This window comes from Centropristis striata, chromosome 19 (assembly GCF_030273125.1).
Source record: "Centropristis striata isolate RG_2023a ecotype Rhode Island chromosome 19, C.striata_1.0, whole genome shotgun sequence".
NCBI lineage: Eukaryota > Metazoa > Chordata > Actinopteri > Perciformes > Serranidae > Centropristis > Centropristis striata.
The window spans coordinates 16868643-16930820 of record NC_081535.1 but is presented as its reverse complement, the minus strand read 5'-3'; the positions used below and the strand labels follow the sequence as shown (position 1 = coordinate 16930820).

General features: G+C 39.5%; 2 protein-coding genes and 1 long non-coding RNA gene across 7 annotated transcripts in view; 1 reads left to right on the top strand and 2 right to left on the bottom strand.

The window, feature by feature from the left end:
* Nucleotides 1–3163: 3163 nt before the first annotated feature.
* LOC131992283 (nucleus accumbens-associated protein 2) lies at nt 3164–36508 on the bottom strand. Of its 5 annotated transcripts, none has more exons than XM_059357802.1 (7): nt 35962–36508; nt 14779–14960; nt 12722–13489; nt 10395–10571; nt 6654–6759; nt 6325–6422; nt 3164–6233 (listed from the first exon to the last, which is right to left on the bottom strand). In XM_059357802.1, the coding sequence occupies exons 2-7, from the start codon at nt 14888–14890 to the stop codon at nt 5701–5703; spliced, it is 1794 nt and encodes a 597-aa protein (XP_059213785.1). In that variant the 5' UTR covers nt 14891–14960; nt 35962–36508; the 3' UTR covers nt 3164–5700. The 5 variants fall into 5 exon arrangements, with proteins under 5 accessions (XP_059213785.1, XP_059213789.1, XP_059213786.1 ...); XM_059357806.1 differs by lacking the exon at nt 35962–36508 and adding an exon at nt 35327–35437; XM_059357803.1 differs by lacking the exon at nt 35962–36508 and adding an exon at nt 16146–16393.
* A 3975-nt stretch (nt 36509–40483) lies between these two features.
* Nucleotides 40484–41977, bottom strand: LOC131991972 (transmembrane protein 250). The gene is made up of 2 exons (XM_059357286.1): nt 41770–41977; nt 40484–41468 (listed from the first exon to the last, which is right to left on the bottom strand). The coding sequence occupies exon 2, from the start codon at nt 41289–41291 to the stop codon at nt 40872–40874; it is 420 nt and encodes a 139-aa protein (XP_059213269.1). The 5' UTR covers nt 41292–41468; nt 41770–41977; the 3' UTR covers nt 40484–40871.
* A 7946-nt stretch (nt 41978–49923) lies between these two features.
* LOC131992563 (uncharacterized) overlaps nt 49924–62178 on the top strand; it is a 24806-nt gene continuing 12551 nt past the window's right edge. The window contains exon 1 of the long non-coding RNA XR_009396227.1: nt 49924–50059. This is a non-coding gene — a long non-coding RNA (uncharacterized LOC131992563). The remainder of the gene's footprint in view (nt 50060–62178) is intronic.

Here is a 62178-nt window from a genome sequence, read left to right as displayed (position 1 = left end):
ACACACACAGTCAAATGTGTGGTACATGTTCTCCACGTTTTTTTGGACATGTGAAATCCATGTGGTGTTTCATTTGATGTTGACTCTTTAGGCCTTCTGTAGCCTAAAAGTGGTCTGAATTCATCCTGTTCACTATTTCATTGATGATTTAAAAGCTTTTTTCAAGATGAGGTGCGATTGCCCTGCTTCTTGACAATGTCTTGATATGTAATACATGTGAATCTGAATCCTTAGCCTTTCTACAATACATAGCAAGTTGGAAAAAAAAACTCAAACAAGATTCCTCAGGGTGAAATCTTTTCAAAGGAGATCCTCTTGTGTAATGAGTATTTAGAGGTCAGCACTTACAAAAACCCTGACAGCTATCTTAAAGAAATAACCTAACACAATGCAAACAGAGAGAAAAGAAAGAGGCGGGCAGTGTATGGTGAAGTAAGGACTTTTATTAGAAAGCAGATTTTTCTGTATTGCATTTAAAGAAACCAGGTACTCTTGGACTACACAACTGAAACTGGTGATGGCAAATACCATGATGGGAATGAAAGGTAGATTCTTATGCAACATCAAAAGTGGCAACTTGCATTTCTGTTGTATATATTATTGATGCTTGAGTCAGAAGGCGCATAAACATTTTAACATTTTTCATTTGAAACATAAAGCAGTATCAACACTGAAATTGTCCCATCCCAGTTTGCCTGGTCCAAGCCCTGTTGATAGTGAAGAACGTTACCATGATCAAAGTGCAGGGTTGCATGGTAAGATCCTCTTTTGTTGTATGGACTCTGGTCCATTTAGAGGTTACCAATAAGCCCAGACTTTGGACCAAGTGTCGGCTCATGCTTACCAGAGCATTACAGATATGGTCCATGTCAACATGGGACAGCTCTGTTTACGAAGCACCAAGGTATCAGTCAAATATCAGTCAGTCCTTGTTGCAGAGACACACACTTATAACCAAGAAGGCCGGAGTTAACATCATCATGTCCCTCCACTCTGGAAAGTAAGCTAGCACAGACCAAAGCAAGCTGGAGAACAGGAGACAAAGCAAATAGCAAGAGCACAGCAAGTCATGTCAAATCTCCCATAATGCACTTTGGGTCTCATCCCTATTCTGATTGTCAGCGCTCTGAACACATGGCTTTAAAAGTTTTCTCCTCATTCGCCGAACCCTCCGTCATTCTTTATCTCTCATTTTTCTAAGTAGTTCTAAAGTGCTGGCATTATGTTCAAGGACACATACATACACATACAAACTTTTAGTGCATTTTTCTGAGTCTGCTGAAGTTCAAATGCACACTCAACTGGGTAGTTAATGTATTCCACTCTTTATCACTACTTTGCCGTCATTATTATAATAGATTAAACTTGACGCAAACATTCAATAAAAGGCCAGGGTGTGTGATAAAAATACCACCCTACTCTTTGCAAGACTCCACAGTCTTTGTTTGCGAACAGTGACAACAGTTATTCAGCATAAAATACATGGTGCATAAAGATCAGAGGTTTCATTGGGTTAGAGTGAGTGTCTGAATGGCATGCATTTTATGATACAAGTGTCTCTTTGCATATAAATGTATTGTTTTCAGGATAAACCACTCAATGGAACAAAAACCACTGTCCCCATCAGTTTTACAGTAATGGGGGATGAACGGAGCACTATGTAAAGTTTTAGAAAGTAAGTAACAATTTATTTGCAAATAAATGTTTGTGAAAACAGGCTCTTTTCAAGCAACAATCCCACCCTCTCTTTCCTTGTCATGTTCAATGATCATCCAGGTGTATGGCAAATGTATCTCATTAAACTGAAAAAATAATTCTTAACTACAGAGTTTGCTGTGAAGGAGGTTTCAATCAACGTTATATGTAAAATACATAACATTACATACATTTTTCAGACTTTTTGCTTTCAGCCACCTCAAACAGCTCATCCTCCCAAGGGTTAGCCTTGACATTCTCTGAGAATATCTCAGTTTATAGTGCAACATCATTCATGTTCAAATTCACCCTGCACAAGAAAAAAACAACAACAGCCAAACCAAGAAAATAAGCCAAAGAAGTTTTTCCTAAAAAGGTTGGTGGTTTTTGTTGGCCGGGACCGAGTCAGACATATTTTACAGTAAGGCAAACAAACAGTGAACAAGCTGAAATGTGAACAGATCAAGGGGAATAAATGTAAAATATTTATGTATGTGGGATTGTTTTGTGAGGAAGACTCCAAAGTGAAGCCTCAACTTATAGATGGGGGAAACAATAGATATAATAAACTTTTTTGGGAGACTTCTCAATTGTATAATGTGAGGATGTCAGTTCAGGGGATTAATAAATCTGTTAAAATGAGTAAAATGAACATGATCGTGATGGTGCAAACAATCTCGTCAAAGAATGAGATGGCGAACATTAAGTAAAAATAAATAAAATATTTAATACATTAGAGGCCAATTTTAGAAAATTTTGTATCTGAAAACTTTAAAAAGTTCACATCACAACATCCACACACACACACAGTCAAAGTCTAAGGCACTGCTCCACACCCCTTTATCACTACAGTGAGTCTATAAATGTTACCCACCCTGTAGTATTTACTAGATTAATGGCCCAATTTTTGTATCTGAATTACAGGGCTGACACAAAAAAAAATATTTTTCACTTTTATCAACAATGTGAGATTGGGCATGCCTTTAGAGGAGTTCTGTGCTCTTGGATAGCCCTTCTTGTTAATTTGGAGATAATTTGAAATTCCTGTCAGTTGAAGTAGTGACCATGCAAAATAATCTGCCTGTTTCAAAGATTGTTTCATGAAAATACAAAGAAACAAAAAGACAAGGACAGAATTGATTTACTGCACAGTCTGACAGTCAAATAAGCAGGTTTCATTTTGGGGGTTGGCATTCTGATAAAGTTGCAAGCCGTGCTGTTATCTAAAATATCAACTTTGAATTTGGTTTACTTAAAAAAATTACATATTTGAGGAAGAATGCTACCTTGGTTACATAAATTAAGGTTGTGGTTCTAATAAACAACTAATCATCTTTATTTTTATTACAACTTTTTTCAAGAGCAACTTTAGGAACTGAACTGCTCAGTAAATTCTAAATGAGATAAATAAATAAAACTTGGAAGTCTGTACAGAAAATGTCACAATCTCTCAGATGGTGACATATAACTATCAAAATGTCAAAAAAGATGAGCTTGTTGGGATAAAAGTAGAATAACCAATAGAGTAATAAAAGCCTGTGCTCGATCTTTGCTCAGTTTTGTGAAAATAAGGGAAACACTCCCTGGTGTTCACCACTTTGGAAGACGAGTTTAAAAATAGCAAAAAAATTCAGTTTGAACATCTTCCAGCCTCACAGTTACCTTAACGTTATGATATGGCCCATTTTTATAGTATACAATTTAGGAAAAACTTCTTCATGTAAGAAAAAAAAGTGTACGTCACCATTTTCAGTCAATCCCTCGCCAAAGCAGTGCTACAGTTTACATTCATTCATCATCTCAGCCATTCGAAAACAGCGCTGTTTTATCTATGTTGGATCACATTTCTTCCAAAAAGAAAAAAAAATAGATGTAAACGTCATTATTATTAAGATTTAAAATTATTATTACCTTGTGCAATTATAACCCTGTGTTTCTTGTGCAGGGCAGTCTTAAAGCTTCTCCTAAGGAATCCAAAACAAGTAAACAACCTTTGAGGTGGCACAGCACTAAAGCATAAACAGATTAAGTATATCAGGGGTATATACTGTATTCTTTGTTAGCTTATGCTATCAATGTTTGCAGGGGAAAAGTCTGATTAACTTTGCCAATAAGTTTCACTTAATTTGATGGTCTGAACTTATGATTAAATGTGATTTGAAATAGTAAACAGAAAAAAAACATATACAACAGTGTATTTCTTTAAATCAATGCACAAAACAACAAAGAAAGGCTGTGTGGACTGTGTCCCTATGCGTGGCAGAAAGCATGAAAACAGATATCAAAAAAGAAAGTATGACAAATACAGGTTTATGTCCCTGTTCGACATTGCCTCACTCCTCCCCCCTTTCCAAAAAATAGAAAGTTAGAAAGAGTTTTCTCTCTCCGAACCCACAATCTCCTCATCGAAAATAAACAATCAGGGTGAAGCGGAGGACATTTTCAGTATTTAGTACAGTTACATTTTGCCAAAGTTTCCCACCCTTTTTTTTGAGTGCAAATGCAATAAGCCAGCAGAAATTGCTCTTATAAGTTTTATTCAATAATTTACCCCCCAACCCCCCCAGGTAAAAAAAAGAAAAAAAAGAAAGCAGGATGGAAGCAGGGCTATGTAGTCTCGGTGCCAATCACACCACCACATCAAGGTGAAAAAGTGCTTCTCTCTTCTACCACTCAGTGTAGTGCACTTACTCCTTCGACTTCATGTATTCAGTCTCCTCTACACGTGGCGACAGCACGCTCCGTAGTTAAAAAAAGAAAATCCAATGTGTCAAACACAGTGGATCCTGGGTCACACCCAGGCCAGTTCTAACATGTGTCAGACTGAGGTCAGATCCCGGTGAGAAATGGAAAAAAAGTCCTTTAATGGCATATCTCGAGGCAAAGGTAGCTGTTTTCTTATTTAGATGCAGGTTTGTGGCTTTGTTTTCAATAATTCTCTGTATCCATGGTTTGTATTCATGCATGCAAGCTTGGATTTTAGTGCATGTTCTTGTTCATGTCTCTCTCTGTATCTCCAAGACAGAATGATGTAAAAGGATCTTTCAAAGTTAAAAAGCATTGTTACATTTTTTTGGACAGTGTATTTTTATGCATCGGTGCAGATATTAAAGGCTAACTATCATAAGGTGAGAAATGTGCACACGTGTGTGTGTATGTGTGGATCTGTTTGTGTGTGTTTGTGGTAAAGGGCAGTCTGGAGCAGACACAGGCATCACATTGACGGTCTAATCCAAAATGTCGCGGGTAAATATGCGTGAAAACAAAACTCCAAGTGTTTCCTTTCGCAGAAAAACGTTTCCACGTCTTCATCCCTAAGAAGATGCTTTAAAAGATGGGAAATGTGTTCTGTTAAATGGTGGTAGTGCACTGCTTGACCTTTAATCATAATGCAGTCTTTGTTATATATTCATACATGTTTATCATACAACGAAATGATCTGTGTTTTTATGAGGGATTCTTTCTGTGATCCGTTTATCCCCAAGGTTGCACGGGTTATTTTCAGATGCGGTTTTCCAAGAAAACAGAATCATTTACAAACCATTATACCACACTCCATTAACTGCCAGTATAGCAGATGTTACTTTTGTATTCCACTGAAATTATGAATCATTCCAGCCATTTGTTCTGCTATCAGGCCTTTGTAATATTGCTGCGGGTGCCAAAATACTGAGTAAATACTGAATATACTAAAAAAAGGGTGGAGCAAGGGTTGGTTTTCTTCGTGTGCTAATGCCATGCCTGTGTCTACTTCTACTATGAGTGATCTACTTCCACTATCAGTAAGTATGCGTGTACACAAGCACACGTGTGCGCATGCATCTGTGACAAATTCTTGTATAATAAAGATCTACGAGCGCAGCTTTTTGTGCTGAATAATTCCCGTTGAGGAAGCACAGAGGAGAAGAAAGAGTGGTGGACGAGATGTTAAGAGTAAGAGAGCAAGCAAAAGAAAATGCGGTGTTAAACAGATTTCACAATGTGTGAGGCAGCCCAAAGGGACATTCACTGTCCGTTCACCCTCAGACCTTGTCCAAAATTTTCAACTTCCTGCTCAGACGGTGTGTCGCCACAATTGCCCGCCTCAGCTCCCGGGATCAAAGTTGGCGCCCCCAGTGATCCGTCTACACCTTCTAACCCAGCCTCCTCCTCATCTTCCTCCTGCTCCTCCTGGACTACTCCTTCACCTTCACCTTCGGCCTCTGCTCCAGCCGCCCCGGACCCAGGGCTGCCCTCTGTCAGCGGTGGGTGAGTCCTGAGAGGGTCCTTGCGATCTGGATACAACCTTTGCTCTAGGGCCTTGAAGTCAGGCTCAAAGGGGAGGGGTACGCCCTGTTGAGGGGCACCCAGTGCTAAGCCCAGACCGACAGCAGCACCCATGCCCATTCCTGCACGGTACACCTCCATGCCATCAGGCAGCATGGACTTGATCTTGGGCAACCATCGCTTGCGGACACGCCTTGCATTTGTGCACATGTCAGCAGCAATCACATTCATTTCACTCTCCTTGAAGTTAGGGTTGAAATTTTGACAGTAGACTGTAAAAGAAAGGAAAAAAAACTCCATTGACACATTGTTCTCTTTTAAACTTCTACCACATATATTTGATGATTGGGACAGTAAACCTACGTTTGACAGCGTTGAGGACCCTGCTGTCCAGGGGTTTCCTACTGGGGTCACTAGTAGAAGAACGGATACCTGTCCCACAGCTATTGGCTAAAGTGTTCCTGCAGGGATACAGAGTCAACACCAGGGGGCAGAGTCAACAACAGGCACATACAGTAGGAACATGGGAACACACACAACTAACCGCATTGCACAACATGGCCACAGATGGAGTGTGAAAGTTGCTTTGAGACAACAGCGGTAGTGTCGAAGTCATACAAGGAACTCAACAGTAGGCACTTAAAGACTCACACAAACTGATCTGCTTTAGTTGTGCATGTCTTTATACTCACCTATCAAAGAACGTGGCAAGCAGACGGCGAAGCAAGACTTTGTGTTTGATACCAGCACATAGATGACAATTCATCAACTGACCTCGAGTCATGAACACTTGTGTACCTGGTGGAGGAAAAAAAAAAAAGAAGAGGATTCGCTGAGAAAACTGCTCATATTACACTCTATTTGTCTTTGCAGACTCCAGGGCTTTGTCCTTTCTTTCTGTGGCCCAATTAGCAGCTCATCTTTTACAATTTCAAATCCATATTCAAGGAGATCTTTTAACACAGTTAAACAAAGCCTCAGCCGTCCAAAGTAGAATCAGAAATCAGGAGAGGAATCCAAGTCGAAGGCCATAAAAACAGCACATTATTAAATTACTTGGCATTGCTTTGTTTCCAAAAACATCTCTTTCAACTGAATAACCAGTTTCAGTCTTATTTTGTGTGTTTTTAATTACATTGCAATCTAACTGAATCTGAGCATGCGGTAAATTTTGCACCCAAACTTTTTTGATTAATTACGGACTACAACGTGCACCTGTCATTGTGTTTTGTCGTGTCTGTCCATAACGTATGCAGAAAAGTATGTAGACTCGATGCTTTTGGCTGAAAAGATTCAATGCTAAATTGATTAAACTTTTTGTCCCGCTCCTTTGTATGAATTATATTAGCTGCATGTTGAACGCTACCTTGTCTCTTTGAAAGTCTGTGGTCTGACTGCCAAGAGCGATGTCTGGCAGTCAGACCAAAGACTTCCCTTTTTGTTTCATCATACCAAAAAAAATCTTTTTCCTCATGCTCTCAGAGCCCTGCAAGGGCCATTTGGCAAACTCCCGGCAGGCTGTCATATGCTTTTTACTCCAGAGTGACTTCTGTCTAGTCACTCTACCATAAAGGCCTGATTGATGAGTACTGCAGAGATGGTTGTCCTTCTGTCACGGTCCCCAATCTCTGCAGAGAAACTCCGCCGCTTTGTTCTGTCCCTTTCAGAGCACCTCAGTGATTTGGCTCAAAACCATGATGGCGGCCAATCAGAACTGGGTTGAACGTGATCAGACACCACTAAACGTTTATTTCATTAGGGATGAGAATTCAATTGAATGTTGTTGATGTTCACTGAAATGTCTTAATTTTATGGTTTATCCATGGAAGTACAGTATAAAGACAACTGGAGACTGGCAGGCGGCGGGGGCTCTGTTGATTCCTATGAAAGTTGCGCAGCGTGGCACATTATGCCAAAAGAAGTTTGACGTCCAAGTGTAAAAATACCCAAATCTTGCACACATACTTCCCCACTATGGGGATTATAGAGCAAGTGTAATAGCATTTCCTTTAGCCCCGCCTCCCAACTTCTCAGTCTCTGGCTGGTTAAATTAATGGAAGGAGGAAAATAAATGTAGATTTGGCTTTTAGTCAACTTAAAAACTTTAAGGATGTAATGATTTAACTAAGCGCAATTTATGTGTATTTCAAAGCTTGGTTCTTTCCTGGAAGCTTAGGTTGAACATTGTTTATTCAAATAGATGGCATGGTAGTTCCCATAAAGTTGGCTAAAACAACTCCGTCAAACTAAATTCAAGCACAAATAAAATACATGTTCCCAAAGATGACTTCTGTCATTTTAAGCTATGTGTCAAGTGATAATTTTCTTGATAAGTTTGGTTTTAATTAGTTATTTGATGCTATAAAAAGGAGATGTGATGTCCTGACTGACAGTTGTAATTGACTCTTGATGATGGCAGTGCCCATATTTAGAATATTTCACTTAACTTTTGTACAGTGAGAGGAAGTGGAGATGTCTTTATCTTTTTTTACAGTCTAGGGTTTAGCATATATTGGACCTAGAGTTGAGCTAGAGTTAAGTCACAGTAAATGATTATGACCTAGGGTTGGGCGATATATCTATATAAAAATATATAAATATATCTTTAAATGTGATATGGAATTAGACCATATCGCATATATTGATATTGTTTAAAAAATTCTTTCTTTATATATAATTGCTGCCCTTACAAGGGTTTGTCATATTTATTTCTTTGGTAATGTTCATTATTATTTTCTCATATAAATATATTTATTTCAGTAAAAGATTGGCCTATTTTATTTCATAGGCTATTTTTATTTAAGATTTTTTTTTAGTTAAATGTGCACTTTATGGCGCTTTGATTTTTAAAAAAAGGTACTCCTGTTATACAGAATTTAAGTTCACTTAAATAAACGGTTTCAATAAAACTACTCGTGACATGTCGTATTTGGCTTTGGCTTTGATTGAACATTTGCTCTTGCTTTGCTATTGATATATTCATTAAAAATATTGGGAAATATATCCAGCCCTATTATGACCCGAGATTAACCTTGGACTGCAGTCCCATAATGGTTAAATGCAGGTTGAACGTGTACCTCCTGCCAACATGGTCTCACAGGAATCCGTGAAATAGCCACGGAATCACTCAAATTAATTAATATGATTAAAAGTTAAAAGTTAATGACAGTCATATCCCGTGGCTATTCCATGGATTTTTTTACCTATTGGTTTGTGTCCAAGTCATGTGACTTTCAAGGTTCCGGCGGTCAGAACAAAAAACATGGCGGACAGTTCTCTCATTTTTAGTGAAAAAAATATGAATAATATTTAATAAATATTTTGACTTAGTTTCTGCATAAAAATGGATTTCTAGCGAGAAATATATGTTTTATTTTCTAAATATTCACTCAGTAAATGTACATAATCACTTTGTCGCGAAGATCTCGCCAGAAAAACACGATCCGCTGTGTTTTATTTGCATTGTAGCGAAATCTGTGTCAGTTTCACGGAAATTTGGGTGACTCAGTGGCTATTCCACGGGTTTTGAGTTAAGGGAATCCGTGGCTATTTCACGGATTCCTGTGAGACCAGGTTGCAACTGCATAAACTTGACATTATTAAGAGTAACTGAGTTTTGGATAATCAACCCAAATCAATGGCCTCTTTGTTAATTTACTGATTTTGTATGAATGGCCAGCTCTAGAAAAGGATTTCATTTGAAAGGTTTTTTCTTTCACAATGGACCTTTTTCACAGCAGATATTTTGACCTGAGATAGTAGGAAAAGCACAGGTGAAACTGATAACATTAACGATGGTTTAGTTCCATTAAGAGTCCCGTGAAGCTATTCCAGTAAGCCACCATGCACAATACCAGGGCCGCCCCTAAGTGGAATGCAGTCATTATTAACGTTAATAACCCTTAGGAGTTTTTTACTTTTTAAGACATTTTTTAAAATACTTTTCATTCTATATACCACTAAAAAAATGTTTACCATGCCATGTTGGTATTATTTTTTTCAGCAAAACCTCACCTATATGACCTGATCTTTTTTGGCAATGACTTTCTGGATCACAAACCCCATAAAAATTAGATTTTGAATATGATGTTTTTTTTACTTTCAAAACACAATCATGCTCAATAAAGAAGGTTAAATATTGCAGATGTGAACACAGGTTACCTTTAACATATAAGGGGTAGCACCTGTGCCTTTCATCCTATGACTCGGCAAAATGTCTGCTTTGAAAAAAAGTCAATGGAATACTTGAGTCCTCCTATGTCCTGAATCTATAAGTTAAAATTATCAGTTGAATGTTCCCAACTACTGAATTTACGTTGAAAAGGGTGGAGATATGAATACTTCCAATTCAGTTATACTCTGCATGTGTGCATGTGATAAAATGTAAATCAATGTGTGTTCGTGGATGCATGTGTTTTTGTGCGCGTGCCTACCAGCTACCAATTCCAGCTTCTCCCCCGGGTCCCCCTCAGTGTAGAGCTTAGGGTGGCAGCGGTAGCCTATCTGGCTGATGAGGCTTGCAGGCAGCGCCACCAGGTCCCTGCGGATCAGCACGCAGTTGCGGCTCTCCAAGGCCAAGGGCATCGCTGCCATCTCTGGCTTGTCCTGGACTGATGAAAGCAAGCGAGAACAGAAAGGGTTCAGAAAGCTTTTGTTACACAGCAATACAGACGCAGATAAATGTGGACACATCCATATAATTATCAGACTATAAAAGAACCATCCATACCCTCTGTGCCCTCTATTTAAATCAAGGCTACAACATTTAATTAGTGAAGCAGGTTGGTGTAATCTCATACAAGCTTGTTGTGTTTCATAAATGTTTTAGAGCATTGCAGATGTATCCCAGATAAGTCATGATGCTGCATCAGCAACTTGAGTTTTGGAGAGGGACAGATCCGAGGCAGGGTGTTAGGTTCTTACTCACAAAATTGTTTCCCCTAACCTCTGAGATGACTTTTGAGTGTGTGCACTTGCAACCACACACACACACACACACACACACACACACACACGCACACACACGGAGAACAGGAGAAATAAATCCATTAATTGTGACACACATGCACATACTCTAATCAGAAAAGTGTGGATTAATGCATTTGCATGTGCATTCACACTTATACAAATGCACACACACAGGAAAGGCGTGCACGCTTCTCAAATATCCCACAATGTCACCCTGGGGTGCTCTGACTGATTGCAGATAGAGTGGATTTCATAAATATCTGAAACTCTAGAATTTGACAAACCTGTGTGATGCCTTGGAGCTGCAGGATGCTAAGAATCACTGAAGATGTGTGTGTGTGTGTGTGTGTGTGTGTGTGTGTGTGTGTGTGTGTGTGTGTGTTTGCACATCCACATGTGAGTTTGTGTGAATGCAAACACAAGTGAAAATAGCAACTGTGCCTGCATGTGTAGGCAAACCTGCACCAGTATGAAAACTATAACAAAACGCAGTACAGACCAGCTGTTGTAGCTGTGATAAGGAGTGTGTTGTTGGTCACGATGCACTCCAATCATAACTCCATAAAGCTATCTTTATGCTGAGAGAACCCACACACACACTGGAGGCACAACATCCTGCTTTTTCAAGATGCGCAGAATACATGATTTATGAAAGATTAAATAATGTAACTGGGATGAAATTAATGTGCATCAGGTTTTTTTTTTGCACAAAACATGGACAGGAGCGACTTTGTTCCCTAACTCTGCATTCGTGGGTATATATTTCTGCAAGTCATACTGAGTTTTTACTTTTAGATTGGTCTGATATCAAATTAATTTCCTCCATCTGAGCCAAGGGCAATTGCAGAGGTAATTCACTTGCTTGGATCTTACATGACTAGAAAGATTTTAAAGATATTGACAAGAGCATGAGGGTTGACATTGAAATTGTTTTGTGAGCTTTTGCTCTTTTGTCCAGTTTTTCCTTTTAAAGACTTTCATTTACTGAAGTTAAGAAGTAAATACTTTAACAGTTGGCGTGGTGGAATGATCTATCTATCTCTCTATCTGTTTAACATTGTCAAGTGGCCCAACTATGTTGCAACTAGACCCATGGGAATCCAGGGACAAGTCAGAAAATGAAACTGGTGAGAAGATAACGCACAAGATAAAAACAGTGAGCTCAGATCTCAGATTTTGCCTTAAAATGTAGATGCTGATTTTTCTTAAAAAAACAAAAAAAAAACACATTTAAATTACAAACTAGGAACACAAGCTAAGCCGTTTATTTATTTTAGGGATTTTCTTTATTTGTATTCATTTATTTATTTGATTAGAGATTTGTTTTAAAATTCAATTTGGCTTTTTGTTTTTAAGACAGAAAACATTTTCAGTTTCACCTTTACAAAACAAAGTAAATGTGCATTGTTTTGCATAGATTACACCCTACATTAGAAATAAAAAAAATGTATTTTATTCAATAAAGAAAAGAAAGAACATTTTTTGTAGGTATTTGTCTGAGAAACCAAGGAACCTTTACCTCTCAGAATTTGTCCTCAATGTATATACATAATGTATATGTACATAATGTGAACCCAGTATTGTGAGTTATATCAACTTTTATGTTACAAAGTATACAAATGCAATATTATTTTTTGACTATATATGAGAACATAGTATATTTTTAGAAATTTTTAACAGAAAAATATTCCAGATTGTGAAGTGTTGCAGTGCTTTGGTGTATTTGGTGGAGAGCACTCATCACTGGAGCTTCAAAGATTTGATAAAAGCCTCAGTATAACATAATACTCACTGCCGTAGGGGTTAGCTGAACGTCCATACAGATGACTGTAAGCATCCTCTGCGATACCGTCATAGGGCTCTTCCTCAAACTCCTCATCCTCATTCTGGTAGGATGTAGGACTGTCAGTGGTTGGCAGGCTGGACGCTCCGGGACTAGACCTTTCGACTCCCCCTCCTCCTCCTGCTCCACCTCCACCGGAGCCTTGAAGATGGAAAGAAGGCATGCCGGGGATGGGGGTCCCTCCAGCCGTCGTATAGAACAGTGAACTGGCCCTCGTCAGCCGACTCCCCAACTCCGAGGACGAGATCTTGCTTTGCGTTGAAGGTACTGTCAGGGGCGTCGGGTCGCCCCCTTCTAGTTTAATCTTACGTTGATGCGGCATGAGTAAGGATGGAGACCAGCCTGGGGTTCCCAAAAGGGCCGCCACCGCCAGGCCGTTACCGTTATTACATGGACTCTGTGGCTCGGATCCTGTTTCTTCTAAAGACCCTGCTGTCTGCGAGTCACAGTGCGGTGAGTTCGCCTTGAACATTAGGTCCATGCCTCTTTCAACTATATGCTGAATTTGGAGGTAGCCAGCTGTGTACATGACCACCAGCTGTTCACTAGCTGCCATTGTTAGCTTCCCTGTATAGCAGAAAGTGAGGATCTGCTCAAAGCAAGCAGGTGTGACTGAGGAGGGCAACTCAAACTGGTTCTTGGTGGAGCTGCTGAAGAGGTCACGAAAGTAGAGGCTGCTGGCAGCCAAAACGGCCCGGTGGGCTTTGAAAGCCTGACCTGGTTGATAGAAATAACAGAGAACAGGAAAAATATGTGAATGTTGATACAAAATTCCAGTATCACTTCAAAGGTCTATAACCGAAACATTAGTATGATCAATGAATTATAATTTTTAGCAGGTGTATACTACTAACCATGTAGAGATATGATATGATTGCTACTAGAACCTGACTGATACTATTTTCTGTGGGCCGATACGGATATATTCGCCAATATAGCCATCCATATTTTGCTATGGCAACTTTAAACTTTTGTCGCCTGTGTTGAATGACACTATAGGGTTAACATCACTTCGAGCAATTTTTTGTCTCATTCTGTGCTGCTTACTCTTTGTGATGAAATATGCGATGACACCATTGATAAATTACACTAGCTAGTAATTTATATATTTACTTTTTATATACTTTTATTATTTATATAACATTTATGCCGATACCATTATATCTGTGCTAGGCCGATATCTGCCAGTAAAACTGGCTAATCGATATATTGTTTGGGCTCTTATTGCTTTCATTGTTGTATGGCCTGGCCCGGGTTCATTTTTTAAAAAATCATGCACAAATGTATTTTATTACATATTTTATTATGACAGTCAGTCATAACTGAAAAAGATTATAAATAAATACATTTCTGAATAAATAATGATTCCTTAAATAAACTGTTAAAGTACAGCCACAATTTTGTCCAATAATAGTACAGTAACAGTATAAAACAGGAGAGCAACAGCAACTTAAAACCCACTTTCTTTTTCACCTGTTCAGAGTTGCACATGTGCAGGATTAATCGGGCAGGATGGCATATCAGGCATGTGTCACTTAATGCAAACGCGGGCTGACTGATCTGTACCTGCTTGATACTTCCATTATCAGCTCCAGAATAAACAATTGCTGCGTTCAAAATTGATAATAGAAGTACTTGACGAGTGAGCCATCTTGCTTCTTTCTTTGCACATGTGCTATACTGATCAGGCAGGATGTACAAATTGGGTAGGGAGTGACACGTTTTGTTGTTTTTCCTGTGTAAATTATATATACACATGATATTAGATCGGTGCATAGACTCGCATGCTCACTGATACCCAATCAAGCATTTCAGGCTGTATCTGGGGCTTTTTCGATACTGGTTTCAGAACAACTGTAATTATAATGCCGAGTAGGGATCTTCTTTTCTCAAGACTCAAGTTATTTATTTCAATGCACCTGCACCTGAGATAGCCGACTGCGTAAATATCTTGAAATAAAAGTTCTGCAACTAAGATAAAATCTCCAGATTTCCTACTAGCTGACCTTTGACCACAATGGATACATCGCAGTAGTGTCCCAGCAGGCGCTGCTCATTAAGGGAGCCCAGAACTGTGGCTCCAAAGTTCGGGATCTCCACATGGAGCAGCTGGGACATGTTGGCCGCAGAGGAAGAGGAAGATGGGGTTTCAGATATTTACTGCAGACTCCGCCACGGAGAGAGACATCTGTAAAAAAAAAAAAAAAAAAAAGAAGGTATGTAGAATACATTAGAAAAAAGAAAGACGGAGTGCAAAGACAATGCGTGAAAGATGAAAAGACATGCCAGAGGGAGGGAGAGATAGAGCGGCAAGGAGAGAAAATTGAGAGAATCTTAAAGGGAAAGAAAGAGCAAGAATGAAAATAGAGTTGAGATGAAGTGAGAAAATGAATACAGTTGAGGGAGAAGTGAGAGGTGTGTGAAAGAGAGATGGATATGCTGAGATAGTGGGTGAGAGAGAAGGCAGGAGAGAGAAAGGAGGAGTCAAGTCAGTCCACATATAAAAAACAATACAATGCCGTGCCTACTGTACATAAGGATGTTGTGAAATACCTTTAGGCTATGTTGTTTTGAATGGCTAGAATTCCGAGAACCTTGGACTAGTTCCATGCACTGCACTTAATGCATCAAGTATGGACTTTGACGACCAGTAAATCAGCCTTAACAACTTTTCAGAAGGAGGAAACACCACACAGTTTTTTCCATCAGAATTTAGAGATAGTCCTTGATTTTGCTGACTCTATATACTGTCAGCATTTGTCCTCTTTTTAAACTCCGGCTACAAAACCAAACAACTCAAGATGCCGTACGGACAGATCTCACATTAACTTTTATAGCTCCCCTTTCTCCTTTTCAGTAACATATTCCAGGCATATTTGCACCTTCCCTGAACCTTGTGTCATTGTTTTTTCTCCCCCACCAACCCACCCACATACACACACATACATATACGCGCTGGTTTCATTATTAAGCAATGCTGCAGAACAGTTTCCAGGAATACAAACTGAAGAAAAAAAATGTCACCGCCTCTCTCTCTCTCTCTCTCACACACACACACACACACACACACACACACACACTCACTCACACACACACAAACACACACACACACGCACACACACTCTTGCTCTCTCTCCCACTTCATGCACTCCATACAGACAGGCATGCACTCTGGCGTACTTACATAAAAGTGTGCACGCCTAAACACACACACACATACAGTACAGGCTGCATAGGGAAATGACTGTGTACTCTGGCACGCAAGCACTCACCTGGAGAAAGCAGCACACGACTTTCCCCCCTTGCTAAACAGTCTTGCACACATGCACAAATGCAGAAAAAAGCGCTCACTGTTATCCCAGACAGTTCTGACCTGTGTAAGCCAGTCTTCTGGTTAAAACACACCATGGAGTCTTGGCACACACTAACACACCAGCAGCAGCAGCAGCAGCAGTCAGGACCAGGACAGAAGAGGAGTAGTTAGAGATGGAAGGAGAGCACTCTGATGTACTCCGTCTGGTCGGGTCTCTCTTTCACTTAAAGTGTCAGTCTTAAAGATGATTCTTTCTGCTGTCTGACTGACTTTTCCTCTGTCTGTCTTCTATCTCTATATCCTCCAAAGCCCCATTCTCTCTGCTCACTGTCTGTTCCAGCGTTGTCTCAAAGCCTCCCTCTGCCTCCCTGTCATTATCTCTCTCTGTTTCTCTCCCCTCTCTCTATTCTCCAAGGGTTGAATTCAACAAGTGCCGCTGTAGAGAGAGAGAGAGAGAAAGAGAGAGGGAGAAAGAGAATGGGGGGGAGAGAGAGAGAGAGAGAGTGAGAGAAAGAGAGAGAAGCAGAGCAGAGCCGAGCAGAGCAGAGCGAATCAATGATGAAAGGAGTGGGAGGCTCAGTGTGTGCGTGTGTGTGCATGTGTCTGCGCGCGTGTGTCTGATCAATGCAGTATCTATACGTCGCAGGGAGTGGGAGGGAGAGAAAAACACAGGCTACAGTTACAGACGGAGACAGAGACTGGGCAGAGCTAGAGAGAAGCAAAGGAGGGAGGGGAGGGGAGAGTTGAGACAGAGAGAAAGTCATTTGAGGACAGTACGAGTAGAGAAAGACAATTAGGTTGAAGCAACTTCTGCCACTTGCCCCTGGACACAGATGCCTATATGGTCTAACAGAAAGAGAGGGGGGATGACTAAGACAAAAGAGAAATGAGAAAAGCTTGCAGAGGTCATAGACACAATTAATTAATTAAAACATTGAAACTTCTGAAATCCCTGTTTGACGCAAGTCTGGAGAGAATGCGTCACGTCTCGGTAAACTGGAAGCTTCAATGTACGCGATGCAGTAATCCTCTAATCCTTCCAATTGTCGAATTAAAAAAGGTTCATCAAAAACAGAATCTGTCATTTCAAGGTATTTCCCATTACCTTACAATCTTTGGAGGACAATAGTTAAAAAAAGAGGTTTTACTTTTCTGAGCAAGTGTTGTGTGTTTTCTCTGAATCATGCGAGGACCTCGCTGCCAAACACCTACACACGAACGGAGAGAAGTTCTGTCTTCACGCAAGACTATTTTGTATTTCTACATGAATTGGTAAATTAAATGATTAATTCACGCCTCCTCTTTGCTGGCTCAGCTTATTCAGGTGACATTTTTCTGTTGTTACATTTCTTTTATTTTTTTTGACCGGCGCGTGGAAAGGCCTCCCTAAATGTTGCTTCGGATGTGGATAAGGGAGGACAGGAGCCAGATGTCGCAGCCTGTGACAGGGGAGGAAAAATAAAAGAGCTAACAGGCAGGAGAAGTTCCAGAAAAATGTGTGTGGGAGGACAAGAATGCACAATTGCTGTGACAGATGAGTAAGTGCATTTGTACAGTATGTGTGTCCACACACACACACACATGTTATGTGTAATTGTTGCATGCAAGAACACAATGGAGGAAGCACTCTGACCTCTGCGCCACATTTTGGTCAAAGGGACGTCGAGACAGTAAACATTTCAGCAAGTGATTTCAAAATTTTATCTCTTCACCTTGCAACACACAATCTGTAAGACATTTTTTTAAAAAGGCTGATGCAGAGCATTTTTATATCTGAGTGTGTCCCCAGAAAGTATCCAGACACTGCGCTTCATTTTTTTTTGCCAAAAGAAACCTCAAGTGGAGAAAGTTGTGCTAAACTGAGCAAACTTTTACTCTTCAGTCACAGCGGAAATATGAAAGGGAGGATATCACAAAGCGTTGAATACAGTGAGTCAGACTTTGGTTTAGAGAGCTTTGCCCCAGCAGTGTGATATCTGCACGGCACATATAGGCACACATGAGTGAGCACACACAAAAAGCACAGTGAAACGCAGGAGACACAAATCCGCAAACACACTAAATGCAAACAGACATATATACGCTTCCACTGTTCTCTTACACACAAGCCAACACACAGTCAGGTAATCTCCCTGTGCACACTCAGCAATACACATTCTGTTTGTTTGTCTGTCTGTCCCTCTGTGAACCTGCCAGACTGCTTGTCGGTCGGTCTGTCCATCAGTTATTGTCACTATTGTGTCCTTACATCGCCTCTTGCTTCTCAACGCTCCCTTTTCTCTATCCTTCCCGCCCTGCATACCACATACCCACTGTCTCTCTGCCAATTAATGCACACAGGGCTGCATTGCAGTGAGGTTGGCGCGTGCCACGGCAGCAAGCACAGTACAGAGTCTACAGACATGCATGTACGTGCCAGCCGGGCAGAGGGAGGGGGAGAGGGAGGGAGGAGAGGGGAGAGGAGAGGAGAAGAGGAGGAGGGGAGCGAGGGAAAAAGAGGAAGAGGGAGGGGGGGAGAGAAAGAGCAAAGGAGAGTGAACAGAGAATATGTTGAGTCAGGCAGACAGGACGGCGGTGTGCCACACTGCACATATACACAGACACACAGCCGCATGATCATGTAAATGTATGCACGAATGATTTTGAAACAAATACACATGTACATGTACATCGTGAGGACACACATTCACGCACGTAAAGGCAAACATTCACACGGAAATTGCAGCCTCCTTCTGCATGCATTAAATATAGACTTTGCACATCCGTGATGAAAATATATATACAAGGAATGAACTCCCTCAACTTGTTTGGCTGATGAGTTTTTATATATATGTGTGTGTGTGCCTCTCTGCTGCTGTGTCCTCATTTCTTTCTGTGTGTTTGCATTTCCATGTCAAAGTTTCTCACATACCAAGGCGTGTTTTTATAATCATCGCTATATACCCGTCCGTGACTTTTGGCACTGTATGTCAGGCATGCGTGTGTGTGTGTGTGTGTGCGTGTAGTTTGAGAGGACAGATATGAGATCTGAATACTGTTCTGATTGCTGTTGTCTGCTTTGTTGGAATGTGTTACATCCATTTTAATCAAGGATTCATACCTACGCACAGTGTTATTAACTGTAGCAGCAGGTCCAGGCATATTTGAATAATATGAAGAAATGAAACGATTCGCCAGATGGCACACATGCACACACACACGCACACACACACACACATGCACAAAGAATTAATTACTAGTTACACTGTAGCTATCTACCAAATGACAATAGGGTAACATTCAAACACAAGACCATAAAAGTCATACACAATTATGATTCATGCATTTGCCTTTTAGCACTTTATAGAACAGTTCGAGTAAGTTGAATGTTGAAGTTGGTGACGCACTAACTTTTATTCAAGATGCAGAAAAAACTAACTAAACTAAATATACGTTTAAAAAGACAAATAGAGATAAGCGATTATGTTCATTAAAATCTGATTTAAAGTAGAGCAATCAGCGATTAAAAGCAAATTAAAGGAATTTTTGAAGTGAGCCGAGCAGGAACAGCGCCTTCCTCTCTTGCTTATGTTGCCTCTATACAATCTCAATATGAACAGTCCCCTCGTTATAAATATTCAGATCCTGCAGTTGTTCTCATGTCTAAAGTGTACCAGACAACAGATTCTATCCACGTTGAGACGGCAACGCTCCCTGGCAACAGTTCTACCAATCGGGACCGAGCGGGTGTCTGCCTGAGTCTGTCTGAGTATCATTATGGGATGTCGAGAGAGAGAGAGAGAAAGAGTGAGAGAGGCTGCTTATCACTGCTTACAATGCAACATCATTCTCTGTGTATAGACCCCGCTGGGTGAAGTTGTCTGCACATAGTCGGGATCAAAATCATCTTTTCTTAAAAAAAAAAGAGAAAAAAAAATCTCCCTATGATTCATGCAGTTATGTAACAAACAGACAACTATGAAATGATTTGTTGTGGGCTGAATATTGTCTGGTATCTTTCCACTTGTATTCACTCAATATGCAACAATAATGTAAGTATTGGTCTGAGTAGGAGAGAAAAAAAAGAGGCTGAATTTCAGGTTTAACTAATGGTACAATGCTGTCTGTGGCAGCATGAAAAAAGATTATTTGAATGTAAAGTCAGGCGGAAATTTATACAATCCCACCTAAAACTTGTGTCACAATTAGTTATATAATATTACATGTAACAATAAGTATTCTTTTTATACATCAGTGCCTCATGATTAATGTATTGTGCTGACTCATTTGTCCTGATTAATACAGTATGAACACTCAGTTTTTGTGACTTTTGGAGTGAACTGTGAGCTGATTGATTTCTTGAACTTCTGTTTTGTATGTCACATTACCATGAATCTAGGTTGACATTTAAAGCAGCTATAATCAATATTTTTATGATATGGATTATATGTATAATATTAAAGGGATAGCTCAAAGTGACAAACTGTAAACTGTATAAAGATGGACGACACGTCTCCACTCACTCTCACTGTACAAATACGAAGCCAAAATATCCCACATACGGGCTCTGCCATCTTGCACTGGTGATGTCATTTGGAGCCTTTGGAGTCTTCGCTGTTTTAGACTCTGTATCGAGGTCCCACCCATACATTAATCACAGCTGTCAATCATGATGCCACTCCCCCTTTTCTATAGCATTAAACAAAATCTAACTTATCAGAAATAAAAATGAACACTGGAACGTGCACCAACTGAAAGAACTACCTATATTGACAGAAAGGTTATATATGGAGGGGGCGGGGTTTATAACCTATACTGCAGCTCACTGGCCCCTGGAGTTTCGGCTCGACCCACAGACTTTACATTGTGATGATGTCACAGATTTTTTTTTTTATCACTTTTTTCTTTTGCTTGTGGAAATGTTTATAAATATAAAACCTCCATGAATTAAAAACACATTAAAGAAAGACAGTGTTCTATTTTTGTCTGTAGGGGGATTTTTTTTGCTGCAATACCATGAGTTGCCACTGGGGAAAAAAAAGTGCTACGAGCCAGAGCAACAGCACTATCCCCAGTTTTATAATATCTCCATGCTTTTGGGGAGTTGTCCAGAAACACGACTCAAGATTAATATGTTGCAGGATATTTAAATCGGCAAATGCATGCTAACAAGTTAGCCGTATCAACCTAAAATGGGATACGATCTCAGGTTTGTTTTCACAGCTTGTTTCTGGCACTTAAAGTGGTTAAAAGTAATGACGTGGATGCACCATATATGAAGATATATATAAATAATATATATATTCTCAGAGCACCAGAGAGCACAAACTATACGTTTCGTGAATCTGTCTCGTAAATCCTTGGCGCAGTGAATGTTTTATCATAACATGTTCGTTGACTCATATAGAAACAGAATACTCACTTTCTTTTCAAACGAAAACGCTCTTGTGTTAGTGTAGAGTGTCATATTGGATTTATAAACACAGCCTATGTAATTCAATTAAATTTTCATTTATTGTCTCGGATTCAGAAGAAACTAATTGATTCAGCAATTTGATAAATTGGTTTATTCCAGAGTCCTGTTACATGCTATATTATTGCCTACTTCTACTATAATGAGTGGACTGTTTATTTTCCATGAAATCAAACAGTCTAAGACTCAACTGTCATTTGTGCAAAGAGGACAATAACGTCCATCAATACATTTTCTTATGCAGGGGTGTATAATAAATACGAACATGCACACAGTCACACACAAATACACAAAATTGCAGCAGCTTTGTGGATGAAGCACTGCAGCAGGCGTCACACTGCACATAAAACTCTGACATTTCACAGTGGTTGGGGACTTTATCAAACACTAAGTTGTGACAGAAAACTCCTGTACAGGTGAGCTACCTGTCAGTTTAGCTTGTAGTCACGGTTATGTGTGTGTGAGAAAACCAGACAGTGGGAAAAGAAGACAGAGGAAGAGCATGTCCGTGTGTGTATGTGCATTTGTAAGTGTGTGTGTGTGTGCATGATCCTCCCGAGGCAAAGGCATTGCTAATGAACTCCAAGTGGCTGTGGGAGGTAAACAAACAAACAGTAGCAGCGGCTACTACATCATACCGAACTCCGGCGACTAGGACATCAGGACTGCTGTGTGCACGCCCACACACACACACACACACACACACACACACTCTGACACACACACACTCTGACACACACACACACACACACACACACACACACACACACACATACACACATACACACACACACACACTTGAATATACATGATGGCTTTCGGGCATAGAGTTGAAGAGATAGAGAAGGGAGGAAAATTGAAAGGTACATAAGGGGAGATTAAATTGAGAGAGGTGGAAAAGGAGGGGTGGAATAGAGGAGATAGACGAACAAAGGGAGAGAGGACAGAGAGAGGGAGTGTGTGTGTGCGTGTGTGTGTGTGCGTGTGTGTGAAAGATGCAAATAGAAAAGAACAAGAGAGAAGTTGACAAAGCACAGTCACAGGGAGAAGAGAGTTGGATAGCGATAGGGAAATCAAGCGGAGTGATAGAGGAAAAGAGTCCTGGATGAGGCAACAAAAATACAAAATGCTGGAAAAAGAAGAAAAAATCTAAAACAATGGGGATAAATTGGGTGTATCAATACTTTTCCCATTCAAAAGTTAGAGAGATATATTGGTATAGATATATTGGTATATGGTGTAATTTCATTTTAAACACTTGCATTTGGTGTCTGCTTGTTTAAAGCAAGGCAACAGACGAAGCCAAGTGATATCAACAAACTGACACTTTGTTCTAATCAAAAGAGATTCCACCTCCACATTACTGACTCCAAAATGTCAGCACCACCAAAGAGGCTTCCCAGCATAACATGAGAATAACAGAGGAAAGTGTTTCAGGAGAAAGACAGTTGGATTTTTCAGTAATACTGAGCTCATATTGCAGAACCATGGGGGCCAGCAGGTCGTTCCAGTTTATAGCAACACATGAGTGTGACGTTAGAGCAGCGGGGAAACTCAGGCCCAGGACTCACGCAAGACTGAGATATTTAGAACAAACACTGACACAAGACTGAAAATCCCCCCACACCCACCCAATTTCCAACTAAAAAGGAAGCTACGCAAGATAAAAAGGAGGGAAGAGAGAGAAATGATTCAGGAGGCATCAGTAGAACGATTGAGCATTTGTGAACTTACACAATGATACAGTATGCTGCACCATGACTGCCATGTGATGTCTCTTTTTTGGGACGGCTCCTTACTAATAAATGCTTTACATTGGCATCAGCTCCTAGCTGCCATGTGACTGGTGGATGTTTAAAGCGTAACACAGAACTGTACATTTTCCATGAGCCTAAAGGCCTTAATTTCATGCTGGAGCGCACTTATCTTCTGCCAACAAAGTTTCAGACTTTCAGAGCTTCAGATAGGCTCAGGCAGATCCACACCCCCCTCAACCCCCACCTTTCCCTGTTTTACTTGAAAATAAAACGTCAACGGAGAGCAAACTGATACTTGTGTCAATTCTGGTATACGTTGCATATATTTTATTACAGTTTAATTGCAAAGTTAGGGACTGTATGAAAATTATTATCTATTTTGTGTTTTGTGTGAGCGAAACAGTGCCTCTAGGGTTCACTCCAGCTTTGCTTGCACTTGCAAAGATCAGAATGCATAATCCAAATGGTGTAATTATTGCCATAACACAGTTTGGCTGCTGGTTTTTGGACAGTGTGATTGGAACAATCTATAAAAATATGTATGAGACATATTAGAGTCGAACTGCTTTGGGATTTTTAAGACCAATAACAATTTTAGAAGGGGAAATTCACAGATTACCACTACTGGAACCAGTGAATTCTTGAGCTGGAATGAAAATAGACTTTTACTTGTGCTCCAGTTTTGCACCAATTTGACTATGCAAATGTACTCAGAAGGCTGTTTTTTGTAAATTAATACAGAAAAGAACACTACGGAGCCCCCCAGGGGACACGGGGGGGAAAAAAAAAGATGGGTGAAAAAAAAAAAAAATGATGGGTGAAAAAAAAAAAAGGACGGACTTTTGCGAGATCCCGAGATAGTTTTGCGAGATCCCGAGATAGTTTTGCGAGATCCCGAGATACTTTTGCGAGATCCCGAGATACTTTTGCGAGATCCTGAGATACTGACGAAAGAAGAGGAGCAATGGAGGAGCGATATTCGCCTATTTTCCGGCTTTCTAACTGGAATAGCGTCACGAAAACCGCACCAATTTCCCCCAGGATGGTTTTATTTTGTACAGAAAACTAAGACTGACATTTCACAGGCTTGATCAACTCCCCAAAATCAGCGAGTCTGGCGAAAGATTAAAGTAACTGGGCCGAATATACGTCGTAGTGCCCAACGGCAGCCAGAGTGCTTAGGGACCGTCGCAAAAGTGCAACGTCTTTCTTTTCTATTTTTAATAACTCACTGGAAATTCATCTAATAAACACCAAACGACTTCTGATGTGTTCATGAACTCACTGTGGACTTCCCACACCCTTTATTTTCAATACACACCTTTTCAATTCCTTTTATTCAGTTTGTACAATATTTAAGCCTTTTATTTTGTAATAGCTCTCTTTATTATCTGTTGATCCATTTGATGTAAATTGGAATCGGGTTACTGTGGTGAGGAAGTGAGCTTTGAAAGCCTGATGGACAATATAATGACGGAGGGGCTCTGGGGGGCTCCGTAGAACACTGAGAAAACAAGTAAAAAAAAAAAAAATGAAATAAATAGCTAAATAAACATCAGTGTATGTTCAGTATTTGTCATTTGCTTGCCCTGTCAGTTGCAGACCATTTAAATGAATAATAAAGTTTTTTTTTTAAATGGCTAAATAACCATCAGCATATGGTTCTGTATTTGTCAGTTGCTAGCCCTGTTAAATAAAGAATAAATAAAAATAAAATAAACAGCTAAATTACCATCAGCGTATGTTCAGTATTTAGTCAGTTGCTAGCCATTTGTATAACGAATCATAATGTTCTATTAAAGAAAAAAGTTTTTATATCAGCGAATATCTGACAACACATATGCCCAATACCAATAGATACAAATATGTCTGTGATAGGCCAATATTGGCTTCGGCCAACAATCAATAAATTGGTTAGGCTCTACTGTATATATATATATATATATATATATATATATATATACATACATATATATATATATATATATATATATATATATATATATATATATGTATGTATATATATATATATGTATAGCAACTGACTAAATACTGAACATACGCTGATGGTAATTTAGCTGTTTATTTTATTTTATTTATATATATATATATATATATATATATATGTGTGGGTGTGGGTGTGTGTGTGTGTATCACTATGCCCCAGCACAAAGTTAGCTGTATGAGAACAGAACTGTTCTTCTACAGAAAAGTGGAGTCAAACAAGTATGGTTTGCCCTTGGCATCACAGTCGGGGTGTTGAACTCCTGCCTTGTGAATCTGCTTTGACAAGGACATCGGGTTTACTCTCGGGAGAAGCTTTTGTGGCATCTCAAATGAGCGCCCTCATTTCTAAACTGTGATTGTACCATGGCAGGGAGTGTACAGGTTTCAGAAGGAGCTAATTTGCAGTAGCTGATGCATGCCTTAAGAGCTCCTTGATAATTTATTCTTGCAAGTACAATTACAGAGAAGGTGTGCTGCTGCTGTGCTAGCGCTCCTGGCCGCAAGACATCTGATACTGAAGTATGCTAAAACACAGCAGATTTGTGCAGTTGCTTGCACTTTGTTTGAAAAGCACAGGCCCCTAAAGCCCCATTGATATCCTTCTTACCATGACCTTCATCTGGGGACAACAAGGGCCATGAGATGGCCTGCTGAGTGTCACTGACTGTCACACAAGGACTAAAATTAGGTTAGATTTCACAGGAGGTCTGTATGTTTGCGGGTGTATGTGTATCAGTGGTGACACTCAGTATGCATTTGTTCCAAACATGATTTGATTTTCATGGTGCACAAGACAGTGAAAAATGGAGGAAATAGGATGAATCACTATGAAATGAAAGCGCACAAATATGATACAGAAAACAGATACCAAGTGAATGGAGTGGGTAGGACAAAGATGACATACTGTATGTCTTTTTAGAGAGATCTGTTGAACATTAAATTAAAACATGAGTCATGTTTATTTATGTTTTGTCTTGATGTATCAATAACACAATTTTCCTATTGTAGGATATATATTAATATATCTTGTAGATCATAATCACAATATTTTGATCAATATTGAGATCCCAATTAGTTAACACCATTACTGATTGACTTTGGAAACATCAGATTTAGAAAAAAAAAAAAAGAAAAAAAAAAGTGGGAAAAAATGGTCTATTTAAAAGTTGATTTTCTGGAACTTTAGATTAGATCAGATTCAACTGGGAAAAAAAAGAATGTAAAAAAATATAATGTAATGTAATATATAATGGTTAATGACACTCATCATAACAAATTGTGTATATCCTTGAAGCCTTATACACCTACTGAGTACACTTCCTTTAGACAATTCTTACATTCATATCTTAAATTGTTTACATCCATGCTTGCTAATGCTATCTTACATTCTCCTTCTTCATTGCCTTGGCTGGAGCATTGCTATGTTTCTTTATGCATTGTTGCAACTGTTGCATCAGTTGATTGTGATTTTTGTCTGATAACGATTCTTAGTCATCCAGTTCAAATGCTAGCTAGAAGCCAAAGCACGCTGGATTTGCTGTTTTAGACTCATCCAAGGAACTTCATGGGTTCTACTGACGGGTGGGGGGTTCCCGGGCATTTCAACCTCAAAGAGTATAACTTTGCTGGGGGAGTTTCAAGACGATTACAGGAACAAATAAAATGGTTTGAAATGTGTCACTGAGTGTTTAGTGAAAGTGATTTGAAAACCCAAGCCGCTAAAAAACGTTTATCATTAACCAAACTGTCTGAAAACTAATCCGTTGTATGATGGAGATTTGGGGGTGGAAAACCTTGAGAGAATAGAAAGAATAACTAACTTGCTATCCAACTAAAAATGGGGAAATATAACTGATAGAAGAGCTGTCCTTGTTGCCGACGCACAGCGCTATTCATTAGAATAAAGGGCTTTGCAAGTTCTAGCCTTTTATGATTTACCCTGGGAAAAAAAGAAACCTCTCCTTGGGAAAATATCAGTGCCGCTCTATAGGTTTCTACCTGCTGCACTGCAATTTCAATGACAAAGTCTATAAGCACTCACGTGTTAGAAGAATGTGACATGTTACATAAGTGGATTAAGAACAATTAAAAATGGTGGATAGCAGCTGCAGCAGGAGTGTCAATCAAACAGGGGCAGCTAAGGTGAGAGGAATTTGAAAAACATAAAATGAGGTTGAGCTCTGATTGGATTGTGGCACCTTTAAGTGTGAGAGAGGCGTTTAATTCCTCTCCAGCATAGCCGCTGCTATTTCCCCCCTCATGAAATGTCTCTCTGCATGAAAAACAAATTGTTTAAGGTGATGCCACAATGACAAAACCTTTTTTTTATTTTCAACTTGAATGACAAATTGTATGTTAAAGTTTCCAGCACATATGTCTCTGTGAGTAAAAGAGTGACAGGAAGAGAGTGACACAGAAGAAGAGAGTGGGGAGACATGGAGAGGATGAACATGCCATTTTGCGCTGTCGTCTGTGCGCTGAATGTTTTGCAGTGACACATGCGTGACATCAGAGCAGCCCAACATGACCGCCAGAGGAGCCCAGTGCAGTGCAAAAATGAGGACACATCTTTCAGCATCAGTGCCCCACTGTCTACAGACAGGCATACACAAACACACGCCCACACACCCACACAAAGACATACAGAGAGAGCAGCGCCCACATCGGCTGAGTGCCCCATGTACATTTTTCAATTAGAGCAGACAGAATGCTTTAATTCATCCTCTCGCATGCAAAACGAAGAAAAAAAAAGTGGGGGAACGAAATGTTGTTTGATATGATCAGGGTAGGTGAATCAAAAGAATGTCTCATGACATGCAGCATTTCCCATGATAAAAATGATAATGCTGTCTTGTGTTATAATGTAACATAAAAGACTTGTTTGTTCAAGTGCACCGCATTACATACACATTTATTTTTAAGTGCATACACACACACACACACACACACACACACAGCCCAACCCCTCCCATACACACATTACTGTGAGCAAAGAATCTTCCAGTCAGCACCAGACTAAGCTAGCATACATGTGCTCAAATAACATGCCACCTTGGTTAACCTCATCACACTGGTGGAACAGTGAAGAGGGGCCTGGGCTGACCTATGCGAACAGAGCTTGTTTATCACCGTCTGAAGTGCTAAAATGTGATCGTTTCACAAAATGAACACACTCACGCAGGCAGAAGAAAGGAGTGCTTACACAGATATGTATAGCGTTTCCAGGAACTGAACAGCTGTAATCCTCACTCAACATGACTCTAAGTGCTTGCTGGAGCAGGATCCTGCATAAAGGTATTATAGTTAGCAGTGTCCTCCTCCAGGAGATAACATCATGAAAACATACATTAATATGTATGAAGTTCAGGTCGTTTTGATTTGCTGATGGACTGACAATAAGAAGCAAAGGAGCCAGTAATGTTTTTCATGTATATACAAATTTAGGGCTGGGAAGAAAAATTCACCGTAGTATCGCAATACTTGTTTTACGATATTTTGATAGATTAATGATTCACATTCAAGAAAAACAAAGCTGCAGCAAGAAAGAAAGAAGAAAATGGCGGACTGGGCTGTATAGTTGGATTTTAACATGGGGGTCTATGGGAAATGACTCGCTTTCGGAGCCAGCCTCAAGTAGCCATTCGAGGAACTGCAGTTTTTGATGCTTTCTTGTTGGCTTTTTTTTGTGCTATTGTTTAAGATTAACTTTTTTTTTTTTTTTACAATGTTGAAAAAGTAAACAAAAAATCTAAATAAATAGCAATACTTGAAAATCGCAGCACTTATGGAATCAGCAAAAAAAGTAGCGTAATTGTATTGAATTGGGACAAAAGCATGTCGTCCAGATGTGAAGAAATAGTTTGACATTTTGGGGAATATACGTATTTGCTTTCTTTCTGAAAGTTAAATGAGAAGATTTGAACCATTCTCTACGGGAGGGCTGGTAACAAAGTTCTCATTCAAGTTTTTTTGGGGGAAAAAAAGCATACATGGTACTAAACAAATGATATTTTTAGCATTTAAATACAAACCAATTAAAGTCAGGGCACAACTTTAAGTTAAAGTGGCTTTCACCTTCTGCAGGGAACACAACTGTAATGAAAGGACCAGGTAGGTAATGCTGTGATTTAGCAGTAATTGCTAACGCATGTAAGCTGTGGAAATGGGAAGGGTTGGAGGGTGAGGGGGCTGTGTAGTGAAAACTACCCGCCTCAGATTCCTGTCTTTTTCCACTGGCTCCTAGCAGCATTCTGCCAGGCTGTTAGGACATGAAGAGCACATACAGGACAGGTCATCGCCACAGAGAAGGGGTCAGCCTATTTGCTTTCCTCGCTTATTACCTTACGCACTAATTAGTGCATTAGCTTTGTTTATTGGCACGAGTCTTGAGAGAGGCTTGAAGTTTGAAGTAATTTAATTATGCACAGCACACAGCAAAAGAGCATGGAAAATTGAGGTGGGCTGCGAGGATAAATGCCATCCACAGTGCTCCCTCTCTCTCTCCCTGTCTACTTCTGTGTGTGAGTGTGTGTATCTGCATGATTCTGTGGGGTTTATTTATGTGTTTGTGGACTTGTGTGTGCGTGTATGTGTGTGTGTGTGTGTGTGTGTTTGTGCATGTCTGTGTGCGTCATCCCCCGAATTATAGGTTTGACTTTCACAGTAAGTCTAATGTCCCCTCGCTGAAACTCAACAGATCTGAGAAAATGTATCCGGCTACTGTCTTCATTTACAGTGAAGCCTTGCACACACATGGGGTGAGTTAAAAAGTTGATTTTAGTAAAAACAAAATGACACTTTAGTGATATTTAAGTAAATTCCAGTGACCGTATGGTCATGAGCTGTATATTAAATACACAAAAGGAGTTCAACTAAGGTTCTCAGAACTGGAAATCAAGTTCTAGGTAATACTGAGGTGATTACAGTCAGTATGAACAAGTTGAAAATCTTTTAAGCTTTTTAGAATCACCCCTAGTACATACTGCAATAACAAGTGAAATAAGCTCTCCATAAAGCTACATAACCTTTATGAATTTTTAATGTGCTGATGCCACAAATACCATAAAATGAGGCGAAACAGCTCTGACTATGAAGTATTATTGTGCGAAATCTAATTTTCCGTCTAGTTTGAGAATGCAATCTCATGACTGTATCAGAAACACATCCTCGTCATACATCTCCGCACTCTGTAATTCTCTGCTACGGCTACGTGCTCCTATTCATGCTGAAAATACTTGGAACAATCAAATGTGCACATGCTCCCTTTCTTTTCTTTTTTCTAGTCAAGCACAAATGCACAGACACACACACACTCACACATACTCACACAACACAGGCACGACATTCATGCCATGTGATCTTGCTGGGCATTGTGCCAACGGCCAAACATGTCACTTACCAGAAATCTCTTAGACAGAGTGAGAGAGCGAGATAGAGAGAAAGAGAGAAAGAGAGGGAGATTCTCCACATTTGTCAGTTGTGTGAGCTCCTTGTCAAGTGTAAGTACAGTACTGTACATACACTGGGAACATGAGATTTAGCTGCTACAGTTATCTGCAACGTAGTGTGGTGTGGGGGCAGCCGATTCTGAGAAAAAGAGAGACACGTGATCTTTGAGATCTAATGTGGAATTGTTCTGAGGAACATGCCATGTTTACTGTTCATTGTCTCAATTCTTGGAAGGCTTCCTGAAAAGCACGTAGTGAGCCAAAGCAGCCCAAATCAGTTACATTTTAAGATTCCTAATGGCTTTTACTGATCCTCTCTTTCTCTCATTTGCTCCCTCATTATTTTCTGCACATTTCTGTATTTCAGCATGTACTTAAATGGACTGTACCTGTGTGTTTGTGCAAAGGAGATCACAATAATAATACATATAACAATACTTGTGTTGTTATGTTAGCAGGGCCTTAGATTAATAGCTATATTAACATTTTGTGTGGACTACAAACAATGGGGGAATAAGAAACTAATTTCAAGGATGCATAAATAAACAAGAAAAGCCACATGTTCCCTTATATTTTTATCTTATCCTCATATCTGTGTTTTCATCGAGTGATGCTGCAACAAGGAGGAAATGACTAAACATAGTAGTGAGTTCCAAGAAACAACGGTTACATTACATATTAAATGAGCAAAGCATTTTAAGAACTGCCCAACCCTCTTTTGTGGCTTTGGCAACCACCTTTTACGCCATAAACAGTGGTTTGGATGCAAACTAATGGTGTCATGCAGGATAAAAGCAAGTCTTTCTTTGCCAACATTATTGATTATGCCTGACTGATCTCTGCTTTTTGATTATTTTCTCTCTTCTTGAACAAACATTTTACCTCCGCCAAGGAGATCATGCTTTCAGCTCAGTCCGTTTGTCTCTCTGTCCATCTGTCTGTCAGGTGTATTACAGAAAAACTACTTGCCTGATTTTCATGAAACTTGGTGGAAGGGTGAAGTATGGGCCAAGGACGAACCCATTCAAATTTGAAATGGATCTGAATGATGGATGCATACTTTTGTTGATATTGCGAGCTAGAGCATAGACAACTAAATTGAGATCGTGATTGTGCGAAACCCAACAGAAATTGGTTTGTTTACGTTTTCAGCAGATAGATGAACAGAAAGGGTTGCCAAAAAAGAAACTGCAGGTCCTTGGATTTAGCACTAGCACTAGCTAAAAGAATGGAGTCAACAAGTGAAGTTGAAAATAAGTTTAAAGTTGTTCATGAACCACTCTCGCTCTGAGCTAATGGCTCTACTACGGGAACTCTGTTAAGAGGAAATAACAATGTAACTCTAATTAACTACCAAATGTACCAATAAAGTTAAATTCACTATCTTTTCTGAATCAGTCCAAGCATCTCCTGTAAACATAATCTACCAAAGAGCATGTGTGTTAAAGTACTACTCTTGTTCTATCCAAGTATTCACCTCTTTTCTCACCAGACACCACCATGTTTCTCATTAACATGAAATGGACAGAAAGGAAAAGCAGTCCCGCGAGAGTGGCATTCTCTTCCCAAACACCATCCTGACACAACACAGTGCTTTCCACAGTTACTGATTTTAGCAGCCTCTTGAATATTAGTTCGAAGGCCAGGGAGCCATTGGCCATTTGGATGTAATTTATTTTATCTAAGTTAATTTATTCTTCAACAGTGCAGCCAGACTCACCTATTTAGCAGATTCAACTGATTTGATGCAACTCCCGACCTAACTTTGGCTTTGATACGAAAATATGTGCACAAGGCAAGGTCACCGGGGCCTCAAACTTTGTTTACTATTCATCTGCATTTCAGGAGATAAAGATTTATTATCCCCCTTTAAACCCACACACAGAGTTGAGTGGATACTCTTCCTCTGTTTGTATCTTTCAAACCTTCTGGATAGTGAACATTAAAGTCATCTCAGATTTACAGACTTACCAGGAATTTATACTGAACTCCTCTCACACTGACAGACCCATCACTACACTAAGAAGAGAATCTATCCTATTTTTCTTTTCTGTCTCTCTGAATAATTTAGGTGTTGCTGTGAAATACAGGGGAAACTACAAGACAAACCGTGGACTGTAATTGCTGCTACATCAAGGAAAAACATATACGTGACATATGAATCAAGGGTCCAGAATTCATGCTTTTATAACAAATGCAAGTCATCCTGCGAGAAAAATGAACAAAAATTAAGGGCATGACAATTATTATGCCCCATGCTAATTTATCTCTATCTAATTTATTTTTTTCACAACTCTTTATTAGAAACTATTGCCTGCTGGAGGGCAGACCAACTGATTTGTCCAGAACATGTAAATAAAAATTGGATCGTCTTCTAAGAAAGAACACAACTCACATTTTTTTACTGCGGTGACATTAATAAAAAAGACACTTCTTCACAGTAACTGTTCAAGTTTTAGTTCCATTAACAGCAACCAACAAGCCTGAACACAGCAGCAGCCATTCTGTGCTACATAGAACCTCTGAGAATATGATGTATGACTGGTGCCCTGTATCGCATACCATCAGCAATGACTCATTACTGTCTCAGGAAAGGAAAATCAAACACACGTAAACACACTCCCCACATGAGTATGCACACACATACAGCACAGATAGGACGTACAAAGTATGAGGGCATACATACAGAGCAGAGGGAGGAATGAAAACAGGTTTTAACTGTAGCTTGAATCAATACATGTCTTGTAAGTGTGTTATTGTTGTCCTCAAATATCTGCGGTCTAAGAGGAAATCACCTTCATGTATCTGTTACACAGCACTAGAGGAATTTTATAGAGGTTGTAACCTGATTTTTTTTTACTGTGTATCTTTGCATATGTTGAGGCAACATCAACTCCTCTTCATTTACAGGTCTAACAAAAGATGAGGCAAGACCGTCAATGAGGCAAGACTCTCACTGTCTTTGTACTTTCTCCCCGTTTCACCCTTCCCCGTCAGTATCCGCATCAGTTATATTTGAAACTGTGTTGTCGTTCTCTCCTTGACACTCCCCACTTGCACACAGCCCCGGGCCCCCTTGTGGAATGCTGTATAATGTGAGGCCTATGGAGGAAGGGCATCCCGGGACACGGTCAGAGCAAACACACACACACACACGCTAACACACTCACCGATTCACAGACAAATACAGCTGTTGAGAGCCATCACAACCCTTTGGCAGACGTCCAAGTCAAAGACGAGTGGTGTTGGAAGGCCTCCGTTTAGAAAGAAAGAGCAAAAAGTCCCACATTTTCCATGTATGTTGTGTCAAACACTGAAGATAGAAACTTGGCAGCATAAACCCTCACTACCCCGAACTGATTTCCCCGTATTGGGGGTGGAGGGATGTCATAAACTACTTTGATAAAAGCTGCCTTTGCATTGCCTTAGATATTTCTACATGGGAGAAGCAGAAACAGATGGGCACAAAAACACGAAGTGGGATTCAACTGCAAAATAGTGAGGAACACTACACACTAAATGATTCATATGACTCTATAAGGCAAGCTGTCGTTTTAACGTCCAACCTGTGCGGCACCTGTCGGGGACCAAGATGCCACATGTAAGTCACACACGTACTGTCTGGTTTGTCACCACATGACAAAAATAAAAGATGTAGACCATAATTTGCGAATATTTGGGATGTTTGTTTTTCATAGTCATCTTGAGAACAAACACTTAAGCTTAAGAATAGAAACGAGAGCAGGGTGATGGAGATAAATAGCGCATGTGAGAGGGAAGGAAAGTGACAGGAAATGAAGAAAATTGCCACAAGCTACAGTACATGCCGGCTAGCCACACACACACACACACACACACACACACACACACGCGCGTGCGCGTGCGCACACACACACACACACACACACACACACACACACACACACACACACACACAGGAGAAAGGGGGGAGGTATTGCATGTATAGTCAGATGACTCCTGCAGGGTTCAGGTAAGGTAAACAGAACCTCAACTGACAGGCTTGACACTACAGTAGGCCACTGCTGTAAAGTGAATAAATAAAACTTGTTTGTAACTGTAATCTTAATATTGCACCCACTCTGACTTTGCTGTTATTCATTAACACAATTAATTAAATATTTTGATCCACTTTGATTCATAATCCTCAGAACCCAATTATTTTATAGCCCATATCATAACATATTTTTTTCCATTGCTATAAAAGGTTTAGTGTTGCAAAAGCACAATTTTAACGACTTTAAAGTAATACCTTAAACTCCTGCAGGGTTCATGTAAGGTAAACACAGCCACAACTGACAGACCTGACACCACAGGAGTAACGTGAATAATAAAACTTGATTGTAACTTTTAAAAATGTGATCCATTACTATTGCAATCACTCTGACTTTACTCAACTTACTTAACTCTGTACGTTTTAATTTATTGGTTCACAATCCTCTCAACCTAAACATTTTATAGCTTAAATCATGTATTTTTTCACCAAGAAAAGTTAGTGTTGCTCCAAGGTTAAGATTGTAAAGATAAAAAAAATAATTTAAAGAAATATCTCAAACTTACAATTTAAATAGAAGACAAATCCTTATGGTTGAGGTCGAGGGTTTTAAAGCCAGCTGTATTGGATCATATTATACTCATTAGGCTCCCACACTTGTGAAATAAAGGGCCTGACAACACCAGAAACTCCAACTGATTCTTGTCGCAATATATACAATGGATGCATTATGGGTGGAGATTTTTTTTTGTTTGGGCTTCATCGTGACGCAAGAGCGATGATATCGTGCCACTTTCTCCACTCATAGTGTCGAAACTAATGCCAACAACATTTCCTGTGGTTAAAATAAAAGTGTTGCCCGACATTATAATTATACTACAATAACCATAATAATATCTGGGTGCTTAAGAACTACATTATCAGTCTGATTAAAGTGGCGCGTGGTACACCTCATCATCCTCCGCGTGAAACCTTCACATTTCGCGATATTACTTCATGAAAGTTTCGCTAACTAAGTTTAGCTGCCAGTGTTATCTAAATGAACAGCCATGCTGTAATGTCAGCAGATTGTCGGGGTGTACAGCTGTCTATTGTACCCATAAAGAAGGAGAAGCGAGGGAATAATGCATGGTAAAACCTATGCGTCACACAAATCAGCCAGTGTAAACATGTAGCCAAGACAGAAGGGGGATATATTTACCCGATATATGTCGCTATTCCATAAACTGCGGCTGTCAGCTGGCGCAGATGTGGCACGCTTTCTCCTCGGATAAAGTTTGCGGGGTGTGTGAAAAACAAAACAAAAGCAGGCCCCGGTTTCCCCCTCGTCCGCTGGCTCACTACTCTATCAGTCCAGTCCTATCTTTGCTGCTCGTCCCCCATCTCTCTATCCCACTCTCTCTTTCTCTCTCTTCTATCCCTTTGCAGGAAGTGAACGCCGCTCACATGAACAGTGCAGGCAGCCTGACATCATGCACCACTCGGTAAAGAGTTCTTTTTAAAGACGCAGACATTTTTTTTTGACTAGGAACCGCCAGGTTACTGTACTGTAGGTACACTGTCCTACTGTAGTCTGCGCGGTAAATGGGCTGTCAGCACTGTTCGGTCATATCGTGCGCCTTTACGGACACACGAACTCGGTGCACTCTGCGGGCTTAAAGGTGCAGACTTCTGTGCTGGACTGGAGCAACCCCTCAGGCAGACTTAGACTGCTACCAGCACTGACTCTAAAATATCATGAAAAGACAACTTATTTGGGCTCATTCGCAGCTGTGAGTGGGACTGGCATTCCTTGCTGTCGCCACTAAAGAAATTTTACATGTGTGGTTACCTCACGTGTCCCTATGTGATGACAGCTCAGGCTTCATGATGCGCATGTGTGCTGTTCTGCTAAATTATAAGCGCCAACTGCTGGCGGTGTGACCTCAAGTCAACTTTTCTTTACTGCAGGCATGCAATATCACAGTGCCACAGCTCACTAAATCACTGACGGGGGGGCTGCACTTTATGGTAGCACGATATTCTTCTCCTCACCATAATGGAGAACCTACAAACGCTGCAACATAATACAAAGCATAGAAAATATTTACATTTTTATTTTTATTTTCATAGCCATACCTTACTCAGTGGTAACACACTAGAAATGCAAAATATTTCATTTTAAGTCAGGAAAGAAAACGAACCTATTTTATAGGAAATTGTCCCTGCTACTCAAAACAACTTAAGACTTTAAAGTATGAGAATAAAGTCAGAATTCTGACTCTGAGATCCAGGAGATTTTGGTTCAAATTTGTCAACATAAATGGCACACTGTGAAAGCTGCTATGATTGCACTTTCAACTGGCTTTCTCAGCTTGTCTACATATCATATATAAAGTCATTACTGTAAATTAAACATGTGTATTTTCAATAAATGGATGGACTCCAGAGGGTTAAAGGGGCAGTTCACCCCAGAATAAAAAACCCACCTTTTTTAAAATCTTGACTGTAGTGCTATTTATTTATTTTAGTGTATGTCAAATATAATGGAATTAGATGGCACTTTGCTTGTGGTGCTCAAATTTTAAAAACAAAACAGCAATGTCTTTTTCCAGAAATTATGACCCGGGTGATCAACATAATCCACTTAACCTTAAGCAGTTTCACTCAGGAACTATTTTCTTTCTAGTATACAGTTCCTACATGAAACTGCCGACCACAAGGCCTGTGAAGTACGCTGTGTAACCGAGTCATGATTACTGGAAAGAGACATTGCTGGAGTTTTTCAAATGTATGTTTTCACGTGTCTCTCCGTGGTTATAGTGTCATGTAATAATGTTGTTGTGTTTGTTTGCCTCTACTAAATAATAAATATATATATATTAATTGGACTTATAAGGTTTTGATCTTATGAATAATATTCAGACAATAAAAATAAAATAAACACGTTTTTAATGCTGTAAATTAGTGGTCGGCCTCCATTCTGACTTGCGAAAGACTTGTTTTTATACCTTCTCAGATTGTTAATTTGATTACTGAGTTGTTGTCTGTAACTTTTTATGCTGCTGTTTTGGCCACATCTCTCCCTTGTAAAAGACATTGTTGATCTCTGGCTAAATATGGATTAAATAGACAAAAGAAATGTCATAATGACATGTTACATTACAACATTTCTGCAACATAAACAGTGGTGGTTTGGATCCCTTACTTAAGAAAAAGTACCAATACCACACTGCAGAATTACTCCACTACAGGTTAAAGTCCTGCATTTAAAACTTAAGTAAAAGTACAAAAGTATCAGCATCAAAATGTACTTAAAGTATCAAAAGTAAAAGTACTTGTTATGCAGAATGGCCTCAGGCTGTTATATATAATCCAAATATATTATTGTATTACTTCTATTGATATTATTGTATTATTTCTATTGATGCATTAATGTAAGTAGTGTTTTTTTTTCTCAAGGTAGGGCTCATAATTGCTTAATATACTGTTATGAAGTTTTTATTTTTTATTTATTTTATCATGTTTTTTATGTTAAATCTCAACCTGAAAATTAATTTAAGCTGGCAGCTAAATGTAGTGGAGTAAAAAGTTCAATATTTGTCTCAAAATGTAGTGGAGCAGAAGTATAAAGTTACATATAATTGAAATACTTAAGTACCTCAAAATTGTACTTTTGGTTACAGTTCATTCCACCACTGAAAATCAATTATGTAGCATGTTGTATCTTGTTTCTGAGCAGCCATCAGATAAATGTTGGGTAAAAATAAGATTAAATATAATTATAAATTCCTATTTCTAAAAAGTTGAATTTACTTTAACTTATTATATACATGTTTGAGTACAGTGTTCTCAAAACTGGACTTTGTAAACATTTATTTTTTCACTTTAGTTACTTGCCACCACTGCCTGTATCTGTATCAATGTAGGGCACATCCCAGTTTGCTCTATTATACATTATTATTACATATTGCGTTGGTGTTTATCTCTTCACTTCATAACGGGACTAAATTATTTTTTATTTCTCTCCTTATTTGTAACTCTTGTCAACTCAATTTGTGAAAATGCTTGTGATACCCAGTTTCCTTGAGATCCCAAATAAAGTTTTATGTATTTATCGGTTTTATAAACCAGTTTATTAGTCCTGTGACAATCCTGTATGACAGTGGGCTGATTGTACCTTTTGGTATTTAAAATGTATGGCAGCACTATAAAATTCCTATAGGGACTATCATGTGTCTGTGGTACTCAGTGGTGAGTTTATAATGATCCCATTGTACTGAGGTTGATGCCATTAGTACAGATACATTAATGTTTACAAGGAAATTAAAGATTTTTTCATCATGACTAATTGGTCAGATAAACTTGTAAAACCAACTGTAACCTAATAAAAAGGCAGCCGTTTTGTTTGCTGTTTTTGTTTGTTCAAATTGCAGTCGAATAGTAACACAGTAGGACAAATTTGGGATACATAATAAGTATGACTTTGTGAACTCTAAAAGGTAATAAACTATAGACGAGAGAGTTGTCCGTGCGGATCAATGATCAGGAACAAAATAATGAAACTGGCGAGTCATTCAGACATAGGCATTAACTTCAACTTTTTAAATAAAAAGAAGAAATGAAAATGAGTAGGCCATGACTTAATCATCCTGCCTACCTTCTGCACTTTATGTTGACATCACAAGACAACTCATGTTCTCTAGTTCTCCTCTTTGTAAATGGGCTGTCAGATCGGCCCAGTTTAGAGCATGAGGCATATGATGTGTTGATCCTCGGAACAAAAGCCTATTGTTTCCCCTATGATTATCCAATTACAGCTTGAGGCCATACCAGTCTCAAGCATGTCTCAGTCAGGCCACCAGCCTCAGTGTTGTTGTATCTAAAGATCTATGGCCTCTTACTCGCCTTTGATAAACACGGTAAACTAAGCTGATTCTTGTACATGACAGCACAGTCTCCCTCACAGTTATACCAGTGGAAAAAGCTTATTTGAGTGCTTCAGCTCTCCTCATATCCTGTAAGCATACTTCATGCCATGTGAAAATGAGGCTATATAAGGTGATTGGGACACAGCCATTGCCATTGTTATGCTTGGCAGAAAGTGCAGGGTCTAGTTGTGGCTGGTGTTTGCGTGCTGGAGGAAGCTAAACAGAGAAGTCTGTCAGAGCCGCTAGTCTGAACCAATGTGAAGAGCGACTGATGGAACATTTGACCCAAAGACATTCTCAATTTGAACTGTCACACACTCTTGTGACACAGCTCGAGGCATGCCATCATGGGTGTTAACCAACACAGTAAACACATTCACTTGCATGCATTTAAAAGCAAAAAACTTTTCATCAACAGGAAATGTATTTAATAACTTCACCAAAAGAAAAGTGAATGTTTGTCACTTATTCTACTATTCTGGCCCACCCATTCCACAAAATAACTGTTGACAGCTTGTTTTTGGTCACTTTATCCACCATAAGTTACTGTGTGTCTGGTACATGTATGTTTACATGATAATATGTTTACACACGACATCATCTCAACCCGGGAATCATGGTACATTTTAACATTTGGAGCCCAACCTGTGTTATTTTGGCACAAATGACTGCCTTGCATCACGCAGTCATGACGCACATCAGTCACATGTTAAGTCACTTTTCCATGCAACATTGACCTTGACATTCACATTTTCCATATTGTAAACAAATGAGTTTCTAGTCAGGATGCCTTTTCAAAATTTGTGGAAATGGTTTACAAACGGCATGAAAATACGATTAAAATTGAGAGGGATTTTGACCCTATTGGTCTGTTGAGAGTCCTACATGATGACTCAAGTCTGACTCATGTTCAGACTCACTTCATGCATCATTTCTGATATTCAGCAACCAGGTGGTTTCTCTCGGAGTTATACAGGACCAACATTTCCAAAGATTCTCGTCGGATGCTAAAACTAAAACTAAACCAATAAGATTTTGAGTTGACATCAAAAGGATCTTGACTAGAGCTGAGAGAGACACAGAGTAGTCCTACAGGATGTGCTGAAGGTGTATGTTGTCCCATGACACACACAAAAAGCTGAAGTTACAGTGTGAAGCATCCACATTGGACACTACATCTCCCATGTCGCTCACATTGCAGCTACATGTCCACAAACACCATGAAGCACCAGCCAAGCCCCCCCACCAGAAACATGGTGATCTGCATGCTGTAGATGATCAGGTCATTAAGCACCCCAAAATCCAGGCGCCGGTGCCCTAACAATAGCAGAATGACAGACAGCTTGTACTGCAGCCGCAGGAGCACGCGCACGCTGACGTACTGCAGGAAGAAGAGAGCAGAGAGCGCCACCCAGAGCAGCGAGGTCAGCAGGCTGCAGCCAAAGTAGAGCAGGAAACGGAGGAAGCTGTACATGCAGCGCGAGCGCAGGTAGAGGTCAAAGTTATTGTACTTGGTGCGCACTAGCTTGGAAGCGTGCGTCGACCCACAGGCCGAGTGCATGCAGGTGGTGTGGGGGCCATGGAAGCTGCGCACCCGCCGTGGGATGGGGATCACAGGCATGGGTGGGCTACTGGAGCCCAGCACAGTGCACAGGAGTCCCAGGTACAAGTGGAGTCCTCTGTGAGTGCTGCTTCATTTGGTTGTGGAACAAAAAGTGGCTCTTACAGGAGCCTAGGACTGAGATGCAGCTGCTGATTGTGTCGGTCTGCTGTGAATTCCAGTCAGGAACGTTTCCTCCTTTAAATGAAACAAGAAAAGACATTTCTGCTTTGTGCTTTTGATATCAAAATGCATACATTGTTGCAAACCTAATGAAAGAAATGCAGGCCTGTGCATACTTCCTGTTCTTAAGCTGCAAACAATAGGTATAGTTACACTTTAACACATAGTTTTAAGTCTTATGTCTGCACACAAGGCTATTAATGATGTTTCAATGGGTACATCATAGCTAGCACACAGTATCACCTGTTCAAAAAGGCCTATCATTCATATTGTGGTCTAGGAATAAGTGATCGTGCAGAAGCAATGGAAAGCTTACATGCAACACTATGACGTCGTCTTCCTCATTAAAAAACGCTGGTGTTTGAGTCTCAGACGACAGGAGCATTGTATCACATTATAACGAGTTAGCTGTAACATAAACACACGGGGTTTGTTTTCTTTTTTCTCTCAACGATGCACTGTTGTATACCAGCGGAGATGAGGGAGCGACGGCGAGCCGGTGCTTGTACGTCCTGTCGCAAAATATACGAGTCATCCTGCTGTGACGACAGCTGCCGAGTTAAAGGGGAAGTGCTCCTTAAGAAACGCTGCTCGCTTCGGAACCATGTTCGGAACATATACGGTATATACAATAAACATCACGCAGGGATTGTATATCATTTATAGGTGTGTCATTTTGCCAAAATATGTTTTTGGATAAAGATCCCAGTTTGCTTGCCGTAACTGTAATAAAGTTAATTCACCAATCAAAGGCTTTAACCCACCCACTGACCTTTGATGGATGAAGTTGACAGATTTATTTATTTTGCTGCAGCAAGTTAGACCATGGATAAATAAAAGTATATATAAATAAATAAATAAATAAATGCATGAATTAAAATAAATAAATAATTAAATTTCTGAGCAAATAGATATCAAAATGCGAATGAAGGAATACATCTACAAATGTGTAAATAAATAAATACATGTATTATTTACAGTCTCATTTTTATTCAGAAGAATTAAGCATTGAATACCACAATCATTAATTTATTCATTTGAATAATTTTAATAAAGTTATACATTTATTTAGCAATTGTTTTTATTAATTTATAATTTGTTATGTATTTATATATTTAGTTCATTATTAGTTTTGGCCCTTAAACCCCTCGATAGGCTTTTTGGTTCTAACCATAGCTTGTGAAAAGTTCTAATCTACATTGTTAAAGTTTGGGATTTTCCCTGCTAAGGGGGGTAAGGTCAATTGCATAACCACACGGCATTTCAAAACATTTTCTACAGAATTAAAAACATAAAAAAGTCACATGCAGTCGATCCGTTTGTTCCTCCAGAATGTCACAGGATTTGTGGATAATGATCTTTGTGTGCAAGAAATTGGAAAGATTCAGGGACCAAAACATAACTAGGATCATTAGACGCATATATATATATATATATATATATATATATATATATATATATATATACATAAACATAAACATACATATGTATACATACATACATATGCATATATATATATATATATATATATATATATACATATGTATATATATATATATACATATGTATGTGTATATATATATATATATATATATATATATATATATACATATGTATGTATATATATATATATATATATATATATATTTATATTCACCTATCTTCTTTCAACAGTTATGCAAGAAGGCTAGGTAACTTTTCCCCTTTATTTCCAAAGTCATGTGTCTGTATATTTCACACAAGGTTGCACAGTGTGTCCACACGCACGTCCTCAGAAGAGTGTGAAGCCTCTCACTCTGTAACCTTCATTGGGCAGATTTATGAGTTGGCCGAATGATTACATCCCAGCTATCTGTCCGCAGGCCAGATGGCAGCAGGTGATGATAAATCATAATAAATACTGGCTTTTTTTTTTTTTAAAGACTTTATTGCAGTTGTTAATAGTGTGCTGGATCACTTTACTGTGAATTTAAATGTGTATTATGCAAACTTAGAAAAACAAACCTTATAATATTTAATCAAACATGCATAAAACTGTCACAGCTGCTGAATATATTAATCTGTGTACTTTGCTTTCACATTATGATTAAGTTTAGCAATGAAATCCATAGCATAATAATTTGAGTGGCAGCCAAAGTCTTCAGTCAGCTTAGGCCATGCAAATTAAAATGGCTGTATATTAAAATCCAAAAGAGAGTGCTCACTGTGCACCACTTACCTTAACATTTTCTATAATGCTCTACAGTATATAGGAGTCACAGTGGTCTGGAAAGTGTCATGTTCTGTCATGCTATAATAAAAAGTGTGTGTTGACCTGAGGCAACTGACTGCAGTCTCGCCACTGGCCATCTCTGTTCAGTGTTGTTGCAGGATCCATCTGCCTAAATGACATATTTTTCTGAAGTATTCTCCTAAAAGCTCAGGGTTATGTATTGCTTTTATTGGCAGAGCTGCTTTCAATGCTCTCTTTCATTTGCTCATATAATCTTAATGCTTCTGAATGAACTTGAACTTTAGCTTATCAGTGTTCAACCATCACTGTGACAAACAACCTTAAACCAAGGCACTGACATCTTGCGTCAGAAAAAAAAAGAAGCCTCTTTATTTTCAACAGTAATAGATGAATGTTACATCAAGAACCTCAATCATCAATTATGGCCTCCCCCATATGTTTTTGAGTTTAAAGGGACACATTGAGAATCTCCTGTGTCTTACATAAAAGCGTATTAATGGTGCCCTTGATACTAGATTACTTTTAAAATGATTATTTTTGAGACTGCAGAAAACATATATAACTCGCCAGATTGGATGCTGAAAACTTTTGAAACTCAATATCGCACAAGACGGATTGAATCCTATAATTTTAAACTCACAAAATACTTCCTTAAAATCACTGAGCTATCACATCCATTTGGCAGTAACTTGGTTCAGACACTTCCTTTTAACAGGAATCTTGTTGTGCACCTGCTGTGCGCTTCTTGTCCCACCTGAGTTGATTCCATTTGGAGAAAAACTTTTCTGCCTATCTTTCCCTGTAGCTCCCTCGAGAGGTGGTGTTATAATGGGTTGCAGTATTTTCTGGTTAGAAGATTTATGGTGGTCATCTAGAAAAAAATACCTTGAGGGTTATCCTTGCTTGTACTGAAGAACTAGATGGGGGCAGCCCAAGGACATGACACCCGTGAGAGAGAGATAAGAAAACTAAATACAAGGAGACAAAAGGAAAAAAGATGGTGGACTCCTTTAACCCTCCCTGGCTGCCTCCTTTCCGGGCTACACTGAACCCTTTACCTTTATTGATTGATTAATGTACTTATTTATTTATTTATTTAATTAATTACTTATTTATTTTTTAATGATGTTCATTAGTTATGGAGCTTACTTATCATTATTCATATTATTACCATGTATTTACTTACTTATTTATGTCTTTCTCCTACTGGACTGAATCCCAGCACAATCTTCTGGTCTTGGTTATGCCTATAAAGGATATATGATACACTTATACAATGCACAAAAAATGTATACCATATTGAATATTGTCACGTCTTGTGATAATTTTGGCCCAGTAGGAAAGGACACGGGTTGATAAAGCACAAGGCATCAAAATGTCCTCCATGTAAATTCACATTAATGTTGGCCAAGTGATATGCAAACATGAGCATTACAAATATGCAGATATGGATTAGTTAGGGGCAAATCTGGAAACAAACAGAAAGGTGTTTTTAACAAGTTTAAGCTCAGAGTAACATAAGAGCATGTTAAAGCCTATACTGATAATCTTGTCAAGATAGATGAGAACACTTCTTTGAATAACTATTGTCTGATGGAGATCAACTGTTTGTTTTTAATGAGTCTAAAAAGTCGACCTATTTACAGGGCTCATTGATCAAACAGAACAAAGCAACATTTAGTATTGAGCCAAGTTCCAAATTGGTGTTTAACAATGAGACATCTGATATAGTATACTGACAGAAACACAGTCCAGATACATTTATTTTTTTATTAATTTCATTTGCATTATTTGCAGAGACACATTGTGTTTCCTTTTCTCATATTTGTTGGTTTTATCTCATTGGATTTTCTTTATCTCGAAATTTTTGGATAAAACCTCCCCTGCTGGATGTTGGCCTGGAGTGAGCACACACGAAAAAAACATTTTGACTTCCACCACTGGAGGGAGCTGTTTGTTCAGGTTTTACTGCCTGTAACAGTGCTTTCCAACCCACTACTCATGAGGAACATCACATTCAAGGGCATGGCACCAAGCTCTCTCTTCCCTCTTCCTTTTTTATATAGGCGTATTTGAACAAAATCCAGCTCCTACATTACTGCCGTCTTTGATAAATGGACACATGCTGCACCATTACAGCTGCGAATGCCTCGAAATAGTGCCAAGTTTAGATGTTGGCTTTCCCGTACATCTGGTTAATAACTGCGCCCAAGCTGAGGAAGCTCCTCTGTCTCGTACCATTATCAAGAAAAACGATGTCAATAAAGTGGATGGTGGTGATTTAGACATCCAAGTGCCCTTGTAAAGGATGTATACTGGTACTAATCATGCATTATGGCAATATTATTGACTCATGCACTTCTCCTCCAAAACATGACGACCTTTTGGAATATTGCCTCCTCTTCCCGGAGGTGGAGGTTGGTCAAGGGAAGCAGATTTTGTGCAGGTTTTTAACTTTCTTTCCAAGTTTGAAAGCAACTGAAGAATGGTGCTCTTAAAATGTCATTGCCAAGGCTACTTCTTCATTCATTGACAAACTGCAGAGGGCCAAATCTACTCTGTACTTGAAGTCTTGTGGAGTGGCAATTGCAATCCACCCTCCGCCCCCTCCAACCTTTGCCAATACATTGCCATCATGACCCAAAGAGTGTCTAGAGTAAGCAAGATTAAAGGGGCAACATGTCAAAATCCTCTTTGACTCCTCCAAATACACTTGAGCTAAATCAATTAATTCATTAACTAAGTAGAGGTCACAGCCAATAGTAGAGCTAAGACAAATTAAATCAATTAGTCGGGCTAATAAGATGAGGGAGACTTTAATTAGTGAAAGTTTAATCAAATCCATGTTTGCGCTGTGCTTTCTTAAGAAGCAGCTCATTGGATCTCCTATAAAAAAAATCCATTAGGCCTGTCAGACCAAACTTTGGTCACATATATGAAAATATAAGCTTGTCCCCTTTTTATGTACTTGCATGTTTTAGTAATGGGAGTTTTTGCCCTTTTTTTTATTTGGGGCATAACACAAGGATGTGCCTGGGCATGCATTCTAATGAGGAATCAAATCTTCCACATAGAACTTAGACAAAAAAAAAGTAAAATTAATAAAATTAAAATATGAGAAAAGAGCCCAACGCTTATCCACTTCCAGGGCAGTTAGGTGTGCAGAGGATGCCAGTTTCCCAGAGCAAATTAAGTACCCAATTAAACTAATTAAAATACAGCATGATGCAGGCAGCCAGGTTGGACATTTGCTTCCAAGTTTCTTTGGTATATAAAGTTGAATTATTAAGGAAATACCGCTGAGCAAATTTAAACACTTTTAATCTTCTTCAGTGTTTTTTTCCTTGTGGTTTCATCCTCTCTTTTGCATGTGTGTCAGTTAAGTGTGTGTGTGTGTGTGTGTGTGTGTGTGTGTTTCATAATCCTGTCAAGCCATCTGTTGTCATTAAAGCCTGCTCCTGTGGCAACATAGATTCCAAGTATTCATCTGGCCAGATGTTACTTTGAACTATTGTAGCTCAAAGTTTTGCTGGTTATTTTGCACAAACCTTAACAACTTTGAAAAGCTTAATAAAATGTGTTAAATTGAAAAAACAAATTCCAAGTCCACATCTGTCAGTAGAGGTTTCTGTAGTATTTAGGGCGGAGTTACACCTTGGGGATATCCTAAATTTTGGATTATAAGGATATTATCGAATTTAAATAATGCACTTTTTGCCTGCAGATTTTGTCTATAAATAGCAAGTTATAAAATAAAACAGACAACATATCACTTTGATTCAGATCTTCCACTTTTGGTTTGTCTTGGCTCTTTTTCTTGTCCCCCACATGTGGCTGGATTGGGCCTGGCTATAGTGTTAATCCTTGGCATAAGGGGGCTAGGCTGGATTATCAACTAATGTGGAAACATCTGCATGCGTGGATGGGAGGGTGGCGAAGCTGCATTTGAATCTCCAAGACTTCACAAATCTAGAAGATCACAATCAGATCTTTTGATGGGCGGCCTCTCTGAACTTGCTACCATAAGGAAGGTTCAATATACCTAAAGCAAATTTAAAAGCATAACAACAACCTACATTTAGAACAGTTTTGGTTTGTTTCAGGATTGTGCTAACACATCAGTAACTCTAAGCACATGAGTTTCCTACATAGGAGCAAGATGCACAGACTAGTTGTTTAGCCCCTTTTTGTTGTAGTTGTGTACCATTTACATTAACATTTACATAACATAGTCATTTAGCAAATGCCTTTATCCAAAGCGACTTACAGGAAAAAAGGGGAACAATCAAGGTATAGTGCAATAAGAGCAATTAGTGCAGCAATAAGTGCTAGTGACAATTCTTTAAGTAGTAGAATTATCGTATGGTGTCAGGAGAGAAGATGCTCTCTGAAGAGCTGAGTCTTCAGGAGTTTTTTAAAGGTAGAGAGGGATGCCCCTGCTCTGGTAGGAACTGGTAGTGCGTTCCATCATGCTGGGAACAAGAAATGCAAAGAGTTTGGATTGCCTTGGGTGAACAGGGGGCAGAGCCAGGCGCAGTTCATTGGAAGAGTGCAGCGGTCGTGAGGTAGCATATGCCTGTATCAGGGCATTCAAGTAGCTGGGTGCAGTACTGGAGACAACTTCGTAGGCCAGCATTAGAGATTTGAATTTGATGCGGGCAGGTAGCCAGTGGAGCTTGATGAGCAGCGGTGTGACAAGTGACACCACTTTTAAATTACTTCTTTCTTTCTTCTGTCTTTTTTGGATGTCTGTGATTATTTTGCACCCTTTTAAAGTTGTTTTGAATCTGTAAATAGGTAGCTTTTCATAGAGGTTGTGAGTCTATTTTGTCTCTTTGTAATTGTTTTGGTCCCCTTGTAGTCTTTGTATGTCTAGTTATATGTTCCTTCCTTGTCATTTTGAGTGTCTTCCTTGGTGAAGGCCAGGGAGACACTCTTGGCTACAGTAATGTACACATGTCTAGGGAAATTAAAAAAATGTTTTCCTTACCAAATAGTTTTGGATATATATTTTATTATAAATAGAGTAGTTTATGGGACTATAGCATGACATATAGTGTAGAGCTTGAGAGTTTGCGCCGTACAGTCCCTCGCAGCTAATTTCTTCACTTGCTGTATTTATACAGTACAGAGTGAGCATGTTAAATGGCTGCTGTGTGCCAAGATGCGAGAACAACCAGGGACAAACATAATTGAAAGGATTTTGTCAGATTCCTTAAGATTCTGATCAATGGGAAAACAGATTATTTCAGTAAAACAAGCTGGACACCACCAGAAGAAAACTGAGCGATGGGACCTCTCAAGAAACTAATTTGGATTGTGTCGTGACAACTTTATATTAGGTAAGCTTGATATAGCCTATTATGTATTTACTTGACTTAATTTACTCAACTTTACTTATTAAGTTCATAACACAACAACATCATTCCTAGCCACCACCGATGGCTTCAACTGAGGCTAACTTAATCTACAGGAATGATTTACCCATAATAAACATTTCATTGTGCTCTCATGATAACTGATGTTTATCATAAATGTATAATTTTGTGTATTAGGTGATACCTTTCTAACTGTAAGCTGAAGGCTAACATACACACTTCATCCTTAGTTTCTTTTGTTCAGACAAGGGAAAGTAGGAGATGTTTTTTTACCTGACATGTTTCGACCTATGGTTTCGACTGACAACTTCAGTCTTCCTCATGGGGCGTGGTCAACCTGACAACTGGCAGGTCTGTCAGGTTGACCACGCCCCATGAGGAACGCCACAAAAGACACGTCACAGCGATCAGCTGACACCTCTGAAGAAGACTGAAGTTGTCAGTCGAAACATGTCAGGTAAAAAAACATCTCCTACTTTCCCTTGTCTGAACAAAAGAAACTAAGGATAATAGTAGTAGTAGTAGAAGTAGACAAAATTAATTTGCTAGAACTAACATACACACACCGAATACGTTAAGGCTGAGTCCTTGCTGCGGCGGACGCGGGTTCGAATCCGGCCTGAGGTCCCTTTGCCGCATGTCCTCCCCTCTTGCTCCCCCTTTCTATCTGTCACTTTGAATAAAGCATGAAAAATCCCAAAAAAACAAACAAACAAACGGAAAAAAACACATTATAGCCTGTTGCTATGCTAATGGTTACTCTGTGACACTTACCCGTTTAGTGACGACAAGCAGTTTTAGCCGGTTGACTCCAAAGCTGAATATTGTCCACAAATTTTCGTTCATACCCCTCCAGGCCTATAGGTTTTCAGCAACTCTCCAGGGTGAAATGACGGTAAGACGACCCTGAAATTGGTCTGAATACTGCAGGTCTGCAACGTTCTTCATTCCGGCTATTTTCAAGACTCGTGGAAACCACCTTGAGGGCAATAATGGTCAGTAATGTGTATTCCAACAAGTTTTATAATATAGCGTTCAATGTCAGTTAACTGTGTGGTTGTGAGAAGGCTGCGATGCAACTGTTAGCGGTTAATTTTTTTTTGTTAGCACCGTTAGCTTTTTTTTTTTTTTAAACTTTATTAAAGCAACATGGAGCAATACAAGACAATACACCAACAAAACGCCGTCAGGGGGTTTCAACAATACAGAGGCAAGCTTTCATACAAAACATTGTAAAGTGTACATTAATTCCAAGTTTTTATAGCTTTCATGTTGGTAGATTTCTTAATAGACTTAGTACATTGTTTGATTTCATTTTCAAAGACAAGAAAGAGAGGTTTTTGATTAACGTCACGACATTTATGGATATGCCATTTGGCTAACTGTATCATGAGATTGATGATATAGTATTGTTTTTCTTTTGAAAAAGGAAAGTGAGTGAAACCAAACAGTATAATGTTCAAAGCACAGGGACAAATGAGGTTCAATCGAAAAATAAATCAGGTTACAAATATCTTCCCATAATTTAGTTTAGAAAGGGCAAGACCAAAATAAATGAAAAACATCTTCAGGGTGTCCTTAACAGAAAGAGCAGTTTAAGTCTGTCTTTCTGAAATCGTTGTAAAAAAAACTTGTTATCTGTTAATTAGCATGATAGCCAAATTCACTGGTTCAAGCTGTCACACAGTTAGAAACACAGCCTCTGATTGGTCGACAGGGTAGGAACACAGTCTCTAATTGGTCCATAGACTCAACCTATGACATCACAGATCGATAGTGGACGGCTAATAACAACAGTGGAAAGGTAGCAAATGACTGTTTTCAACGCAAATAATTATCACAGAAAACATTTAATGTGTATTAGGTGTATTAAGTCTTTTTAAAACTTAACTTTACTACAACGTTGTCAGCACACACAACCATTCAAAAGACTAAGATCTAGGTTTTGTGTTGTGCATATTTTGCATATAGACGCAGTTCTATCTGCATAGATCCATTAATATGCAGGCATGATTTAGAGGGCAGGGGAGACTGGGGGATTAGGCTTGATTCAGTCCTCACTGGGGGGAGTTTGAGGAAGGAGGAGGTTTACATCAACAAGACGTGATTTATGTTGGTGAACAGATGGCGGAGAAATTGCTCTGTTTGGAAAAGATGTGCAATTTATTGTTATTAGTTGATATTGTAGAGAGAGAAAGCAAGGAAAGATCGCTGAGTTAAGGACACTGTAAAACTGGAATAACAAGCTTTACTCTCATTGTATGTTGAAAAACAGGTGAAGTACTGTGCAAGGTTTTTAGATTAAGTCATGGTATTCAAGAGTGTAGTGTAAGCACATTGCAGCAGTTTTTATTTAGCAACCTCTATCAATGCTAACATTTCTTTTATGTTTTATGTTGGGTTTTTTTTAAATTGTGAGTCTGTGCAATTCTCTATAAATGAGCTGTGTTCATGTTAAGTAGAAGGCATGCAATGTGAGGCCAAAAAAGAAACTGTCCATTACATCCATGTAACCGATAACAACTGATGTAACTGTTCCAACTTGGATGCTTAATTTTGCTGTTCTAGCAAAGTGCTAAAGGCTGATGCAGTATTTACTATTTGTGCAAACTTACGACTTTCTGCAGTTGTGCAGTTAGGTTCCCTTACGCTTTTTTAAATATTTTTTTTTTATTGCTGTTGCTTGATATGTGACTATTTAAGTAAGCAGAGTCTGGATTTTCAGCACGACTTCACCTACCTCCAAGATACAGTACGTAGAGAATGAAAAAGTCTGAAGAGGTCAAAACTCCTGCAACACTTTTATGCAGAACAACTTCTTTTTTATTAGGTTTCGCCCTGTGGATTTATCGGGAACCCTGATGAAAGTGTTTTGACCTCTTCAGTCTTTTTAGAGTGCAGTAATGTCACCTTGTGAGCAAACTCACTATTTGTTACGGCAAAACACCTGCCTGTTGTTTTCTATGTTAAATCACACATACTGGCTTCAACTTGACACATTTTAACTATCCTGATAAGCAGCAGTTTAATTATATTTGCATCTCTGTCCAGCTTATCTTGGCTTCTGTAGCATTATGTGTTGTGATAGTGTGATCCTGTTATGTCTAAGAAGAAACAGTGAGTTCAGGCACCCTCTTAGGGTTTGGTTAGTTTTCAGAACCACTTTTCACCCCACTTGAGTTTTGCCCACCCCAAAGTTTCTGGAACAGCACTGCTGATGTAAACCCTCTTGTCAATTAAGGATCCATACACTACCATTACATCAAATAAGTGGAAACATGATACAGTTACCACATACTGGATCTGATCAATACAACCCACTGCCACCTCCTATCTACACACACACACACACACACACACACACACACACACACACACAGCATTTTACTATATAATTGATTTATGGAGATTCAGCCTGCAGAAACATATTGATCCTCGTGTGGCAGTTTTGATGGAATATGGTGATTCGGCAATTCCATGATTAATATGAACAAGGTGCCCCAAATGTGGTATGTGGTACATTTACATAGGACTGAGAACTGTTGTGGCAAGAAGCAAGTTGTGGTTCAAAAACAAGCTAACAGTCTTATTGTGTTATTGTACAATAAAGTGAACTGACTAAAGGCCTGTTGATTTTTAACAAGCATGCAAAGAGAGAAAGGTCAATGCTAACGAGAGTCCCTCAGTGAAGGGCGCGCCAATACAGGCAGTTAAAATTGAGATGGGTTAGGAACCTCGGGTGTGAGATAGGACTGGATGTCAGTCTGTGTTTGAGTGTGCGTGTGTTTGAACACACAAATAGGGAGTGCAAGTGAAAGGATACCAGTGAGGTAAAGCTCGAACCACTAGCCACCATTAGCCTGATTGGCCTGAGAGGTCAGCAGGGGTCAATTGATGGGTCAATCACATTGTCGATTTGATGACCCAACCACATTGGTTTGGCAAATAGAGGGCTGGACACCGGACACGGTCTCCCTTCCTTCATCTGAGTTATTGTGCACGCCAGGGCTACGTTACATTAACACAGAAAAATCTATCCGATCACTTATGCTGATTTACGCCTGGACTGCACTGCCCTGTCAACCCTCTTGACCAGCTCAAGAGAACATTTCTAATGCAAGAAGATTTATGCTGCAAATTACTTCACAGTGGTAAAATATGAGTGCATGAGATCTGAAGTCTGAGTAATGTGTTTGTGTTTGACTTCTTTAAAGCAGGATCACATCTGATATTTTGTGTCATATTTCTAAAATATCTTCTTTTGACATGCACCCAACATCTTTTCGCTATCGATTACAGTCATCAATTTAAAAAAAAGAAAAAAAGCCAGACCTACATGTGATTTGAACCAAATCGTGGCCTAGATAGAAAACGCAAGATAAACGCATCAGTTTTCGAAGCCTCTCTCCTAATCTGTAGCGAAGTGCCAGGAGATCTGCATATCTTTATCGGTGCACCATTAATGATACAGCAAGTACAAAAGGACCCCAGCTCATATACCACTCTTCCTTTAACCTGCCAGATCTGGATCTGCCTGAGCCACCAGAAAGAAATACCTCCACACGCTGCTCCTAGCGACATGATGTCAGGGGTCAAAAGGTTACGGGTCAGGAAGGCAGATGACCTAACCTCATTGCATCATTGCCACCTACATGGCCATTAAAGGATTAGAAGGGGGACCAAAAGTTCTTCCTTTTGTTGTCTGCTGGAATTTACATGTTCTGTAAAAAAAATTCTAAATAACATTGATGTTTGTAAAAAAGCTGTTTATAAAAACTCGAGAAGTTGTGGGGCAAAATCACAATGCAAAAGACATTTCTGGCAATTTGCTAGTTTAAAAACATGCCTTAGCTTATCTGTTGCAGGCCACATTTTGGCGTTTGTTGTGGCTTCAAATTATCTATAGAAAAGTTTGGTTTCATTTTGAACCAGAGTGTCTGCAGATTAATTACATACGCGATATGTTATGATTCACTAAAGTATAGGCACGGCATGAGATAGATAATTCATTGTTTTTGTTATCTTCACCACCATCTTGATTGTAACAAAGAACAACCACTTCTTTGTTGGGAGGGAAGACACACCTGTAGCGAAGATCTGCACCTACTGAGGGCACTTTTCTAGTTAACTTACAATAGTGAAATTTCATCATCATCTGAAAACTTAATATGGGGATCATGTTAGCAAACAGCTGAACATTTACATATCCAGCAGATACGCGGCCAAAATTAGCATTCATTTGGAGTTATGCTTCTGTCAGCCTGATTAATGCAAGTCCAATATTCACGACTCTGCTCTGGTCTCCAACTCCTGAGGGAAATATCTGGCTCTTTAGCAGCTAAATGCTCCACTATACACACCAGCTATAGTCACTAATTTTGTCTGTCTGCTGTTCGCTTCTGGACTGGCAGTGTAAAATGACTTTATTAGACCTTTTTTTCTGGGAACTTCTTCTTGCCACATCTGGGAACAATGCTGATGAGAGCCGTGAGATTTGTAAAAAATTAAAGTTGTAGTTGGTAAAACAAAACGATGACCTGAAAGATGCTCTCAACCTGCATGGTTGAGGGGAATTTGAGGGTTACATATTTTGAATGAGTCACCATGTGTAATCTGTTTCACATCCTTATAGTGTTAGAAATATTTATAATAGTAGCTTAAATAATCTTAAACCCCAGGATTGCTCAATGAGAGACTGCACAGAATTACAGAAGCTAGTTGTCCCAGACAGCAGTTGTCCCAGACGTGACGTCAGGACTACAACTGTCTTTGCCTTCTGTTTCTTGCATAACCCGTTTGTTTTTTGTTTAATCTGCCTGTAGTACTGCTCACTCATCACTCATTTTATTACCTCATTTTCTGCACTATCCCTCCACCTGGCAGCATGAGTTTACTTTCTGCTAAGCTGTCTACACTTTTCTCCTGTATTCCCTTCTCCAGCTTTCACTTTTGACATCAGCAGAGGGCTTTAAGTATCTGATTGATCACCCTTGTACTTCATATTTTTCTGCTAGCGACGGGAGATTACCAGTGTCAATTGATGTTTATGGGATTCCCAAAACTCTCCACAACCCTGTATTTTATTGAATGAAAGATACAGTATTTATCAGCGTTTTTCTCCTTTGCATAAAGCTAATTTTTACTAGTTTGCATTCAAATATTTCACACACAGGAATAGTTTTACTTTATCTGCTAAAAGCACACATAAAATGCATCAATGGAACAAAAATCAGGTTAAGGATATCAGTCGTCCAGGACGCCGTTTTGACAATAGCTTTGTTCAGCAGTGCTGCAGATCAGGTGTCCAGCTTCACACACGGTGACCCCAGGTTTGCAGGTTTGCGGTTACCTCCAAACTCCTCCAATATTAAACACAGACGTCTATTATCTGCAACTGGTCTCCCTTTACACAGGGACACATGCAGAGACACACATGCACGCACATACGCAAGCATCCGCCTTTACGCACACACGCATGTTTTGTTTGGTTGTGTTGCGTGCCCGTGTGTGTCTGTGTGTGAACTTTAAGGACAATGGATGGGCTCACAATGAAATATTTAAGAAAGAGCAGCACATAGCCTGTAAGGTGTTAGAGGTCACATCACCAGGAGAAAGAGGAGGAGAAAGAAACGGGTAACATCAAACTTTGTGGTTATGTGCTTAAAACTGAAACGGCTCTCGAAACATTCACTTCCTGTGGACGTCAGTGATATAATTAGCTATATTAGCTTTAGCTTATTGTTTGTGAAATGTATTCTTTTGTTTTCACGTATAAAAATGTACTATGGTATTGATTTCTCTAGAACTCAGAGAGAAAGACTTATTTTATTTTTGTTTTGTCTTCCAATTTGTTTTAAAATCTTGTTTGTTTGTTTTAGAAGTCAATATTTTTTTTCATGTTTCCTTATATTGAAATGCACTACTACACAAGGGTTTTTTTGTGTATTGTAATGCATTCAATTAATAATAAAATATTTTCCCTGTATTTATGATTTAATGAGATCATGTTTGAATTTTTGGAAGTATTACAATGGAAAAAAAGTTATCTTGTTTTTCAGGAAAAAAAACAGATAATTATTTGAGTTCTTCTGAATTTAAAGCATTTTTCCAGATATTTTTTGAATATTTATTCCCTTTGTCTCAGTTCTGAGATATTTATCTAATTCATTCAGAATAACAGGGATGTTTTTCTCTCAAGTGAATTCAGTTTGATTTTCTAATTTTCTAATTATTTTAGTTTTAGTTTTAGTTTTTTGTAAATTTGTAAAATCAGCATTTCCACACCACAAATTGATTCCTACCAGAATAATTAGTTCCTCCACAATTCCTAGCATGTAACAACATTTTCAGGCTACAAGAGCAGACTTGCTTCAGAGCTTGTGGTGGCTTATCCTGCCCAGGTGGGGTTTTGTCCCAGTCAGCTCGCTACAAAGAGCGTTTAGCCTCTCCTGAATAATCCAATGAGAGCATCCGGTAGATGGAGGCCTGGGGTTCGAAACCTGAGAGCGACATCTGACACACACACACACACAGAGGGGACTTGGGGACTGGATGACTTCGGTTGGTGGTGGTGGTGTGGCTTCTGGACATGTCACCTAACCCACAGCTCTCTCTGTTACCCACCCCTCTGTTCTCTTGTTGATGCCTAAATGGGGCAGATTGGGTAGTGCTTGGAATAAACACACTCTCTCACCTGGCCTTGAAGGGTTAAGTTTCCACCATAGAGCCTCCGGTCTGGCTTTGATGTCTTAATGTAGTCTGACGTGATCATTTTTATCTACTGTGTGTGTGCATCTGTATTTTTTTATTTTGTAGATGTAAATGTTGAAGAAGAAATCCTAAGAAAAGCTTCTACCTCATGCTACAAATTACATTTTTTGTATTTTATTTATTTAGTATTTTATTTGTATCTATTTATTGAGAGGAACAAATAAAAAAATCTCACTCGGAGACGTATTCACATGCTCCTTGGATGCTCCCATTTTCTCAGTTGGGAAGTCTTTGTGTGCTTTAAGTTGTAATTTGCAAACAACATGGATGCTGCAAAAGAGATATGTTGTATTTTATAAATATGATGGGGAATTAATTTCTTCAATTATTCTGGCACCACATGAATGCAGCACAGATTGCAAACCCTATCTTGCAGTATTAATGAAAATGAAAACTAGTTTGTGTATCTGCCCCGTGATTGGGATCTGCTCCAAAATTTAATGGGTTCTTTCTTGGCTCGTGCTACACCTTTTCACCAAGTTTCATGCAAATCATATCATTAGTTTATCCTTAATCTTGCTGACAAACGGACATACAGACAGACAGACTGACAAGCCGCATCAAAAACACAACCTCCTCGGCCGAGGCAATGACTACACATTTGACATTTCAGAAATGCAAATGTTGCACCTTTTTTCTATATTTTTTTATGTATTTCCCACCAACGTCATGGTGTGGTCCAGCCGTGACAGAGGTTCATGTCCCAGCTGTCAAGCAATCACAATTACTGTATATTTGTTGGCCACCTCTACGACTCGCCCTGAACGTAGTGCTCAGTAACTTATCGCCCTGTCCCTAACCTTTCTGGGCAGAGGGAGCATCCATCATCTTAAAGTGCGATCTATTCCGGTCCACCTTCAGTCAGGAGGGGAAAGGCCTGAGCCAGCGTGTGTGTGTGTGTGTGTGTGTGTATGTCGGCACAACTTATGGGCTGTCAGCACAAAGTGCAGAGCCTTGCCGGAAACTGACAACCACTGAATGACTGACAGGGACATTGCGCCATTATGTTCCCTATATATGTGTGTGTGTGCATGTTTGTATGCTGGTGTGTATAATCATGCACATTAAACCTCCCTTCAGTTATATTTCTCTCTTTGCCCTTAGGGATCTTTCTGTTTTTTTTATGCCACTCGTCACGTAGTGAAGCAGTGTACACAACCACCACTTATCATTATGATGGCTTCAACGCTGTCACCTAGAAATGTGACTGTGGCAAATTAGACAAGCCTTCTTTAATCATTGCTACAGTTATGGCGTCCATCCCTTACCAAGACTCCTATAATTGTTTCTTTTTACATCTTAATGTACCTCTATACATTTTCATATCTCACGCCCAAAAACACATTAATTTCCTGCTTGGTGACACCAAATACTATCAACAAGTTAAATTTCTGCTGTCATCTTGCTCCTTTATCTGTCGCTTTTTTCTCCTACAAAGCTCCTCCTCCCTCATTTCACCTTTTTTTTACTCCTTTTCCCCACTTTCAAATATTCTCGCCTCTTTTTCTACTCACTCTGTACCATGTGATCCCTCGCTCCATCTCTCCCCCTCGCCGACCCTCCTCTTTCCCATCAGCACCCAGGGGCTGATGAATGCGTGGCCTACTATTGATCGCGATGGGTGATGGATGATGGCTGGGAGATGAGTGATGGGGTGCAGGCAAAGGTGCCAATAAGGGGGCAGCCTGAGGGTGGGGTCTCCCCTACTGGCGCTAATGGGAGAAGACTAGGGGAGACGGCTGCTCAGCCCCGCCTTCTCAACCCCGACCACGTTCAGTGCTGCGTTTCGGCTCTGTTTTGCATTTTCTTCCCACACATATCAGCTATGGGTTTACGTCTTGTTTGAGACGGGCATTGGTTTGCATCCAGTGTGTGTTTGTGCATGTATGTAATTGCATGAGGTTGCAGAAAGTGTGGGGCCATGAGTGTGGGAGGAAAGCATAGGGTAAGGGTGTGCACATGTGTGTGGGTGGTTGCAGCGTGGAGGAGAAGGGGGGTGGCGTGCACAAGTGGTGGTTAGTACGAAAAGATGATGGATGATGGGGCAGGAGGGGAAGACTGCCTCGCAGCTCCAAATTGATATCCCAGCAAATGTTTTTGTCTGCTGTGAAAAATGGTGCCGCAACTCTCATCTCCGCTGCCCCCCCTCCTCCCTCCCCCTCTTTGGTCTCTCTTCTCTCTCTGCAGTGAATCACGCCCTGCAATCCATTTCCAACACCCAAAGCTTTACTTCCCGCTCCCCAGTATCCTGACAGCAGCTGATCACTGCACTGGCCTCCTGGCTTTCTGCTCACATTGTATACCTGGCTCTCATTTCCTTGTTGCTATAGAAACCTGCCCTGGATTATTGTTCCTCACCCCTCATCATTTATCCCTCTCGTTGCCTTGCCCCTCCTGGCGCAGCATTTAGAGAAACCTGCCTATCAGAGTGGATAGGTTGTGGACTATTAGTGTGGGGAGGAGTGGAAGAAAAAGTAAGTCCTCCAGGAGGAGGGTGGCTGATTTGCTAATTGAGTGTCAAGATATGGAAGTTTGCTAATAGAGCCATGCACTTTAGAAAGGCTATACTGAATGTACCAGTATTGGGCAAATGTAGATAGGTCTAATATCCAGATACTCAAAGAAGGATCTCTCTTAATCATCACTCATAACCCACTACAAATATGCCTGTTTTTTCCTCTTCTGTCATTGTATAACTTTGCTGTGTTCAGGATGTTTCTGGGGGTCACCCTTTGGTAAGAAGCTACAGCGAAAAAACACAAATATAGCAAGGCAGAAGGTGGACAAAGCTCATTCCAAAACTTTGGTTTTCTTTCACTTAGCCAATTTTGAAAGCTGTGTTTACAAAGGATAATCAAGAACAAAGAAAATAGTGTGCTTTTAAGTGTAAAAAACAACAACTTCACCTTAAGAATGAAAGAAAACAAATGTCCATACCAGTATGTAAGCAATTCTTTAACTCGACTTTGTGTTAAGATGTAGGCCTACTTATACAATAAAAATCCTTATCAAATGATGACAAAATCTACAAAAATAAGAGTTGTAACAAACCAGAATTTTCCTCAATAGTCTCTTTTGATTTTTATGGAGGTTTCTATTCACTTGAATACTGTGTATTCCGTGTGGGTTTAAAGCAGTGTAAAAAGTAAGGCTGACACATCCACACCATCCGATGGCATACTTCAGAGTGCTCAATGCTTTATGGTTCTGGGGCAAAATCAAGTGCTTGGGATGAGAAATGAGAGAGTAATGTTGGGAGAAAGGGATGAGAGAGTTGAGAGATAACAGGAGAGATAGGGATGAGCTCACTTCTTTTGCGGTGCTTAAGGAGAGAACCATCTGCAGGAGAGATTTTGCCTCAGATTAGGAGTGAGGCGAGGCTCCAGTGGAGAGGATTATGCCCGCGAAACAGAAGCAACACTAATAGAGGACAATCCAGCTGCCTGGAACAAGCTCCGCCACCCACCAGGAAGACACATTAGCAAAAGAAAGAAAAAAAAGAAAAAGACACAGAGAGATAAACATAACTCCACACTAAGAAACCCATATATTAAAAAAAAGGATTTAAGAATTCTTGGAATCGACAGCAATGAGGCATTTGGCCAAGAGCAATATTTGTGATAAATACTTGTCCATTCAGACATCATAAATCAGGATCATTATTTATCACCCTGACTGTTCTGTAAATGCAACATCTTGTTAATTTGTCTTTTATGAGGACATTTTTCTACTAATCACTGCCCATAACATTGACATGAAAATAAATTAAAATTGTGCTAAAACTTCACCAAATGCCTTTATATTATGATGAACATTTTAAATTCACAAATGTGATCTGTCCAAAAATACGTGGCTATCTATGTCTTTCCTTTTTTCTAATGAAAGATCTGAAAACTTTAACAACAGCTCAGTTTTTCTTACAGTTACATACTCTAAATCCGAGGATAAAGTCCGGCTATGTTTGTCTCCAGGATATGTCGTAACTCTAATCCTAGTTCACTGACTGGGCTGCCCAGTGAAGGGGCCAAGAAGCCTACTCCCATAAGACCAATCTCTCTGACATCTGGGCCTCTGCCTTTCTCTGGGCTCCAGACAGATGTTGGATGATTGTTAAGCTCCCAGGGTTCTTAGGGAAGGAGACGTGAGAGCTGCCCATGGTTTGACTGTGGTTCGAAAATAGCTCTGTGTCAATCAGTAAGACAAAAGGGTTGTAGATTCTAGGGCAAATTGAAGGTCCATTGAAATATTATGTGATTTTAAAACTGATGTTTCAATATTATTCCCCTTAGTTACAAGTGTTGAATCTCCCTTTTTAGGTCACTACGGTCAGTTTCTCAGCAGGAACTTATTGGAATGGGTTACAGCAAACTTAAGTGCATTTCTGGATATGCTAGTAGGGCTGGGCGATATGGACCAAAACTCATATCCCAGTATATTTAGGCAGAATGGCGATATATGATATATATATTGGTATTTTAAACAACATGTGCAAAGTCTTTTGTTTCAACTCAATGTCACAAGTAATTATCATCAACCTGTTTTATTTAAAGACTTGTCAAATTCAAAACCTTCCACCTTTTGAAGCAATTTGCTTGCAGCATGTTTTGTAAACAACGGTGTGTTGCTCTTCATCTGCAATATGAAATACCTCCAAATTACAGAACTTTTTTCAACTAGTTCTTTATCAACCAGCACTGTGTCCACCATGATATTTTGAAAAGTTTGTTGTGTTGCGTCGTTGTACGTGGGAAAGAGTATGAGCAGCAGAGAATGCTCTGTGCCTGCCCAGAGGGGAGCAAACAGTCGTAACAAATAGTGGTCATAAGTTAAGGAAACATCCAAAGATGTTATATATTGGTATGGCGTTATTGTCTCAACTACATATCTCTTTCTAAAATATATCGGTATACCTCGTCAAACCAATATACCGCCCAGCCCTATATGCTAGTGGCATTTAGAGATAGCAATGTTGGTCTGTTAGTTTGTCAGTCCACCAAATTTATCCAGGCTGAAATATGTCACACATTGATTTCATTTATTGGAAATGACGATAGCAAAATTTGACTGCTGCGGATGGAGCATTACCGCCCACATTTGACTGCAACTGCCAAAATATCTGTTTTAGAATGGGTCTGTATGGTGGTGTAGTGGTTAGCACTCTTGTCTCACAGCAAGAGGGTCACAGGTTTGACTCCGGGTTGCGGGTCTTTTGTGTGAAATTTTGTATGTTGTCAGTGTGGGTTCTCTCCGGGTCCTCTCTGTGGGTTCCTCCCACAGTCCAAAGACATATTATATTGAAGAGGTTCATTAGGCCTACTGATATAATTTTTTTTACACTGTTTCT

What these genes read in the sequence shown, in the direction of transcription:
- LOC131992283 (XM_059357802.1), bottom strand. Translation starts at nt 14,890, where the DNA reads ATGTCCCAGCTGCTCCATGTGGAGATCCCGAACTTTGGAGCCACAGTT. An exon ending in TGTATCCATTGTGGTCAAAG is followed by an intron (nt 13,490 to 14,778) that starts GTCAGCTAGTAG and finishes TCTATCAACCAG; the next exon opens with GTCAGGCTTTCAAAGCCCAC. An exon ending in TTCAGCTAACCCCTACGGCA is followed by an intron (nt 10,572 to 12,721) that starts GTGAGTATTATG and finishes TGCTTTCATCAG; the next exon opens with TCCAGGACAAGCCAGAGATG.
- LOC131991972 (XM_059357286.1), bottom strand. Translation starts at nt 41,291, where the DNA reads ATGCCTGTGATCCCCATCCCACGGCGGGTGCGCAGCTTCCATGGCCCC.